Source organism: Thalia democratica, chromosome 4, assembly GCF_965202585.1.
Source record: "Thalia democratica chromosome 4, ktThaDemo2.hap1.1, whole genome shotgun sequence".
NCBI classification, from domain to species: Eukaryota; Metazoa; Chordata; class Thaliacea; order Salpida; family Salpidae; genus Thalia; species Thalia democratica.
In genome coordinates this window covers 39,462,571-39,521,454 of record NC_139168.1, presented here as the reverse complement: position 1 = coordinate 39,521,454, position 58,884 = coordinate 39,462,571, and the positions used below count along the sequence as shown (strand labels likewise).

General features: G+C 24.9%; 3 protein-coding genes across 4 annotated transcripts; 1 reads left to right on the top strand and 2 right to left on the bottom strand.

Moving 5' to 3' along the window:
* Positions 1-9,986: 9,986 nt before the first annotated feature.
* On the bottom strand, positions 9,987-17,961 carry LOC145835151 (elongin-C-like). The gene is made up of 3 exons (XM_082942703.1): positions 17,610-17,961; positions 12,325-12,511; positions 9,987-10,673 (listed from the first exon to the last, which is right to left on the bottom strand). Exons 1-3 carry the CDS (start codon positions 17,635-17,637, stop codon positions 10,532-10,534), a joined length of 357 nt encoding a protein of 118 aa, XP_082798829.1. The 5' UTR covers positions 17,638-17,961; the 3' UTR covers positions 9,987-10,531.
* A 13,450-nt stretch (positions 17,962-31,411) lies between these two features.
* LOC145833731 (poly(U)-binding-splicing factor PUF60-B-like) lies at positions 31,412-47,333 on the bottom strand. Of its 2 annotated transcripts, none has more exons than XM_082940887.1 (12): positions 47,255-47,333; positions 41,986-42,087; positions 37,292-37,453; positions 37,144-37,225; positions 36,857-36,947; positions 36,400-36,536; positions 36,150-36,268; positions 35,971-36,049; positions 35,693-35,778; positions 35,337-35,408; positions 34,906-35,040; positions 31,412-31,907 (listed from the first exon to the last, which is right to left on the bottom strand). In XM_082940887.1, the coding sequence occupies exons 1-12, from the start codon at positions 47,312-47,314 to the stop codon at positions 31,749-31,751; spliced, it is 1,284 nt and encodes a 427-aa protein (XP_082797013.1). In that variant the 5' UTR covers positions 47,315-47,333; the 3' UTR covers positions 31,412-31,748. The 2 variants fall into 2 exon arrangements, with proteins under 2 accessions (XP_082797013.1, XP_082797014.1); XM_082940888.1 differs by having other exon boundaries at positions 34,906-35,037.
* Positions 47,334-54,654: 7,321 nt separating this feature from the next.
* LOC145834859 (uncharacterized) lies at positions 54,655-56,152 on the top strand. The gene is made up of 3 exons (XM_082942379.1): positions 54,655-54,749; positions 55,194-55,350; positions 55,626-56,152. The coding sequence occupies exons 1-3, from the start codon at positions 54,730-54,732 to the stop codon at positions 55,809-55,811; spliced, it is 363 nt and encodes a 120-aa protein (XP_082798505.1). The 5' UTR covers positions 54,655-54,729; the 3' UTR covers positions 55,812-56,152.
* Positions 56,153-58,884: the final 2,732 nt, after the last annotated feature.

Here is a 58,884-nt window from a genome sequence, read left to right as displayed (position 1 = left end):
GTCGTTTTACTTAAATAAAAAGAACTGATAATTTAACTACTAGAATGCAAGCAGCTTACACACTTGAGAAGGTAATGTATGCATTTATTTGAAATAAAGTTCATTCAAGAAATTGTAATTTTATAGGCCTAAACTTCTACTAAATTTACATATTTTGGAAAATTTTGCTTTAGAAATGGTTTTGATTTGAAGTGATTGTAAATAAATTACAATATTAATGATAATAACTATAATAAGAAGAAACTAAAAGAGCTATTGACCTTTAACCTTTCTAAATGCACTTAAAATAATCCTGCAAATAAATACCAAAAAGTTATATTAAATAAACTTACAGAAAATGAATAAGTTATTTCAAATGTTTTTTTTAGTGCTCATAGAAAAATAAAAATCAAAACTAAATACGCAAGTTTCTGGAATTGGAAAGATAGCACTTCTAATCTAACAATATATTAACTCTATTATCATTATTAATTTTTGTTTTACTAGCATGTTTTTTATAACTTTGTACAACTACGTCATTAAAAGTTTTTACATCAATATTCAAAACTGTTTTACATTTCATTAAACTTTTGAAAAAGAATCAGCAATAAAATTCAAAATTCAAAAAGCTTTAAATTTTTTAAATTAAATTATTTTTTAAATTAATACAAAACTTTTGAAAATGAAAAATATATTTATGTTAAGTTGCAAGTGGTACTTATATACAACAAAATTCTTTCTAACAATATAACAAATGACTGAAAGTTTTTGAAAACAATAATATTTTACTCAAGCTGATTATTTGATACTTTTTTAATTGTAAATTTTTGAGCTGAAAACTCAAAGATAACAATTCTTATAAGTACCCTGATCTTAAATTTCTTGCTAGTAGTATAAAAATATTGCAATATGTTTTTTTTTCTAATGTTGTTTATTTTTTAAACTACAAATTACTGCTATAAACTTTTAAGTATATTTTTGGTATAACTTTTTAATATTATAAACTTACAAAATCACTAATGACAATGCAAACAAAAAGGTTAAGAATTCTAAAAATCTAGGCTGATAATTTTTAAATTTTTATGTTTTGCTACTTAAGTTTATTCTTAACCAAACTTTATTAAGTTTACCAGTAGTCATTGAAAAAATAATATCTAATTTAAGAGGGTTGCCACCGGATAAAAAAAATATTTCAGGTAGTTTTATACTATTTCAGGTTTTTTTAATTCAAGTTTTCAGGTCTAAAACTAAAACTTATCAAAAACTTTTTGCACCTAAACATTAATATAATGCAATTACATTTAATTAGTGTGTATTATGCACAGTTACATCACATTATAGAGTTTTTGTCATTTTAACTTTTTAAATCTAAGTAAATTAAATTTACTTAGAAACTCTTAAACTGTATAAATTTTTTATTACATAAAATATTTATTTTTTATTTAAACCGACTTTCATTAATTTTGAGCTTCTAGACTTTCTGATACTTTGTTATTTTAAACATTGAGACCTTAGTCTAGTCTCTGCAGGTGTAAAAATATTGATTTAAATGGCTTAAAAGAACTTTTTTTGAATAAAAAGAAAAGTAATATGTAAGTTTTAAAACATAACATTAAAGATATTGAATTTTTTTTTAAAAATTAAATAATATAAATTTTATTAAAGTAAGATTTTGAAAGCGGCCTGCAGTTTTTCAACCCCTAGTCTAGTGGGTGTCATATGAAAAGCCACAAAGTATTTTTCATTTAAAACAATTGTATTTTTGCTTAGCTTATCTTTTTATAACAAAATGCTAATCATTAAAATGTAAAAAAACACTTAAGGCTCGATAAAGAAAAAAAATGAGCGGTTTTACCACTTTTTAATTAAAAAACTAAGTTTATTAATAGAAATATAAAATGATTGGTACCCTTGGTAGATCTTGCTTTAATCTTAGGTTTTTTGTTAACTTAAGAATAAAATATCACTTTAATAACTAAAAAAGTGACTGCAAAATTTGCAGTGCAAATATATACAAAATAAGAAGCATATAGGGTAAGGAGTTTTGTTTTTACAAAACATCGGCTTAAAGATGAAAGCTAGAAGTATAAACTAATTGTGAAATTTGTGTGTTCAAAAAATCATAACACTTTCTAAAAAAATTAGACTAACTTTAGCTAGTTTGAGTTTTTTTTAACCTAGAAAATTCAATTTATGTTGATTTTTACGTTACTCAAGTTAGACACACATTCAAATACAAGTTCTATATTCAACTTGCCCCTCCATTACTCACTTTAATCTATGAATATCCTTTTAATATTTTGTACATACAATTTAGAACATCTCCTCTTGGCAATTTAGAACATATTAAGAAAAAAGGACGATTATTGACCTCATAATCAATTGTATGAACAAAATACTTGTATAAACTCTAATTTGTCGTATTTACCTACCCTTTACCCCCCGCTTTAACTTATTGCAGTGTTTCCAAATGGTGTTGGCATATTTTTTGCAAGTTTTAACAATTTCTTTTAGGTTTTTATCAAATTACACATTTTAAGGTCTAATTTTGTTTCAAATTAAAGTTTATGGTAAAAAACGAAAGTAAAACACTTAACAATTTTAAAAAGATATCTGATAGGTTTATACAGTCGATTATGACATCAATAATCGTCCTTTTTTCTTAATATGTTCTAAATCACCAAGAGGAGATGTTCTAAATTGTATGTACAAAATATTAGAAGGATATTCATAGATTAAAGTGAGTAATGGAGGGGCAAGTAGAATATAAAACTTGTATTCGAATGTGTGTCTAACTTGAGTAACGTGTTAATGCCTGAAATTGTGGCAACATGATCATTATGCATTTTTTGATAAATAAAAAAAGAAAATTTATATGTAGATAACTACTGAGTTTTTTTTTATATGTATCAACCACTAGGTTTTGATTTTGTAATGTTCAACTAAGAGAATGTTATATAAGTTGTTTATAGAAACTCTACTTCATGGAACCACACAAAATTCTTTAACATCTATTTTGAAAGCATCAAATTTTAATTCATTTCATAAATATTTTAGAGGGTAAATAAACTTAACTAAAAAATTATTGGTAACTACCTAATATGATGTCACATTAATAACAAACTAGAATTACATATTATTCTTAGTCAACTTGAACCATAATTTTAGGCTAAAAACTACATTTTACAAATACATAAATAATAAAACAAGCTTATTTATCATAAACTAATAAAACTTAAATATTAAATAATTTTTATTTTACTGTATTTACTAGATATAAAATATTGCATTGATATATTTGATTTATATTCTAAAATGAAAGTGATTAAATATTCAAGTTTTATTAACTTATAATAAATGAATTTAATTCTATTTATGTATTTATAAAGCTTGTTTAAAACAGAATATATTTTTGACTAAACATATTAGGCGGTTATGGTTAACTTTAGGTGAGCACCAATATCAAGCTGAAATTATAATGCATTTGATGTCTTATTTGATCATAATTTCAGGCTAAAAATTTATCTTTTATTACATAAATAAAATTAAACTTAAAAAACATAAACTAATAAACTTCAGTATTAAATTGCTTTTATTTTACAATATAAAGTGATTATATTAATACAATAATTTATGTTGATTATGATATTGTAAAACAAAATTGATTAAATGTTTTAGTTGATAATATATTAATTTAGTTCTTTCTTTGTATTTGTATAGCTTTTTTAAAACAAAGTATCGTTTTTTAGCCTAAAATTATGGTTAAATAAGACATTAAATGTATTATATTTTGAGTTTGATTTTGGTGCTCACCTAAGGTTAACCATAACCTATTAGGCTTTAAACATAGATTTATAGCCTAAAAATTATGGCTTTTATTGACCAAGAATATAATATAATTACTTTGATATTGGTGCGACATCATGCTAGGTAATTACTAAATTATTTGTATGTAAAATTAGGATTTGCTTAAATCACAAACATAGATAAAATTGTCAGCATTATCTTTCAATGGTTAAAAGCTTGGCTTTTTAAATTATTTAACGTTATTTTTCGTTAATCTAATAGTATAAAATAAGTTTAGTTTTACTTTGACTACCAAAATTAAATGTTAGATAGACGAGCATAAAGTTAATTTTATAGACAAATTTTTAAATTTTTCAAAAAACATAAAACTTTAATGTCAATTATTTTCCTTATTTCAAAAACTATCTAAAAAATTTTTTTTTTATCTTAGAGAACGCACCTTTGTCTTTAATTTAAGAAAAAAAAATTTGGTTTGGGGTTGGAATTATTTCATGGGGTCCCTCCAAAAATAAAGATTTTTTTTTTGTTTTTTCTATTAAAATTGCTTTAAAACCAAAAATAATTTTTTATTTCAATTATTTTTTTTGATTTCCCTTAGTTTGCATGTTATTTAAACTCTTAAATAGTTATTTTATAAATAATGTTAATATCTTTTACGATTTGGCCCAAAAACAAAATGATGTATATTACACTATCATTTGCCTTGGCCATTTCCTAGATAAAACATTGATAAAAGGAAAAAAACAATTAATAAGAATGTAAATTACAACAAATTTGATAAAACTAAAATAATTTAACTGAATTTGTTGTAATTTACATTCTTATTAATTGTTTTTTTCCTTTTATCAATTTTTTATCTAGGAAATGGCCAAGGCAAATGATAGTGTAATATACATCATTTTGTTTTTGGGCCAAATCGTAAAAGATATTAACATTATTTATAAAATAACTATTTAAGAGTTTAAATAACATGCAAACTAAGGGAAATCAAAAAATAATAATTGAAAAAAAAAATTATTTTTGGTTATAAAGCAATTTTAATAGAAAAAACAAAAAAAACTCTTTATTTTTGGAGGGACCCCATGAAATAATTCAAACCCCAAACCAATTTTTTTTTTTCTTAAATTCAAGACAAAGGTGCGTTCTCTAAGATGAAAAAAAAAACTTTTTAGATAGCTTTTAAGATAAGGAAAATAATTGACATTAAAGTTTAATGTTTTTTGAAAAATTTAAAAATTTGCCTATAAAATTAACTTTATGCTCGTGTTAGATAGATATAATTAGATTTAAAAAAGTATTTGTATTGATATGAATTTTGAATGAAATCATAGCTGCATATTCGATCTAGTTGAGCAGAGAGCCAATATTTTTTGAAAATCGAAAAATAAAAGCAGGCACGTTTTTTTAAAGTAATGTATCAAAAAACAGTTCTAAACTAAACTTAAAATATAAATATAAAAGGTATATATATTTTTATATACTATTTAAATTTGTTTCAAACTTTATTTTACCTGAGTTATAACATCGATAAATAATTAAAATAAAAACTTGCTAGTCTAAAATTATAATCAAAAACTTTAAATAGCTTAAATTAATTTTTAGAATTCTAGAATTGATATGTTAATGGATTTATTCGTAGTTTAATACTAAAAGTTACAAATAATAAAGCTTTATAAATATTATAATTTAATTAAACGAAATTTATGAAAAGAAGATTTTCTAGTTTTTACCATTTATTTTAATTAAAGTTTGAAAACAGCCAGTTATGAATCCATTCTACAAAACAATATGATAGAAACACTTAATGTATTTTTTCAACTTAAAAAAATTTACTTCAAATTTAGGAGAAATATAACAAAAGATGGAATTGTATTTTTTAAGTTTTTAACAATTTTTAAAAAGTTTGAACTTATAATAAACTATAACAATTATTTAATGAAAACTGTTTTGGTCATATTTGGTAAGGTCGGCTGCAGTTGTAAGGTTTTGGGTTATATGACAATTCAAATTCGGACAACTCAAATTCGGACAATTCAAATTCTTAAAAAAACTTAAAAGACTGTTTCTTAAAAATTAATATAAATTCTAAAAAATAAAAGATATATATGTAGAATTTAGATCTTATTAAAATCTACAAGCCACTTTTTTTTTTGTAAAATCTTAAATATTTTTTAAGTTATTTTGAAATTACTAAAAATAACTATGTTTTTTACTTTATTTAAGCCATATCTTAAAAAATATTAAATATTTCGCATAAAGAAAAAATGGCTTTTAAATATTAATAGGAACTACATATGCATTTTTTATATTTGACAAATATACATTAATGTTTTTTGACAAATTTACATTAATGTTAAGAAAACCTAAGTTGTGTAAACTTAAAGATTTTGATTATACTGTTTTGTTGTTTTCTTAAATAGTTTTATAAGTTGTTGCTCTGTTTTATTATTTTTTAGTTGCATTGTAATTAGAAGTACTTATGTATTGTTAATTACTCTTTGCTTTATTATAAATTACGTTGATTGCATTTCCACTATATAAGTTAGATTTGAAATTTTATTTTTATTGCTTAGTTTACAACTGACGAAAGAAGCATGAAATATATTTTGTTCTGAAAAATTGAGTGTTATTTATATTGTTTGAAAGAAATTGTTTTAATGTCAAATAATGTTTAAATATACATTACTTTTTTAATTGTGGCCTTTTCAATTTATTTTACGACATTATCTAAATGAGATAAAATGGTAATTTACCAATATATTAAGAATTTCTATTTCTTATCTCTGACCTACCTTACCCAAAAAGTTTAATCCGTATCCGTATCCCTCTTAACCCACCTAACTTAAATGTATAATGTGTAAAACAAAAAAAAAGATTTTCTTATCTTAAGCTTAAAATAAAAATAACTTAAGTATTAATTAATCAAAAGCGCTGCATAATTACAGCCAATGCTACTTGGTTTGGTACACAATATTTATTTAACAATTTTGGTTAGCTTTTTATAAATAAAACTGCAAATGCTAATATGCTAATAAATGAACTAATAAATGCTAATAAAAAAAAACAAATAGTTAATACTATTCAGAAATTTCAAAGCTAATATGATTTTTCGTTTAATAAACTATATATATAAGTTAAAGCTTAAAAGCAAATATAGTATGTTTAATAAAATATAATGGAATTATTTAAAGTGTTCTTATAGTTTTTTGTTTTAAATAACTTATTGAATTGCCTATGTCATCAAAAAAAACTGAAAAGAATATCTATTCAAATCTAAGAATTTTTGTTATTAATTTAATTTAAAACATTATTAGGTATAATCTAAACAATAAATAAAAGCAAAAGATAATCTATAATTAATAACTTCTACTAATTTAAAATTTTTTGATTTCAAAAATAAAAAAACAGTAGAGACGGTATATTTTTTGATTTATAACCGAATTCGGAAAAACTAAAACTATGATCCTCAGAAAATAAGGTATTTAAAAAAATTGTTACTAAAAAACTTTTAGTTTAAAGTTTTGCATTCAAATTTAACAATAACTTGTATAGCTTTTTTTTGAATGTTAGTCCAGCATTATAAGAAATGTTAAAACACTTTACCTTTTAAAAAAGTTTTTAATTCAAACTATTTACGTTATGACTTCAATTATTTCGCACAAATCGAAAGAAAAAATCTGCATCTTTTCTACAGAACATCTAAAACGGCATCATAAATAATTACTTTTCTCTCTACAATAGATAAAAAAAAATTCTTTGTTAAGTTTTTATTTATATACGGTGAGCTGAGGTGTAACAGACAAGGTTTTGGTTAAAGTATGTGAGCAGATTGCCCAAGTACCGTGAAGGATCTGGATTTTTTATCTATGCGAACATTAATTTATAAGCTAACAATTAAAGTAAATTAAGACTACGAAGAAGATTTAAAAAAACAAAAAAAAAATAGAATATTTAAATATATAAAGTTTTTATTTAAGCTGATCATCATTAGTTTTTTCAAAATTCTACTTCTCATAAATATTAAAAAAAAACACGAGTAAAAAACACCTAAAACTAAGTTAGTATTTTATTTCGTTTTGTTTTTTTGATTAACTTAAAGTATAAAGTTTGCTTTCAGCATCAATCGGCTATCTATATGTGAATAAAAGTAAAGTTAATTATAAATATATTATTTTAAAGATAAGACAAAAACATTCATACAATAAAAATATTATAAATACTTGCAGTTCTCAAATATTGTTGGCAGACCAGGGAGGGAATTAGTTCAATTTGGGTAAGATATTTATTGTAACTGAGGATCTCATTAATGTTATTCGAGTATAACATAGTTTTACGAATCTACAGTTTAGTAATTCTTCTCCATGGAAGCAAAGTGAGAACTGTGATTGTTATTCTTAAAATAAATAAACAGTTAACAAAAAGTACTATATCAACTTTCCTAATTACATGTAGCAAAGTATATTAGTAATCAAAATTACTTGTATGTCTACCTATTTTAGTCTGTTCAAAGGTGTAATTATAAATACATTTATCGTTTTCTAATTCTATAAAAATAATTTGTTTCGACTTTTGTAATATTTTAAGTATGCCGAAAATTCTTTTTACATAATGTAATCAATCGTATTCTCAAAAATAAAGGTTAATAAAAAATTTAATTGCTACATATTAAAAAAAATTATTACCTTGTGATGTAAGGAAGTCAGTAAAATTATTTTGAATTAATCAATTAAGGTCATAGGGGATTGGGAGTTCATTTTACATATTGACCATTTTAAAAGATATTTGACTTAGCTAACAATGGTTTTTTCCATTTTGTAGAACTACAATTTTTTTGATGGGTAACTGTCAAATTTGCACGAGGGGAAAAAAATGCACGAAGCTACTTCTGCACGAGGGGATAAAACTGCACGAAGACACTTTTGCACGAGCAGATAATTTTGCACAGAGACATTTTTGCACGGGTTGAATTTTTTAATTTACTTTTTACCATCACTGTTACACCTAACCCTCGGTAGCTTTTTTTTTAATAATAAATATTTTATTTTTACTACCACTGTTACCTCTAATCCTCGGTCAGTAACTTTTTTTATTCATAGTTTTTTTTATTAATTTATCTTTAAGTTTTTTTACACTCGTGCAAAATTGTCTTCGTGCAATTTTGACCCGTTCCTTTTAGTGGTATATGATGGTACATAGTATATAAGCTCAATAGGTACCTTATAGAAAGCCAAAGTAAACTAGAAAAAGACTATTTACTTAAAAATCTATCTTCAACAGATTTTAAGCTAAATTTTTCGTTTAAATCATTACTAAAAATAAACAGCTCTATTGTAAATACTTTTTTATTTTTAGTAAAAAAAAATTCTTTTAAAAAACAATTTTTTTTTTGTCACAAAGTTCTTCAACTTTTTTTTTCTTAAATTTTTTGATGCAAAACATTTCCTGAAAACTAATTTAATTGACTAATAAAAGATGGATGAGATAGATTTGTAGTTAATTTTGAGAATATCGGCAATTAAAACTTTCCCTCCATACGTTTGTGTCGAATACGGTTTACACAACTGACAATATTCAAAAAACTATTTAGTATTTTTGTATACTGTGAAATTATTTTATAGTATATAATAATAGCTTTGATATAAGGTCTAGTGTTAATTTTTGTAAAATTTATGTTAGACCCTTCCTTTATGGTCATAATATGCTTTAATTGATACAGCTATTATAAACACATGCTAATCAAAAAGTTAACTTATATTTATTTATCAAAAACTTTTGTATTTTTATAGCAACGAGAAAACTCAAAAAAAAGCTTGTAAACCTACAATATACATCTATTACAAATTTAAAAATTACTGCTACTGTGAACTTGTTTATGCTAGGCTAGATAGTGTACTAAGTCTTTTCATAGCTATGTCACAAATTTTGTGTGGTTCTTTAAATAATTTCTTTTTTCAAAAAAGAAGCTCGTTTCTAATAACTTGATTCCAATCTATTTGTAGATAACATACACCAAAACTAATGATCCAACCGTAACCGGATCCGTTTAAAAAATATGGATAGTGGATCTGGTAGATCACTAATAAAGCATGTAATATTGCTTAGTTTTGCAAACTTTCGGATTATTTAGGAGTATAACAACGACAGCTTTACTTACGTAATTTATTTTTTATCTAAATCTTACTGTGAGATTTGATGTAAATAATTTACTAACACAAGTGAATTTTTTTTTTAATTCAAAAACAATATTATTATAGTATTTATTATAAAGTAAATGCTAGTTTAATTTCAAAGCTAATTTGTCTTTATAACTACACCAGTATTATTTTTAAATGAAATTAAGCCATTGAATTTTTTAGATTAAAAAATAAAAAATAGATCATATAGAATCATTTAACACAAAAGATAACAATTTTTTTATGAAAACTTTAGACGCAAACTTAAAAACTTATTTATTGAATTACTAAACATTTTTATCATAATACAATAACACAGCCGTAAATTGCTGATGAATCATTTTTTAGACTTTTTAGTAATTTAAATTATTGATTTTTTTTAACTTTAGAGATGGTCAAACTAGCTTTGCCGTACCAACTTACTTTTAAAACTTTATTTTAACCTAAATAAGCGTTTCTCAGACTTTTAAGAAAAAATATTAAATTTATAAACTAAACGTAAGTACTCGACACTTATCTTACAAAAAATTAAAGAAATTGTGGAAAATGCTTGTAAAAAAGAAACAGATAGATCAGCAATCGAGAAAGTTCGCTGCCATGAGAAGTTCCAACGCGATCTCGGGTGTAATTTCGAATTCAGGAATCTCCAAAGATGAGTTTGTATAGCGGTTCTTGTATATGAAGTATTGACACACCTTTGCAAGCACGTGAGAACTGTAAAATTCATACTAGTTAGCTGTAACATATATAATGCAATCTAATCGTAATTTATAGCGTATGATAGTAAAAAGTTTACAACATTTTTATAAGTAAGTAACTTATGGCATAACTAAGTTTCTCAAATATTCTTTGGTATTTTTGAGATTTCAGGTTTCTCATTAGAAATTAATTATGCTATCTACGACGTAGGTTCTACGTAGCTAAAACATTTATACTAGTCAACTAGGTTTAAAACTTTGTACTATTGCGTGAAGAATCTCGAATAACAGCAATTTTTGTTGAAATAAAAAATAGAGGTAGACTGGAGAAAAATAAAAAACTTATTTTCAAGTCTAAATATTCTTTTTTATGCAACACAAACTACTTTCATTATACTTAACTACTGTTTTACTTATTTCTATATCAACCGCTTCTTATCGAGTATACTTTATTTATTGCACATTGGATACATAGTGTATTAATTATTTAGTTTTCATGAAGCCTCAAAAGTATTTTTGATATTTGCCTAGCTTATACTATTACTTTTTTTAATATTCTTAAATAAATTAATACGGTCAGGGTTGCCACTCTTTGATCCAAAAAATCTCTCCTGAGTGACCTTAAACTATCCTGGGTCATTCTGAGTTCTTTTAGTCCTAAAATAATGTTTCAACTGTTAAAATTAAAAAAAAAATAAGTTTTTCAACAAAATTGGTTATAAAATAACAAAATATTGCAACTAAATGAAATAAATGAAAATAAAAGGCCTTCTTTAAAGGGCTTTTAGATAGACTCATTTAATTGAGCTTTACCTCATTTAAATTCTATAAAAAAATGTCTTATTTTCTTTTATCTTTAAACTATCCTGAGTTTTTTATTGAAAACCAAAACTATTCTGAGTCAGCCTGAGTTGAAAACAAAAATATCCTTATTATCCTAAATGTCGTGAAACTTCAAAAAACTTCAAAACATCTTGAGTTATCCTGAGTGTGTGGCAACCCAAACTAATATAAAAAGTAATTCCAGTTACTAGAGTTTTTGTTTTAATGAAAAATAATAAACAGTATTCAAATTCTTATCAGTATTTACACCAATCAGATTTATACCTAGTAATTAATAAAAAGTTTTATGGAAATAGGTTTTGTTTATAGAAGCTTATTTCAAACTTATGTGTTTATTAAATTGAAAAAACAGTATAGTTTTTATAACATAAACGTTTCTATAATCAAGCTTAGATAGTATAAACTTAAGGTATGCAACTTACGGGCCACTAAAAGGAATCTCTAACCCGCAATGAGTTTTAAGGTTAAAAATATTTCGTAGAAACAAAAAAAAACTTTTTAATAAAATGAACATTTTAACAACAGGTATTTTGAAATGTTCACTTAGTTTAACTTTTACAACGCAGCAGTCCTTAATGAACGATTATTCAATGTAAAGATTTTATTTAATTTTACCATACATCTAATCAAAACTTAGTGGTCCGCAAAATAATTTTTCTTGTACATATGGTCCGCTGACAAGAAAATTCCACCCCTAGTTCATAGTATCTACTTTAGAATCCGAAAGTTTATAAAGTTATATTAAAAGAAATAAAGTGTTTTATTATTTTATATAACTTGTGCTTCTTTCAAATTATATTCAATGTTTTATTAGATAAACTAACGGTATTTCTCTAAAAAAGACTTCGTTCGTTTCACGTTCATCGAAATTACAAGGCCCGCTAAGCATGGACTTGATAGTGCCGGAAGTCATGGCATACTCACGCTTGATTATGAACTCGTAACCGTCTGAAGATATTAACTTCACATATTCCGAACCTTCACCTTCACAGCTGCCATAGGTCTGATTGTCTGTTTGGTATAATATATATAAATCAATATATACAAAAACTGTGTTAAGTTAAAAAAAAATTGTAGAAAATATTTTGTTTAACTTTTACTTCGTTCTAATTGATCAGAAGAACCTTAATAAAAGAATCAACAAAATCGTTTTGCTTTATAATAGTTTATAAGTACTTCCGTTTTTTCTTCACTTAAACTAGTAACTTTATATACAAATGTACATATATAAATCAACACTTGAATTATCAGTATCTATTTAATTAATTAAACCAAGAGTTATTTATTTTTTGGCTAGTATTTACAGTACTGGACTCTAATACCTTATTTAGATATAAATCTTTTTCAAGCTGTTTTAAGATAAAAAAAAATCGTTTATAAATTCACCTTGCTCAACAAACATAACTGATTCTAGAAATAATTCTACATGTTCTGCTTGAGTTTTTATTCTTAATGAGACTAATTTAGGCAAAAAAACTTTTTCAAAAAGAAAAAATTAAGTAAAAACTATAAAATAAGTTTATTTAAATTTAAACCAATAACCTTATAACTAAGGAGAGTGTAGTAACTATCTAAAAAAATATATTTACATAACTAATAAAAACAAATTATACAGTATCCTTCTTTTATTGTACTGACACATGTTTCTGTGTATAACGGATTAACACAATTCAACTGAGTTCTGTAAAAAAATAAATACTGTAAAGAAAAAGAATAGAAACTAAGGTAGGTGATTACATGTGTTCATTAAAATAACAATAATTTCTACAGATGTTTAGAGGTTAATAATAAGTGAAATACTTAGTGTTAAATCCGACTGTTATAAAACTATATAATATTTGTAATTGTTAAGTCGTGTAGTTATTTGTCTTAACTAAAAAAGAATGCTCAATTTACTGGGATGCAAAGTTTGGCAGTTTAATATTTTATTTTTTGCTTGAAAAGGTCGCAATCTCTTGCCACCGAAACCGGTCGCGAATAAAATATACAATTTGCATAAATCTATGTAATTGTTAAGTCTAAATTAAGTAAAGTAAAATACACAATAAAATAGCAAATCATAATATAAACTACTTACATGCATGGAAGGAAGAACTAATTCAAACTTATTTACCAAATAATTAAACAAAATATACCTAATAATTACGTCACAATATGTATGAACATTAGGATTAGCTATTTAATTTGTATTATAAAGTTAGATAATTTATCCTTATGTTTGGAAAAGCAGTAAAGCGCTTTAATATTAAAAGTAATATGTAATCTATCTTGAATAAAAAGTAAAACAACAACCATTAAGTATTGAATCAATAAATTTAACAACGGTAAAGACAATAAAAGCCACAGGAAGCTAATCCTAATGTTCATATACATTGTGACGTAATTATTAGATATATTTTGTTCAATCATTAGCAACCGGTAAATAAATTTGAATTAGTTCATCCTCCATGCATGTAAGTAATTTATATTATGATTTATTATTTTATTGTGTATTTTATATTACTTTACTTAATTTAGACTTAATAATTACAAATATTATTAAGACTAATATAACAGTCGGATTTAACATTAAGTATTTTACCTACTATTAACCATTAACCTCTAAAAATCTGTATAAATTATTATTATTTTAATGAACACATGTATACACCTACCTTAGCTTCTATTTTTTTTTCTTTACAATAGTTATTTTTTACAGAACCCAGTTGAAGTGTGTTAATCCGTTAACACACAACATCATATGTCAGTACAATAAAAGAAGGATACTGCATAATTTGTTTTTGTTACATATTCTAGTGAACTTGTTTCACTAGGATCTTTTGTTAACAAACACTAAAATTTATATTTTAAATATTTTTATATATTTACAAATATTAATTTATCTACACAAAGGCAACGTCGTTTCACCCAAATGGGATCTTCAGGCTTGCAAAGTAAAAAATTAGGCGATGGATAACTTAATAAATAAATAGTGCAAAACAATTAATATAATCAAATTAAAAAAAATTACAAAAATCAATACGTTAATTTAACATTATTGTTAAAGTGAACAAAAATATTAACTATAAATAGAGATCTTTGACTTACAAGTATTGATATGTTGTATATAGCTCTAGAATTAGCTTAGAATAAAAACACAAATCAAAAACGGCATCTAACAAATAAAAATTAACATGCAAAAACAAAAATAAAAGCTATAAATACGTTAAGTATTAAAAATAAATTTCTAAAGTGCGGACAGGTGAACAAAAGTTCTTGTCTTTTATTTAAATTTCGTTTTTTGTCAGCCAGTGCTATTTCAATTTTTTCCAGGTTGCAGGTTTGACAGATTTTACCTATTTTCTTTAATTCTCCAATCTTATGCATAATGCTCCATTTAAGTTCTTAGCATGTGTTGTTGCTTTTTAATTTCCAAATGTTCTTAGAAAGTTATGTTCCTTTGCTTTTTTCATTTCTAATGTCAATCATATGCGTGTACTATCTCTTTTTGAATAAATTTCCCGTAGATCCTATGTACTCCTTAATTTCGTTTTGAGTAGTGATTATTGCCTTGTATACCACATTATCCTGCAAGTACTTACTACTATTTAACAGGCAGGAATCTTTGTTGCGGCAGTTGCACATACTGTTCTCTTGAGCTTTCTTATTGTTCGTTCTACATCAGGGTTTCCCAAACTCTTTTGCAAATGCCCCCCTTTAAAGAAATTGAGAAAGCCATGGCCCCCTTCAACAAGATTACTAATAAACTACGATAAAAAATACCAAAGACCTTTTTTTTTTTTGCTCTTCATCTGCAACTCAAGAATATCTAGTGTAAGTTTCAAATTATGACCTCATGGCCCCCGAGGGGGCCACTTGGCCCACTTTGGGAAACCCTGTTCTACATAGTACCTTCTTATTGTGATCACTTATTAATGATTTAAAATTTTCCATGCAACAGTACGACAGTTTGCAGTTGTTTCTTTTAAAAATATTTTTCATGCTCTGCTTTTAAAATGTTTATCAATTAGATCCAAGATTTTTTTTTCCCAATAATAGTTTTAACTGATTGGCAGTATGGTGAATTAAAGAACATAAATTTTCTTGTTCGTTTCTTTTTGTCTACAGGGTTGGTTTTATTTTCATACTCAAGTTCCTGTATGAAGTTAGATTGGTGTAGAGCAACTTGGTAGCTATGCTTTGGGTCTGTAGAGAGCCTATTTAATCTTTTCTCTATCATTTTAGATATATTTTTCATGATTATCGTCAATTTTGTATCTGATTAAGGAACTTTCTTATCTGTATGGCATATAACAACTGATAGCTAGATCTAAAGCAATGTCCATGAAATTGCATCTTGTGATTTCAATATCTATTGTGATGCTGAAACCAATGTCTATAAAGATCCTTATCGTTCGCTTTTTTGTATTCTCAATATCCTGGTTGTTTTTGTCCTTGATGATTGCTTAACCATCATCACTATATAGGTTTATTTGGATGTATTTATTGCATCCCTATATTGTCTCGAATTATAATTTTTATTTTTGTTCACTTTAACAATAATGTTAAATTAACATATTGATTTTTGTAAATTTTACAAATTTGATTATAACATTTGTTTTGCACTGTTTGTTTATTAAGTTATCCATCGTCTTCATTTTTTACTTTGCAGGCCTGAAGATTCCATTTATGTGAAACGACGTTGCCTTTGTGTAAATAAAATTAACATTAGTATTGTCTCCAAAATATTTTTTTTCGAGACCTTTTGTGTTAAAGGACTACTCTTCTCATATACATACATATCTATAATACTAAAATTTAAATTCAATTTCTTTTCGATAGAAAAAACTTAAAATATAAAGATCTATCATAACATATCAGAACTGTTAATCAAAAACTCCTACTTTTTAACATTTGACAATCTCATTATATGACTAAGCTCAATACTTCTATAGATAATAATCATTTATTGGTCAAGATTTCAACTAATGGTTTTCTCATAGTTAAAAACAGATCTTCACAATTTAAGTTAAAAAAAAAATTTTGTTTATACTGTGAAGATCTATTTTTTAAAAGTAAAAAAAATTAGACTGGTTTAAATCATTAGATGAAACTTCGATAAACAAAAAATCAACAACTTGAAACTTAATTACCAACTAAAAATTTAACACTACAAACACAAAACTATTTATGAACTAAGCAACTTACTCTATATATTTTATAGACCATTATAAATTATTTTTTGATATTTTTCTTAAGTAAAATAATTAAAACAAGGTTAGCTTAATACTTTAAATCTGAATTAAGATGAGCATTTAGTAAAATAAGTTCTAAAAAATTGAATACTCTCTAGCAGTAAAAAAATAGTTTCAGATAATGAGACCTCAAAAACAAATAATAAATTGTAATATAATTTGATTTCACTGTCTATGATGAATATTATCACACCGTTTTCGTTTTCAGTACATTTGTTTTGTTTGATAAAATATTTTTAGCATCCAAGGGCATATTAAATAAGAATAAAATTAAAAAAAAAAAAATCTAATAAAACAACAGTACTGTAACAAAAACTAATTATTTAGCTGAATATTTTACTAAATTAAATTAAAGTTAAGTTTGGTGCAAAGGCCGCTAGATGTGTCAACATACTTCCTATTTGTATTTAGAATTTACATTTAGTCCAAAAAATATGAATTATTAATAATAAAAATAGCAGATTTCTATACTTCAAGTTATACACAAATAAAAAACTTTTTAAATTTTAATTGGACAAAATAAATGTTATTTCATATAAAACAATTTAAAACCGTTTTTTATCTATTTTAGTTTTAATATAAAGTTATGTTTTATTTTAAACATTAAACAAAAACCTGTCACCTAGATACACTTAATCATTCTTAATGAATTTTAGTAAAATGTCGTACTATTTTAAAAACTTGCGTGAGCAAAAACTTATTGAAGTGTTTCTTGAAATCAAAAGTGTTCTGATAAAATGTTAAGTGCATTAATAGTTTATTAGAAAACATTTGTATTTTTTATCGCATATATATATACATATTATAATTTTAATGCAATAAATTAAGATTATTAAAAATGTTTTATAGATTTAAATTTTAATTTAAATATATACCTTGTTTTACATCCATATCATCTGACATTTTGGATACTATAATACACTTATTTATCTAAATATATGATAAATAGATGTTAAAATCAATTATATAGACGTAATATTTGTTTAAACACTAGCAGCTTTTTTTATAGTTTTTACTATTTGAAGCTAAAAATAAATTTTAAGTGACATTATTACAAAACTAAAATGAGCTTAATTTTGCTAAAGTTTTGTTTCAAAAATTTTTTAAACTATATTGAGCAATTTTTCTTATTAACATTACTAAAGTTTTGATAAATTTTACACTATAAATAAGTTTGAAAAAATTCAATAATTTTAAGTAAAATAAGTAATGTTCAATATCAGTTTGGTTAGGTCTAGTGCTTATTGTCTTCATCTAGCATATGCTGTTCTGATGGATACATGTTTCCAATAACAACTTGTCTCTTTATCATATCAATATCCTTTTGCATGTTTGAAATGTGCTGAGTAAGCACTTGCTCATTATTTACTTCTATGTTATCTTTGTAGAAAAAATTAGCTCTCCTGATTGCATGATTTCTGAAATTGTAGTCAGTAAATTTCCCTGCCTCAGTCAAGAGTTGTTGAAAAACTTTCTTTGCTCTTGATACAGACATTATCTAGTGCAAAATCTGTAAAAAAACATTATCATTGCAATAAAAAAGAATCATCTGTTAGCCCAGTAAAGTTCTCTATTAAAAAATTTTTGAGCAAAAATCCTATTCTAAATCACTTTTATTTTGTTAAATTTAAGAGCTTAACAAAATAGCTAAAATTTTATAATTTATTTGTATACAAAACATAAAACCAAATATATTGTTTTTTAACAAAAGTTTCCGCACATTTATATAAATAAAGTTAAGTCCACTATGTACGATTTTTACTTATTTTTTTAAGTTACAAATATGTTATTAGATAGTGTAAGATTTACAGCTTATTTAGCTTTTACAATGGTTACACATAATTAAAATATTTAAAGTAACAATCTGTTTGAACAAGTGTCAGAATTGCAACTTAAGACATTAGTTTTAATTTCTGTTTTATTAAATTTTATTTAACAAAATAAATTTTGTAGTTTTGTAAGTGGTAAAAAGTGTTTAAAAGTCTTTAAAAAATTTTCTTTAAAAAAGACAGATCCCCTATGACCTTAATAGATAGTTTTCATTTTGGAGTCAAGTTTTAGTTAAAAACAAAAAATATCTGTTTGGAAAATTTACTGCATGTATAGCAATGAAAAACTTGTATACTTACTTTTAAGGTCCTTAGAAGAACTACTTTTTAATTTATAATAGTTTTGTTTAAACATTAAGACATCATAACAAAAATTGATTTTAGAATAAAAGCTAAAAGAATAATATGCCTTAATAGTATAGAATAAATAGAAAGAGACTGTAATGTTTATCAAGTGCCCACTGTTTTTAGAGAATTTCCTTTGAGACTTTTTGAATTTCTTCCAGGTTTCTGAAAGAACAAGTTTTTGGGTCTGTTATAGTAGTGATCTTCCAAATCCAGCCTTTTTGGACTCAGACTTGGACGCGTCTTAATTTCAAAATTAGATTTGGATTCGGTCAAATCCTAAATTTAAAAAAAAGACTCGGATTTGGTAAACCACTTTAAACTTTTTGAATTTTACTTAATTGTTTGTCAAAAGTTAAATGAAATGTGAAACTAGTTAATGAGTTCACGTTTGAGTGGATAAAAAAATGGTTTTTCACAATTATAAAAGTCTTATCAATTTTGATTTATAATTTTGCACACAGTATTAAAACTATGATATATTATTTTTGTTAAAATTTCAAACAGAATTAAGTACATAGTTAAGGCATTTAATCTCAGCTTTTTGGATAACCGCTCTTATTTATTCATTATATGATTATTTTTTATGTTTGCTTTTTGTAATGAACTACTGAATTATTTATACAAAGAAAAAATGCAACTAAAATATGTAACAATAAAGCAGATGCTTGCATACGTTTGGATACATAATTTTTGTTAATATTTTATTTTTTATTTACCTGATATTTTTAATTTATGACATAAACTTCCAACATTTTAATATTTCATTTTGAAAAGAAACACATACAATATCAATTAACTTGCAATGAACTGCTGCAACTACTTGCAGTATTCATTTTTAAATTCTGAATATTAAGAGAATATGTAGAGCTTGCTGCAGTCATGAGAAATAAGGCTTATAACAATGATGAAAGATTTCATCAAAAAACTTTGCTTAGTGATTTATGAAAGTTTCAAAAGCAATTTATACTTGTTGAGTAAGAAATTTTGTAATATTGTTGTGTGGTTCTTTTGTATAATAGATACATCACCCAAACTATCTTGTCTAATTTATATTGAGTAGTCTGGAAAAGTCTGTAATATTGATAGATAAAATTCACTGATACACTATAATAAGTTAGTATAGAAGCATTTTCATTTTTTTTTCCAATTTAAGAAATACAAAAACCAAGCTGCCTGCAGAGGGTCCTATGCACAAACGTGCTAGAAAGTCACCCCGTCTTCAGGAAAAGTATGGGCAAAAAGGTAAGGTTGACAACCTACCCACGGACAGTCAACTAGATCAAACTGAGACTTTAGATATTGGCCCACCAACATCCATAGCTCACAAATTTTTAATAAATATATATTTTATTTGGTGTTCTATTTTTTGGAGTGAAAGATTGTTATGTAAACAAAATCTAAAATAATTGAAGTTATATAACTTGTGTACTCTTTACAGGGTTACCAAAAAATCTGGAACTCTGGAATTTGACAATTTAGACTGAGAAATCTGGAATTTGAAAAATATTGAAAAAAAAAAACTGGAAAAACCTGGAATTTTAAACAATTTTTACATGTTGTGTAGTAAAATTTTGAATTAATTCATAAAATCTTTCATATAGACCAAATTTTTTTGCCATCATGACAAATTTTTTTCAACACTTTTAAAGTAGCGTACAGTATATTCTCAATGTTGTTATACAATTTAACACAGTTTTTAACCTTAAACTAAACTTTAAACTAAAAATAGACCCAAAAATGTGTAATCTTAAAAACCTTGAGAAAATTTCCCAAAAAGCATTGGCAACCCTGTCTTTAGCAATAAGTGTAGACTGAACACCTTTATTTGTTATATATCTTCAAAGACAACAGCTTTAAATTCACAATTTGGCTAATTTTATAGTATTTTTAGAGCTGAAGTATAGTTTAGAAAAACCATATATATTTTCAAATAATTTGTTTGTTAGCTTTTATTAATTATAGCAATCAAGTGTTGCTAGTTATAACACTCAGGGTTCTCAAGGAAATGCAGAGTTTTTCTTTAATTTTATAAAAGCTAATATTAAATGTTAAAAAGCATATCTGTTTTGAGGCTAATCAAGGTGGTGATTCTCCTATATTGCCACCAAAAAAACCAAAACCACAACACTCTGTAAATTTCCGAAGAAGTTTTCAACTTACTATTCTTTGTTTAAAATAGAATCAAACACAGCTACACAGGAAGACAAGCAACAGAATTCTATTGTAAAAGAAAATGAAGCAGTAATAAAGGGTTTTTTTGCTACAGAAAATTTGAATGCAGAAACTGAAAAGGATGAAGTCTGAAACTAGTGGAATTAAAACAAGACATCTTGCCAGTTTTGCAAGGAAATATCTTGCTGCACTATCATCTTCTGTTTATTTTGAAATATTATTTTTTGAAGCTGAGAATTTGTACAAGAAAAAGCGCAATTGGTTGTTCCAAAAACAGGCAAAAACTTTTATTTCTCCACCACAACTTGACAAAACAAGAAAAGTCGTTTGTAGTATAATAGAGCCATCTTTTGCAGTTGTAGTTTGTTTTATATTTTTTAACAGTTGCTAAGCTTAATTTATATTTCTTTTTTTGCAATGGTTAAAGCGTAATCCCAAGTGAAATTTAAAAAAAAATATTACAATTGTAATTCCTATTCATTTTTAGGCTTTTACTAAGGTTGGTATTATATTTCAATTTATTACGGCTCCATATTTTTTCAATTGCACTTTGTTTATAAATATGAACACTTTGAAAAGTTTATGTTTTGATTTGTTTATGGTCACATTAAGAACTAATTCTTAAGTTAAACGTAAAGTGTTTTAACTTTTTGTGTGGTTTGTTTTCTGCTTTAAGCATTCATTTAAGTCTATAATTTATTTATTTTGCATAACAAATTACAACTTAATTGTTAATGTTGCTTACATGACCATCAAAATATTAAAACTAAGTTTTGTGTATGTAGCTTTTTTTTTTCTAGCAATACACTTGTATTTTGTTCACTTCTAAAATAAATTAATCTAATTTTAAAACATATATATTTATTAGCACGATGAAAATATTGTTCAACCTTTTTTACAAAACAAGTAACAATGTAATATGTAATTGTTATTTATAAACTTATATTGTATTTATATAACAAGCAGATTAAGTCTTTTGGATTCCAATTATTAAAATATTTGGATAGGCCGGATCCAAATTTCAAAATTTAGATTTGGCCAAATCCTAATTTGAAAATAAGATTCCGATTTGGCCGAATCCTAATTTGAAATTAAGACTTAGATTTGGTTAAATCCAAAATTGTTGGACTTGGTAGATCACTAGTTTTTAGTTTAAAGTTTTGTTTAACGGCATAGGGGAGTTAATTAACTTTCTCCAAAATTTGATCTAATTTTGTTGAGTTTTAACTAAACTACAAGTTGCTTTCTACTGATTTTTAAATTCAATATAATTTTTGAGATACAGTTGGTCAAAGTTGGAGTATATAATTGGTTTCTTATATTAAATCAAAATTTTACTATTTAACAAAAAAAGTTGTTTACAATTCCAGATTTTTCATGTTTTTTTTTCAAAATTTGCCAAAATCTAGGATTTTAAGCTTCAATTGTCAAGTTTTAGGTTTTTCCAGGTTTAGTGGCTACCCTGTGTTATAAATGCTTTTAAACGCATTGGGGAGGTCCACCTTGATTTTTACAAGGTGATCTTATTTTATAGAGTTTTATCTGAGCTATCAGTCATTTTTAACTGCCTAAAAATATTCAAAATAATTTTTATGATATGAGTGATCAAATTTGGTGACCTCAATAGGTTCCTTATGGAATGTGCAAACTAAAAATGCAAAAAATGACCATTTCACTAAAAATGTATCTCCTCCTTCATTTTTCAAGCAATCTTCATAAAATTTTCACAGACTAAGTATTATTTAATTTTATAAAGATAAATGCAGGATTTTTTTTATTTTAAAAAATGTAATTAAAAAAAACACCTTTTTATTTTTTTTTTTTTTTAAGCTAAAATTTTACTTTTTAAATATTTTAAAAATTATAACATTTAAGGTTTTTTAAACTTAACGTTACCTGAAAATTTGAGGTCTTTAGCTCAAAAAATGAAAGTAAAGATAGATTTTTAAAACTTCCAAGAAAATTGAACCCAAAAAATTTGCAGACTATATGTTTGTATTGGAAACTATATAGACTGTATAATAATTAAAATATCTCAAAAGTTAAATAAGAACTTTTAATTCTATAAAAACTGTCTTGTAATTTGTACTTCAAGTTTTCATACAAGATTTCATATGTTATTTTTAGTAAAAAAAATGACGGACCCCCTATGCCCTTAATAATAAACAAATATAAATATCAATTTTGAAATATAAAAGTTGTCTTTTATATTTTATAAGGTGCTTATTTACTTTTTTCATACCATAATAGCTTTCATATTATAATTTATTGATATAGTTTATTGAACAACAAGTTCAAAATATTTGGTCCTAGGACCTGGTGCACTAATTAAACCTTTTGGTTATTGAGTCACATACCACTTGGATACCTTTTAACGTCTTGTCCAGGACTCAAATTAAATTAATTTTATTGTATGATACATACTTAATGCTGAAGAAACTAATAAGTTAGATACAGTTTAGATTTCACACAAGTTTCAAAAATTATCTGAAAAACTAGAGATGCTTAAATTTTTTTACTACAAACAGAAGAAAGCTAAAACTAATATAAAATGTAAAGACAGTGTGACAATTGTTTTTATAAAATTCTTCCAAACTTTGAAATCACAAGTTTTATGGCTTTTTGTTTTGTATATGTGTTGACCATGGCTTTGATCTTGCAATGTTCAACTCAGTTGCTTAAAATAAATAAAATACACTTTTTTTCCATGTAAAATTTATCTCTTAAATTATCTAAGTTTAATATTTTAAATTTAAATAACTTATAAATTAAAATGTAAAATTGTTCAAAATCCCAGGTTATTTTTTCAAAAAGCATAAAAATCTAGTTATTTATTCAGGATACTTTTGATTAAACTTTAAAATTCCAGGTTAATGGCCTCTCTGTAAATAGTTTAATGGTATATCAATCAGATTATTTGTGTTTTTTTTTTTTGTGTTGACTATCAGATTTTGATCTTAATTTAACATTTTTTTAGTTAAAACAGTTTTAACATTAAGTTTGTCTTTTTTAGTTAAACATTTGGATATCAGAGAGCTAAGTAACTAAGTCAAGTTAAAGCAGGAGAATATTTCTCATTGTAGTATTTAAGTGAAAAACACACTTACTGAAAATTACAAAAGAAATGTGTAATTATACAACAGCCTTAGTTATGCTTTTATATAGTCAGAACAGAAGTGAGAAGATATTTTATTAAAAGTAAAAAACATCACATAAATCAACTTGACAAATTTGAAAACTGGTTTTAAAGTTCTTTTATTTGAAAATTTCTAGTTATTTTCTTTTAAACGAAACTAAAATATAAAAATAGCTATTATCTAAGAGGGTATATAAGTAATGCTGGTTTAGTATTTTGACTCATAGTTTTTGATTGTAAGAAAAAGTAGTTCTGTTAATATCGAAAAAAAAGTTTATTCGTTTTAAAATTAAAACGTTTTGGTTGAACAGTTAGTGGCGATTTGCTCAATTAATCTAGATTTCAATCACGATTTTACCACACCTTTACTAAAGCATGAATTTTTAAGTTAAAACTAATTAGGATTTAAACTATGTTCGAAAAATTCAGCTTAAAAGTTTTATTGCAGTTCCATAATTTGATTAGTAAATTTTGTTTTTATTTGTTAAGTTGGATTCTTATTCGCTAAAAATTCGAATAAAACGTGTCATAAAGTTATAGTAGTAGCAATTTACTTTATATACTACATAATTAGTATAAACATTGAAAACCATTCATTTAACTATTTTTTTTAACAAAATTACTAATACTTTTACCAGATTACTACTAAAAGTACGTATTTGTTTTTTAAATTTTGCTAATCTATACAGTTTTTAAGAATTTAAGCATATCTTAAATTCTACAACTACATATTTTCTATACCATATATTTTACTTTAGAATTATAAAGTCTACGCTTTACAAACATTGCGTAAAAATAACTTTTAACTACTTTTTCTAGGACTTTTATACTAATATAAGCTTAAAAAGTTAATTTAATTACAATTCCACAAAACAGTTTAAAAAGTTATTTATAAAACGTAAAACTAAGTTAAATCATCGGATCTCAAGCTGTACGATTGCATTTTACTGATGAGTTTAAATAACAACGAAACCTGGGTTTAAGTCTACCAAGAGCTTGTAATTTGATGATCAAAGTGGATGAACAAACCTTTATATTAAGTTGTTATTATTAATATAGAAAATTATTTTCACTTAATTGTTGTGCCTAGTTATAACTGAGTAGTATAATAATAAGTATTTTATTATTAGTAGTGATTAAAATTTTAAGGTGAGGGATTTGGCTGTTGCAGAAGCAGACTCGAAATCTAAACAGTAACGCTTTTAACAGTTGACTATGTGTTAATAAAAAAGTCTAGAAGACAATCTTTCCTTAGATAGTCAACCAAATTAAACTAAATTTTGATCAAAAAACAATAAAAAGCAGTGGACTTAGCGGCTCGTTTTTTATTGGTTACCACAACCAATGACTCTTTTTGAACGAAGTCGCTTTAAGATAAAAAAAATTTAAAAAAAACTTCAAAAGTTTTTACAAAACTTTTTATTAAAAAAAACGTCTTTAGAAGAAATCTTAAAAAAACTCTTTTAAACAACTTAAAAAGACGGTTTTAAAGCACAAAAAAAAATTAGCTAAAATTAATCAATTACGTAGAAACTTTAGATGATTAATTAATTCCGTGTTTCAAGAAATATAGTAGATTTTAAAATAGATTAAATTGTAGACTTTATGAATGTTGTTGAATATTTTTTTTTATGGAATGTTTTAGATGTTGTAACAGTATATATTGTTTATTTAACGATAAAAAAAGCGCTCAAAAAGTTTGGTCTAAGGACCTGATGTACAAAAAAACCTTTTGGTTACCGAATCATTCACCACATGCTTAAACAATTTCTTATGAGCTAAAAAATTAAAAATCTTTTAAACCTTAAAAAAAAAAAAAAAATCAAACGGAAATTAACTAGTTTATGTGTTTACTTAGAAAAGTTTTATTCATAATGTATTTAAAAGCATGTCTAATATGATAAAAAAGAAAATACAGTTTAAGTTTAAAACTCAAAATAATAAACATAAAAGTAAATAAAATACCTAAATTTACAAACTTTAACTAAAATTTTATGCATAAAACGAGATCAAAAATGCTATAAGCAGACATAAAAACAGTTAAAAATAGATCACAATTTTTCTAAAAAGGTAAAATTGTTAAAAGCTGAGTTTTGTCAGTGTTTTATGTTAAAATTTTAACTATTTTTTTAAATTATTTTAAATACTTAAAGAACTTAATATTTCAATTAATAAATATAAAAATACTATAAAATTTATATTACTTTATAAAGAAGTAAATTTGACAATCAACTCAATCTAATTTTTACAGATAACATTATAAAAATAAGTACTTTAACATTCATACACTATGCGATTAATGAGAAAAAAAAGTTTACTAAAACTAAAATAAAGCAATAACAATGAATAGTAATAGCAGCAAAAAAATCTTCGTAATTTTCTATTTATTTTATCTTCTGAATACTTTTCTAAGCCCAAAAATGTACATATAAAGAAGCAAATAATATTTGGAAACATGAAAAATAAATATCTTTTTAGGTATTTAGGATTATGTCCTGGACAACACGTTAAAAGGTATCCGTGGCGTGCGACTCGATAACCGTAAGGTTCTTTGTACACCAGGTCTTGAAACCAAATATTTTGAGCGTTTTTTTTATCGTTAAAAAAATTCTATTTCCTCAGAAAATTAGATTACTAATTGATTATAAGTTAACTTGAGTTAGAAATCTCAGCTTACCATTTATTTATATACTTAGCTCTCTGTTAAAAGTACATCTATCACTCAATTTTTATATGGCCATACTAGAGAAATAAATTTATATATATATACAAAGAAACTTGTAAAAATTCTGAAGTTAGCTAAAAATATTAATCTTAATACATAATCTAAAGAATAGCTAGTTATAAAATACTGTAATTTAGACTGAACCACTGTTATTGTAAACAAACAAATCAACTTTTAAATTACTTTTTTTGTGTAATAGATGACAGTTATTATTCACTCGTTAAAAAAAAAGTAAATAAGCAAGTAGCGATGTTGATCAATTACGACCTTGATGATCAATAATTAAATAAAAAAAATAAGTTAATCCCGCAATTTTCCAAAATGACTTTGATTTTTTAACATAATGGTAGCTCAGTCCACAATTTTCTACCTTGGTAAGCCAGCAACTTGTGACCACTCTTATTGATGAATCTAGGTAGGAAATAATTTGTTTCTGAAGACCTCGTATGATATAAATGGATATTTTTAACACTTTTAAAGTAATCATTAAATCTAGAAGTTAGAAAAATATTTTGTGTATATGATAGCTCAGTCCATAATTTTCTACCTTGGTAAGCAAGCAACTTGTAACCACTCTTGTTGATGAATCTAGGTAAGAAATAATTTGTTTCTGAAGACCTCGTATGATATAAATGGATATTTTTAACACTTTTAAAGTTATCATTAAAGCTATATGTTAGAAAAATATTGTTAGATTTAAACATAAAGATACCTGACTCATATAAATACAGACTTTCAAAACATAATATCTTTTTGACTTTTAATTTTCTAACACTATCGTCATATTTTTTATAATGTATGCATCTAAGTGCTCTGTTTATAAAAACATTGATATCATTTATACATTTTTTACTTTCTTTTCCCTAGCACAAAAAACCGTATCTAATATTGCTGATAAATAAAGAATTAAAGATTAAATATAATGCTTTTTCATTTAAGAAACGTCTGGTTTTATATAATACACCCAGTGTTTTTTTTTAATTTTGTTTTTATAGTCTCCGACAAATTTAAATTTATGTCTATAAATACTCCAAAATATTTTTAACTATTTGTTTTCTTTATAATTGTTTTAGTTTTTTTTCATTAAGTTCTATATTTTTCCAAAAACTAATTTTTGATTGATGTAGAAGCATACTTCTAGTTTTATGAAGGTTTAGTTTGAGATAGTTTACCATAAGCCAATCTGATACCTTACTAAGTTCTATGTTAAAAGTTTTACTGTCATTTAGGTATGTGTCTTTTGTGAATGTTTTGTATAACACTGTATCATCTGCAAAATTGAAAACGTTAAGACTAGAATTATTATGTAAGTCATTTATATGTATTAGGAATTACACCGGTCTTAACACTGAGCTTAGTGGTACCACAACTTCAACTTTTTACTGGTTGACTCACATCCTCCAAAGTTAACTAACTGTTTCTTATCGTTAAGATATGAAGTAATTAGTAGATGCATATTGCTTCTTACACCATAACATTCCAATTTCCTTAGTAAGATATTGTATCCACACTATCAAATGCTTTACTTAAATCCAAAAAGACTGCACAAATGCTATCAAAATTGGACAACACCCCTTCAGCAATTTTTGACAAAGCCAAGGTGGTATAATTATTGTCGAAAGCCAAACTGAGAATTATTTGAAACAATTTTTTTGGAAAAAAAGCTGTACAGGCGGTTGTAGACTACTTTTTCAATTATTTTATTTAAATTAGATACAAGTGAAATGGGTCTATAATTTGCTGGTAAAGTTTTTGATCCTGATTTAAAAATTGGTATTACTTTTCAATTTATAATAAGATGTACCGTGGTGTACGACTCGATAGCCGAAAGGTTACTTTGTACACCAGGTCCTTAGACCGAACTTTTTGAGCGCTTTTTTATCGTTCAATAAACAATATATAAATACTAAATTAATGACTTTATGAAATACTAATTCAAAACTTTTTTTTATTTTCATGAGAAAAACTGCAAAAGTTTTATTAAAAAGTACTTAAGAATGGAATTGAATTCGAAAGGTTTCACGAGCTAGGCCACATGTCAACTTATTATACATCAAATTTAGTTACAAATAAACTGCAAATATTTTTCTTGTAGTTTTATTAATACTGCAGAGATATATTTGTAACATTATTATACGAAAAAAGAAAGGAGTACAAAATTTATCTCTAAGGAACTGGTGAACGAAAGAACCTTTGAATTTTTGATTGGTACACCATCAATGTTTAAGTATTTTTATTTATTACTAGTAATTTAATTAAAGAATTTCGACAGTTTTTAACCAACATTTTGAATCTTGCTTTCAATTTTGATAACTTATATGTACATAAGTGAAAACTGCATTTGCTCTTAAATGTATTTTATTGAATATTTCACAACCACACAGCTCGCAAATATTTTCGGTTACATGAAAATTCAAATTCGGACAATTCAAATTCTTGAAAAAATATTTAAAAGACTATATCTCAAAAAGTAATATAAATTTGAAAAAAAATAAAAAAAAAACATATGCAGATCTTATTAAAACCTACAAGCAACTTTTTATTTTTTGCAAAATCTTAAAAAAAAATTTAAGATATTTCAAAATTACTTAAGATAACAAAATTTTTTCTTTGTTTAAGCCATATCTTAAAAAATATTTAATATTTTGCAAAAACAAAAAAATGGCTTTTAGATATTAGTAGGACCTACATATGTGTTTTTTATATTTGACAAATATGCATTACTTTTTTAGTTATGGCCCTTTAAATTTTTTTATAAGAATTTGAATTGTCGGAATTTGACTTGTCCGAATTTGAATAGTCGTGCACCCATATTTTCACTCAACTTAAAAAATGCACTGAAAAATCAAGATTTATTGATGGTGTTCGGTTTAATACATTCAATAACTAAATATTTAACAGGACACAGTTTTAATTTCAAAATTATATTCAAAGCAAATTTTATCATATAAGTTTTGTTTACCTTTACCTTACGGAACTAGTTTCAGGATTGGCATAATGTTTCACAAATTTATTCCAGGTTTTAAAAAACGAATTTTTGGTCCATTTTTAGTATAAAATTAAACTACAGGTAAAAAATTGTCTCAAATAGTATAACAACTAAGTTAATGTAAATCTACTTTAAAGTATTTTTAAGTGATACAACATTTTTCGTACTTAATTGAAATTTGTTACTTATTATGCAAAAATAGTTGAAAAATTCTGGATTTTAGTGATTTTTGTTTAAAATTCCAGTTTTTTTTACGTAAGTTGTCAACTTATAGGATTCCAGATTTTTGGAAATCCAATTGTTAATCTTTAACCTTGTAGATGGCTGACATTATACAACAATGCATGTTTAAAATACGGCAAATAAGAACTTTAACTGTCACAAATAAAATCAAAGTAGTACGGTCTTTGAGCTTTAAAATAAATTATTTTTAATGTTATTTTATCTTAGTTGGAAAACAGTTTAAAAAAACTATGTTTTTTTTTTATATTAATTGTATTACAAAAATTTTTTTTAACGAATCACATATTTTGTTTAATCTTGAATCATGCAATTTAGTTTGGATTATTCCTAGACAAGAAATTTTTTTTTTCAAGTGAAAACTTTGTATCACTCATTTAAGTAAGTTTCTAATGTTCTTAGTTTAAAACATAGGATCAGAATGTTTTTTTTTTGTTATTTAAAATCCTGAAGTTGAGTGATTAACTCTATTTAACGTTGCTTAAATTTTAAGTTTAGCTATTTTTAAGCTTAAAAATAATGTGGGCCGAACTTTGCCGACCCCTGTTTTAAAGTGATTAAGTTTAAAACTATTTTGATATTTATTCTATTTAATAAAATATTACCAAAAATTTGTTGTCTTACCATACAAAATATAATACAATATTGATAGAGTATTTATTTTTTAAACTATTGAAGATAAAAAAAATTAACAAAGAACGTCAAGTCGCATTTACTAAATTTAAATTTATAAAAAAATAATTTAAAAAAATACGTCAGAATTGTAATTTAGTTATAACTTTAATGTTATGAACATAATAAGAAAAGTAATTTATGAAGTATGTATTAAGCTATCACAATTGATACATACTAGAAAAAAATTAACTAAAAATATTAAAATTTAAAAGAAAACAACAAATACAATTTTTAAATTGATACAAAATTTCCTAAACTTAACTTAAAAATACTAAAGTTGAAATAAAAACTACTAAAAACATGAAACAACAAAGGTTTTCCAGTTAAAACAAGTATAAATTTTTTGAATTGAATTCTAACATATATAGGTAAATATTCAATAAATCAGAGACCAAGTTAATTTTTTTATAATAACATATAAATTTAGTGTGCACAAAATAGTAAAATCTATTAACATTAACAAACAGATATACAACTATTCAATACAAACTAATTATATATATTTACAATATATTATAAATGTACTTATATAAACTTCTTTAAACTTTATTGATATACTAGGGTACTAAATAAGCTAGTACAAAAATTCATTTAAATTAGTTCTACACAAACAAATTATTCCTGACCAAATGATAGTTAATATAATATTACTTAAACATCAAGTACAAAAGAATAAAAGAAACTAAAGTTCAGTAACTGAATAACAAATGCATAACTCAAATGTCAAATTTAGTATGTAATAATTTCAGTACATACACACAGTACATAAAATTGTAAGATCATGTGCTTACTTTCAAAAAGTACATAAGTCAAATTAACAACCAACTAATAACCGATATCAACCTATTTAAAAAATTCCTTATTTGAAACTATCTTTAGTCTCCTCATTATACTCGGGTCTTATTGCGAATAGTCCTTTTTATTAAAAAGCACTTCATCATACAAATCACATTTCACCTGTCTCCCGTCAAACCAACGACCATTTAGCTTGCCTAAACTCCTCACGCATTCTATTTCATCACTGAACTTGATGAAAATTTTCACTTCACTGAACTTTGTCTGTTAACATGCTATATGTGAGAGAAAAACAAATTCAATGGATTAAAATGACAACTAACACTTAAACATTTATGGTCTTGGTGAAGCAAAACTAAAATTAAGAAGTAGAGTCGAAAAATAAATATTTATGTTATTCCTTAACTTAATTATTTTAAAACTAAACTATCTTTTTATGGGTTTAAAAAACGGTTATGCATGGAATTAATAATTGAAAAAACTACATAATTTTTTTATGAAATATTCGTTTTTATACTAATGTTATACAACTAAACTAGAAAAAAATACAAGTGTATTTACTTTTGTGAAACATTTTAGGGGTCATTTTCACGACAAGTGTTAAGTTAATTTACCTTACCTGTATATAAATCAAAAATAAATTATTTAATATTTACAACTAATAATAGAAAAAATATTTCATTTAGCTAAGCCTAACGGTAAAAAATTCAAGTATGATAGAATTTATCTTAGATTATTAAGCATTGATACTTTCTAAAGACTTAGTTGAGTAGTAAAATACTATGGATAAAATTTTTGCTTAGTATAAATCAGGGTTTCCACAGCTTTTTTTTTTTCATAAGCCCCTCCCCCCCCCCCCCTTTAATTAAATAAAAAAGCAATGGCCCCCTCAAAAAAAAAGTACCATAAGACATTCTTTTTGCTCTTCATCATGGACTCCATAATATCTAGTGTAAGTTTGAAACTTTCCCGTAATATCTAGCATAAGTTTCTAAACTATCCTTAAATATAATATCTAGTTTAAGTTAAAAATTATAGCCTTATGTCCCCTTTACTATTCATGCCCCCCTTATCTACAATGAACAGACATTTATTGACAAATTAACGCCCCCCTTTGGTGAACTTATATACTATGAAAATTTTAACACATCTTTCGATTTTTATAGGCTTTTATTGTATCCAAAAATGTCATGGTCATAAAAAAAATATTCTTAAAAAACATAGACTATTATTTTAAAGTTTGAAAAACAATTACAAGATACTTTTTGTATGTTATAAAGTATATTTAAATATTTATATGTAGTTAGCTTTCTAAAACTTTAATTATACAAATCTATGGTAAAAAAAAAACTTTTCATGTTCAGTATTCTTAAAAATTATTACAGTTAATTAAAAAATTTGTCTCTTCACAGGTTTTAATTCTTAAAAAAATGATAAAACATTCCTCAAATGATTATATATAATAGTATTGTTGCATCAAAAAAAGCATTTAATGACTAAAATATAAAATCTGTTATAACAACTTTTGATTAATGTTAAAAAAAAAATTCACTTATAATGAAAAAGCCTGAATATAATTTTTAATCAATTTATTAAGATTATACTGAGATAGTCTAAAAAGGATCGCTTTAAAACTGAAAGCAAAGATAGATTTTAGATGAAATAGTCAATCTCAGGGTTGCCACTCGTTTTTTCAAAATTTTTTCCAGGTTTTTATAAGTACACATGTTTGGGTCTATTTTTAGTTTAAAGTTAAATTTAAGGTAAGAAACTGTGTTAAATAGTATAAGAAGATTGAAAAGATACTGTACAGCTACTTAAAATGTGTTTTTTAAGTAAAAAAATTTTTGGTGATGACAATTTTTTTTAATCTATATGACAAATTTTTTGAGTCAAACCGAAATTTTACTACTGAACATGTTAAAATTCTTAAAAATTCCAGGTTTTTTGTTCAAAATTCCAGGTTTTTTTCAAAATTTCTTAAATTCCAGGTTTTTCCAGGTTATTTTTACCTAAATTGTCAAATTCCAGGTTTTTCCAGGATTCCAGGTAAAGTGACAACCCTGCTATCTATAATTTTATAAACTTAAAATATTAGTCTTTCTTTACTGTTTTAGTTTGCTCTTCCATAAGGGGTTACACTACTATTTAAATTCTGACAATTTAAATTCTTATTAAACTTTTAAATAGCAACATCCCAAAAAATAATTTTAATCTAAAAAAGCTAAACAAGGTCCAATAGGGAAATAATTGAAAAAATTGTTTATAAAAAGATTTAATTCACGATAACTAAGAATTATTAGATTTTGAATTGTCTTGATTTAAATTGTCAGAAATTCATAAGAAGGGTGGCAACTGGTTATTGAGAATTTTCTTACAGGTTTTAGGAAGTACACATTTTTGGGTTAAGTAGTAATTTTAGTTTGAAATAAGTTTAAGGTTTAAAAACTGTATATGGTATTACAAAAATACTAAAAAGACACTGTTAAGCTACTTTAAATGTGTTTTTAAATGAAAACATGTTTGATTATAACAAAAAACTTATATCTATATGATATATATTATTTATATTATATATTATTTTGTGTCAAATCAAAATTTTACTACTTAACATGTAAAAATTGTTTAAAATTCCAGTTTTTTCCAGGTTGAGTAGTCATTTACCCTGCTTAAGGTACCTTTTAAACTCAACAATTTTGATACGCTATTTCTAAAAAAATACTTTGAGTTTTTTAATTAAAACAAAAGTAAATAGTACTTTGTTAAAAAACAACAAATTAATAACAAATTATAAAAAACTGTCTTACCCTTTACGGCCTATAATAATTTTTCAAAAGTTAGCCTAAACTTGAATATCAGTAATAAATTAATTTTTCCATTAAACTTCGCAATAATAGTTGTAGTTTTTAAGATTTATGATATAAAAGCAAAATTTATCGTTCAAATTTAAATATTATTAATTTTAGTACTTTACTTTCTAATATAATTCTTGAATGTATATTATCATAATTTTCTAATTTGACATTTAATCACAGTTATTTTAATTCTTAGCTGTAAAAACTCACTCCTCTTTCTGTAGCAAATTTTTACGAGTGACGTAAAAACTTTGATTTATGACATTTATTAAAACGCAAAGGTTATTAAGCAAAAACAATAAAACTATTTTTGATTTTATAATACTTAAACATTATACCAAAAAAGGAAAAATCTGCTGTTTACATACATTTTTTTTTATAAAAATTTCAGACATGACATTTATTACCTTTGCTTTAAAGGTCTGAACGGATATTTCTTCAACTTTTCCGTACTTCTCGCACTCTCCCCTCACTTCATCTTCCAAATCGCTATCTATGTCTTCAACACTAAGCATGTTCCTCAACACCAGTACTTTGGTCTGCTATGACGTTGTTTCAATATAAATTTATTTTGTACTCGTTTTACACAAGATCATCATACATCCAAGTATTATATTTAATGCAGTCATAGATGTATTTTAACAAAAGTTGCCAATTAAACGTTAAGATGAAACATTACTTGTATAGTTTTAAGTAGAAGTCTAAAAAAAGTTTTGACAATTGAATAGAAAAAAATATGCTTAACTTACTTTAAAATTTTAGCATTTTACAATGTTTAAAGGAATATAAGTAATTCAAACTAATTTGTTTTTAATTACTAATAAAATTTTCATCTAACCAAACTACTCTTTAGTTTCGGTATTTTTCCTGCCATTAACTGAAACTTTGAAATTCTTCCGTTACTTGTTACCTAAATATATATATATATATATATATATATTTATATATCAGAGTTTTGATAAATTTTAAAAGCTATATATTGCTAATTATTTAGCTGTTTATACAACATTGGAAACAATATAATGTATTTATATTGAAAAAATAACAGAATGGTTTTATTCGCTTATGGTAGATATATCAAATGCATTTTAATTTCTATGTAAGCTTGTACTTGTTTTTAACATCAATAATCTAAATTTCTCAAGTTTTTATTTTTTTAAATCAAATTTTTTTATCAACAGTTTTAAGACTTACAGGTTTTGTGGTTATATTCGAGATATTACCACTGATTGTTCCATTCTGCGTTCCTCCTAGTGTGCTGTTGAGGCCTGTATTGACGGCTAAAAGTCCAAGTTATACCCAGTTATTATCTGATCTATACAAGGACAAGAGAAAAATTCTATGTGTAACTATTTAAATTAGAGGTTTAAGTTTAAATATTTCCCTTTAGTTGTAAAACGATCAAACTTCCAACACTAGTTTTATGGAACAGTAGCTTTTTCTAATTTTGCTAGTTTAATTTACAAACCAACCGTGATTTCTTTCCTTTATTTTATTCGTTACTGCTGCTACTGCCAACGCTGCTGCAGGTGGAATGGACGTTTGTGGCCTCTGTTGATTTTTAAGCATTATTTATCTATTTACTTAATATCTTAAAAACAGCGTATCTTCAGAAATTATTATTAATCAGAAGTATAGAATAATTTCATACCATCTCATAATGTCTGCTAGGAGGAGTTATTGCTTTACCAACACGAAGAAAAAATCCACCCAGATCAAAACCGTTCATACCTTTGCAGGCTTCTTCTGCATCTTGTTTCTTCTCGTATTCTGTTTAATATTGCATAATTATTCCTTTTACGTAAGTGTTTTTATTTGTCAAAAACTAGAAATTAAAGCTATACATAACATCAAAAGTTTAACTTCAAAAAAATAATAATGATTTAGTAAGTGACAAAAACCTATGAAAGCGAATCCACGGTGAGATTTAGTTACTAGATCCAAACCTTGATCAAAATGGCTGATTTTCCCGAATGACCCAAATATCGACTTGATGTCCACTGCTTCAACGTTCGGATGTATTGAAGCTACATAGATACTAGAAGATATTTACTGTGTAAGCAACAATTTACTTTAACGGTTAAACAAAAATTTATTTGCTACTCTTAGGACTTTTTTACTTCAGGAAATTATATTTATTTTTGTATAAATATATTTAGCTCTGAAGTAGTAAGTTGCAAAGCACTCTGACTCCAGTTAACTAAAAAAATAAACTGAACGTATTTGATTTTAAACATGTAAGGTTAAATAAGCTTATATTTCACAAGGAGATTATAATTACAAAAAGCTGCTTATTTAGACAAACAATTTTTTTATTAGTTTACTAGTATTGGTAAAATTTTGTACTTAAAAACAAACCGATGGTATTTCTGAGATTCTTGCATCATCTGTTCTATGATTGGTTTTGCTTGCCCAATGTTTGAAGGCCGTCCAACTTTAATCATTCTGTCTTTAATTTCAATTGTGCTTTTTGAAAACATTTGTTTTTTAAAGTTATACTTAACATTGAGAATCCATGCTTTTAAAATTAAGATAGTGATAAAATTAAACTTAGTTTGACTTTTTTTAACATGTTTATGTAAAACCTGAACTACAAAAGTAACACGTAATTAACATTATAACACAACATTGAATTGTAAACAAACTTCCAGGCATGATGTAGTTTTGCATTCCCATAGTTGCAATATGAGCTGCTTCCGGACATTCATAATCGATAAAACAATATCCCTGTTTTTATCAGTTTTAATTACATAAGGCTTGAGAATACTTTAATACAAATGACAGGTTAAAAACCTTGTGCTTCCCACTGACTGGGTCCTGGGACATGTCAATACATTTCACAGGTCCATACGGTTCAAAAGCTTTTTTAACAGTTTCTTGGGTGATATCGTAGTGAATTGATCCTACGTAAACTCTACACATTATTGCTACTGCACGCGCTCTTTGAGCTGCTTTCTAAAATTGAAATTATAAAGTTTTATATTGTTGACACAAATTAAGAATAATTAGCTACTATTCTATAAGCTTTAAAAATATCAAAAAAATATGGTAGAGGTGCAATGTAATTCAAAATATTTATATTATGCTATAAAGTATAAATAATTAAGTCATAAAATTAACTGACTCAACTAAATTTGTTAAATCAAAAGTAATACTCAATGCCAAAAATATAAAACTACATTATAGACAATTATAAATATTAATGAAACATAGGCTACTCAGAAAATAAATTTCAAAACTATTTGAATTTTATACTGTGGTTTCCAGTTTTTTTCACAGAAGTAAGTTTTATGAATATTATTTTAGCATATTTAAATGAAATATCAGACTTTTAGAAACTAAAAGGTGTAAAAAATGTCTGTCTTATCAATAAAAAAAAATCAAAATATATCTATTTTATGGGTAACATTTAAAAAAAAGTCATTTAGATAATCTTAACTTTCTATAGAAATCAAATAGGCTTAGAGGTCATGGCTTGTTTTAAAAGATTGGTCTTAGGTTTGAGATTCTATTTAAAACTACATCTAATTTGAAATTAGTTTTTGAGACATCAAGAATTAAATAGTTTCTTTATTAATGGTGAAAATGAAATATCTAAAAAAGACTATTTGATTGAAAAATATGGTTGCCACAGATTGAGCTGAAAAAAAATCCTGACTTTTTTAAGTAGAATTCTTACTTAAAACCAATTCAGAAATACATAACCATAGATTTAAAAATTAATAATAACAATAACAGATTTTAATTTATTCCAAAAATTCGATTAAACCCTCTAGAAAAACATATATAGCAAAAGCAATTATTTTAGAAAATAACATTAGCAAAATGCCGTTTTTAAAGATGGTCAACTTTCCTACAAGTAGTTATTAGATATTTAGGTAGGTTTTTACAGGGTTGCCACAAAGTCAGGAAGAGAAAAAAAATGACAAAAGTTGTGAAAAAGCATGTTAATATCAAATTTCCTGACTTTTTTCAAGCCTCATTTTTTCACAACTTTTATCATTTTTTGCTTTTCCTGACTATGTGGCACCCTGTAAAAATCTATCTAATTATCTATTAACTACTTATAAAAAAACCTTAAAATTTTCAGAATTTTTCTCCAATATTGTTAAAAATAACTTAATTTTAGATATTTTGTAATTTTAAAATTATTTCTCTTTTTTCATGAACTATAGTTCTTTGTGGAGTATTAGGTTTCTACAATAAGTTATACAAGACACACACTTTCAAAAACACTAAATATATTTCGATCAATTCTCTTCAGTAGAGTACAATGACAACAAATGATAAGATTTTACAAACTTATATAATGACCAAGTAATCAAGAGATTAATAAAAGACAAAAGCAATTAGTAAAAGTTAAAACCAAATAAGTCCATTTTCCTTATAATTGATCTACAGTAAAACTAAACATAAATTAAATGAAAACAATTCTTATAAAATGTTACGAAAATAAAGAAACAGTATAGTCAAAATCTTTTTGCTTACATAAAACAGGTTTCCTTAACAAAATACAAATGGCTTCTAATTTAATCAAATCAAAAACATTGCTACAAATTTTAATAATTTTAAATCTATCTATATTATAATTGTTTGCAAAAGTTGGATTACTAACTAAATGTTCTGAAACAGATGAACGTTTAGATGCGTTTAAAACCTTAACCGGTATACCATCTTTCTTATCTGACAGGCAAAAATTTTCTACACATTTTGGTATGTGTTCTTTTATTCTCTTCCTAAGATGTCTAGTTGTTAATCCAATATAACTTGCTGTACAACAGCAACTTTACTGGTAGATTACCATACTTTAATTTAATTTTGATATGGATCCTTACCACCTGGTGTTATTAGTGGTTTAGAGGTAAAAACAATTCTAGGGTTCGCTGCATAATAAGTATTTCTTACTAATAGTCTAATTTTCTTTTCTAACATCTCTGAGCATTTTGTTATGTGTAGAGAATTTTTGCCTGTCAGATAAGCATGGTTACCACTGATCAAGCTGAGAAAAATTTGCTGACTTTTCCTGATTTTTTCCTGACTTTTTACCAAAATTTTCCTGTCTTTTTTAAATCATACTCTTTAATTAAATTTATTCTAAAATACATAATCTAACACTTAAAACTATACAAAGCTTTTAATCTAACTTTAATACAGGTTAAAAACAACAGTTTTTTCCTGAATTCTATAAACAACTTCCAGTACATCACTTAAACCATCTGTGTATGATTGATGTTTGTAATTAAACAGCTCTATCAGAAAAATACTTGTATTATTACCTTATAAACACAGCTTGTCTGAAAAAAGACACAATTTTTTAGCATTTCCTAGCATAAATGTATCTAGATAAACAAACGACATATTAGCAACTTTTACAATTTAAACCTTAAATTAATAACGAACTTTAACAACTAAAATCTTAAAACAATAACAAATTTTTACAGTTGAAACCTTAAAACAATAAAGAACACAATTTTTTAGAATTTCCTAGCATAAATGTATCTAAATAAACGAAACCACATATAAGGAACTTTTACAATTAAAAACTTAAATCAATAAAGAGCTTTCACAACTCAAACCTTAAAAAAATAACGAACTTTTACAGTTAAAACATTAAAACAACAAAGAACTTAATCAAATACTTTTTTTTTTAATGTATGTACTAAAATTTATTTTCTCCGTTTTTTCTATTAGCACTTCAACCTCTTCATCTAATGAAGATATGGTTTCCTTAATCTGAACTGCCTTCTGCTTCATTTTCTTGACAGTTAATATCATTTGCCTCATTGTAATTAAATCGCTATCATCTGCTGCCCCTACACTTGTTAAAGAGAATCTTTTCTCTAAATCAAGCCACAACTTGTGGGCTTCATTTCTTTTAGCACTCATTTATTTTTACTTTTATTTATGAAATATTTACTCTTATCATTTAGTATAAAATTTGTAACAAATAAATATATTCTTATTTACTTTACAATCTTAAGTTACTCCACAAAAAATACAAATAATAAATAAACTTAATCTTGGCATATACCTCTCTTATAACTTATTTTATAAATTTAAACAACTTTGAAAAAATTATAAAGAGGTAAAGTATAGACATTAACTTGTTACATAAAGTACTAAACTAACTTTTTAGTTATAAAGAACTCAATTATTTACTTAAACAAAAAAAACTTTGATTCTAAAATTATGCTAGATAAACTTTTGTTTATATATCACAGTTTCACTATGGAAGTGTCCTTGCTACAGATCATCAATACTAAAAAGCTTACAAAATCTGCTTTTTCAAGTAGGGTTCTTGTTCAATATGTTAATAGAAAATTTTTGCAGTTTTGTTAAGGATATTTTACTAATTTATACCAGATGAAGGCATTGAAAAAAAAAATTAATACTATATTAGAATATTTTTGTAAATTTCTAGAAAAATTTTGGAACTTTTTTCCGATTTTAAAGGACTTTTAATTAATTTTTACCATTTGAAGGCTTTGGAAAACAAGAAATTTTGTAAATTTAAACTGACAAAATCTGACTTTTTTTTAAATTTTATCAAGTTTCCTGACTTTTCCTGACTTTTTTTCAAAACCCCTCATTTTTTCCTGACTTTTCCTGACTTTTATCATTTTTTAAATTTTTCCTGACTTTTCCTGATTTCCTGACCGAGTGGCAACCCTGGATAAGAAAGATGATATACCGGTTAAGGTTTTAAACGCATCTAACGTTCATCTATTTCAGAACATTTAGTTAGTAATCCAACTTGTGCAAACAATTATAATATAGATAGATTTAAAATTATTAAAATTTGTAGCAATGTTTTTGATTTGATTAAATTAGAAGCAATTTTTATTTTGTTAAGGAAGCCTGTTTTATGTAAGCAAAAAGATTTTGACTATACTGTTTCTTTATTTTCGTAACATTTTATAAGAATTGTTTTCATTTAATTTATGTTTAGTTTTACTGTAGATCAATTATAACGAAAATGGACTTATTTGGTTTTAACTTTTACTAATTGCTTTTGTCTTTTATTAATCTCTTGATTACTTGGTTATTATACAAGTTTGTAAAATCTTATCATTTGTTGTCATTGTACTCTACTGAAGAGAATTGATCGAAATATATTTAGTGTTTTTGAAAGTGTGTGTGTATAACTTATTGTAATATACTAGTCACTTATGTTCCAATATTAGTTTTTTATCAAAAATTAAACATATAAAAGTTTAAATACTGTTAGAGTATAATGTTTGAAGTCTCTAGGTCAGAATAAAACAAAAACTATATCCGAAAACCTAATACTTTTTTTTAACCTTCTAAAAACAAATTTTGAAAGAAATTTAAAATTTAAACCTTAATACAACAGTTGATTTTCAAAAAAGTAACTAGAATGATATCTATTGTACTAAACAAAAATATCAAACTAATTGCCAAGTCTAACACATTAAATGAAAAGCATATCAAACTACTAAAAGCATATCAAACTACACCAAACATACTATATGGGCAATCATTGCTGGTGTAAGAGTACTTTGATTTGTTGCAACTTGAACTTTTTGATTATGATGCTTAAAAGTCTCATCAGCTGCATATTTTTTGGCCTGTTTTTTAATAAATATTTTATTAGTCGAAAAACAGAAACATTAAAAGTAAAAACAAGGAATATTCAATCTAAGGCTCTTAGGCCACACTATGGATACTTTACTTTTTTTTTTTTACAAGAATAAATTTTATAAATATCAAATTAGTTTATAGTATAAACTATACACAAAATTGAACTGTAAGTTTCCTATTTTTAAATTTTTATAGGTACCAAAAACATTAAGCAAGTGTTTATCAGTAAATAACTGTTACTAAGTATCTAATTAAACATTAATTGCCTTTGTAAACATTAACTTAACATGAAAAATACAGTCACAAACAAAAACTACAAAAGTTGAATAAATTAAAACTATAAGAAGTTGTTAGCAGTTAAAAATAATTGCTGACTTAAGTAGTGAACATATGTTTTAGTATAAGATAATTGATTTTAATTTAAAATATTTTTTTGAATCTGAGTATAACTTCTAATTGGAATTATATATGGTTTTTATTTTAATATCTTTAGTATACCTTTTTATAGTCTTAAAGCTAGTTATCAGCAAACTTTTCACGTTTGTGCAGCAACTATTTGAAATAATTTATGAATGTTAATTTTACTATGGTACTCAATGATATATCATATTTTAACTTAATAATAATATTAGTATTAGGTAATATTAGTGCTTACAACTTATATTAGCCTCAAAAACTTATTACTTTGCTTTTTTTTGTTAGTTTTATGTAGTAGCTAAATAAACAAACTTGATTTTTTAAAATTTGTTCTTTATTTAATTTTTTTTTTTAATTATGAAATAGTTCAAAACAGTTTCTTCTAAAATTTTGTTAAGTAAAGTAAGGATCTCACTAACACTCTAAAAAATTGTAAGATAAAATTAGAGAAAATTTTCATGGGCTTCTTTATGTTTTTAAAGTCTTATTAGTTTTTTAGACACTTAAATATAAAATAATAGTTCAAACTAATGTAATCTATTGTACTGGATATAAACCAAGTACAAAAAATAAAAGAAAATAATAATTTACTTTATTACTATTTCTTAAAAATATACAATTTTCTTATTCTCTGTTTAAAAATGCATCACTTGACATAAAACATAAATATTATTTTTCTTCTTTTTAAATATATATATTTTTTTTGAAATATCAATAATAACAATAAATAAAATATATGTCATTTAATAGTATATGTCATATTGAAAATAATATTATATGTTATAAATTTTGATATCTAAATTACTTTAGTGTTTATTCTTTGTTTCATTCATTTTTTATGTAAGAAAAAAAATACTATTTAACAAATCAATTTTCAGAAGATTAGTTCATTTTAAACTGTGTTCTATTCAAATTTGAAGTTTTATAAATGATGAGCTTTTTTAATAAAACTTAGTACTATATTATACTTTAAAAATTTGGTACTTTACTTTCTTAAAATTATTCAAGTTTAAAATTGTAAGGTTTTTGATTATAAACTAACATTCTTCAAGTCTAATACACTTTATAAGAAAATAAATTATCTATATACAAAGCAATTGTTTAAGTAAAAATTTATTAAAAACTAGACAAATAAAAAGTAAAATCAATAATAATAGGTTTTTTTTGAAGATTTTATTAATTTTATCAAGAAATAGAAGGTTTGTTACACCTGTTTAAAACCTATAAAACTTAGTTAATTATAACATGTTAATTTTTAAGATATAAATTCTTAGAGCTTTTTTGAGACTCTGTAGATTTGTTCTTAAATTTATTTGAGAGCAGTGAAACGCCGTTAGTCGGAATAAAGTTTTGACACAAAAACATCTGTGGTATGTTAAATTTTTTATATATATATTTTCTAAAATCAAAGTTTAGTCCCAAAAAACATTTAGAAGAGCTAAAAAGATATTTTTTCAACCTTTGAAAAAAATGTTGTTGTTAAAACGTTTGTGTTATAGTATAAAATATATTAACTATTTATATACCATTTGCAACTTATTATATACAGATTACTCATTTTATTTTTTATTTTATTTCACTAAGGTTTTCAAAATTATACTAGTTTTATTGTCATGTGGTAAATGTTAAATGAATTTGAAAAAATTTTGGTTTGTAAAACAGTTTAAATAAAGTGTATTCTATTTGAATAAAATTTTAAACAACTGAAGATGTTGTTTTTTAAACGAGTGAAACATTGTATTGTAAAATTTTAAAAATTTATCATTGACCATTATCCTTTTATTTAAGTCGAGAACTTTGATTGCAACCTATAAAGTAAAAAGTACACAGGAATAATTATTGATGAAAATTATTAGAGAGAGAAGTATTAAAAATACTTTTGGTTTCAAATAAACAAAGAAAATCGAAATAGAAAAGTGTGTAATAAATCTTAATAAGATATACTAACACTTAGTGAATATAATCAACTGAGTTAAGTGTACAATAACAGCCTACTAAAAAATTCATAAGTTATTCAAATGTATTTAAAAAAAAACAAACAAAAACTTTACTTACAAAAACTGTGAAAATTAGATTATGAAACAACAAAATATAAAGTGCAATTAAAAACAAGTTTATTATTAAAACAGAGCAGTTTGTAAAAATAGAGATACATTTTCTAAAGAATAATACCAACTAGTACAGAACCAACAGCCTTCTTAAAGTAAGAGATCAATGAAGTCTCTGTGGATTAATATAAATAAAAAAATGTATCAAAAGAAACTGTGATTAAACTACCATCAACAAAGAACTTATGATTACCATTTAAAAGGGTTGTCACTCTTTTAGTCAAAAAATGTCTTGAGTGACCAAAAACTGCCTTGAGTCATCCTGATTTATTTAAACCCTTAAAAAAATATTTTAAAATTATTTGAAGTTAATAGTACTGAAGTTCATAGAAAAATTGGTTATAAAGGAACAAAACATTGAAACAAAATAAACAAAACCTCATTTAAAAACTAGAAAAAATATATTTCCTGAGATTTAATAAAATAAAATTAAACTCTGCTAACTTTTAATAAAAATAAAACTATTCTGAGTCAGCCTGAACTTAAAACTATCTTTAATTAATTAAGTTATCCTGAGCTGCTTTTAGTCATCCTGAGATTTTCAAAATTTTCAAAATATACCAAGTGTCTTAAGAACTGCAACCCTGTTGTTAACCCCTGATTTAGTGCTCAAAAATGTATAAAGAAACTGTGGTTGTAATATTAAATACTGAAAACCTTAATATTACAATCACAATATTAAATGACTTTTTAAAATTTATATTACTAGGCTTTTATCGGAACTGTACTTAACTTGATCTAGCATTAATGCATAAAAAGAAAGAAGTTTTAACAAACTTCTTAATAAATACTTAAAATTAATTTGTTAATGAAAAGGACAAGGATTTGCACAAGAACTTTGACCAAAAATACCAGTATAATATCTGTTTTGAAACTAACTTATTTGATTATTAAAATTAGGAAACGCTTTTTAAATAAATACAAAACTAATAACTAAAAAAGTTTCTTATAACTAAATAGACAAAGTTGTCACATTCTAATTTATAAATACACAAGTGATTTCCAAAAAAAAAAACCCTCTTCTTCAATAATTACAAATTCAAAAACACTATTTTTAAGGCAAATATGGCACAGAATTTTTATTTACAAGGCTTTAGTTATTAAAAAAATATTTAAGGCAATAGGTGTCCAACTTATTTGGTCATATTGATTTTTTTGTGGAGTTGAATAAAAGTATTTTTCTAAGTGTAAAGTAACTTTCAAAATACAAAGAAACAAAGTTAGAGAGTTCAATTACTTTTTTTAAGGTACGTTAGGTTTTATATACCATAACGGCAAAAACATTCATTAGTAATATATTTTCTATTTCTAACAATTTTTTTTATAATGTTAACAGTTAGTCCAATTCCAATATTAAAATGCTTGTTAAGAATTTCTTTTAAAATACAATATATTCAAAAACCTGCCTTTTTTATTTAACTCATTTTATACTTTTAAAATTCTACCATTAATTTTTTTATCCATTAAGGAATATTTACTGAAAATTTGAGGTCTCAAGCTAATAAAACTAAAATGAAGATAGATTTTGAGTTAATTTTTTGGTCTCTAACAAAATTGACAAGAAAAACTATGTTTAAAATATTTTAATAGAATTTGTTTTTAATAAATGTTTGTTGAAAGTTAATTGAAAATTTTATATCATATAAAAATTTAAACATAGTTAATACTTCAAGCTTCATTCAAAAGTATATGTTAGTTTTTTATCAAATAATACCTTAACTATTTGGCTTAAAACAAATTTCTTCTTCCTAGATTTCTTATTAATGGTTTTAAATTTTTTCAGTGCAATCTTTAAAAATTTATCAATTTTTAGTTTCTGATTAAAGAAAAATTTTAAGACTTTTTTTAACAAATTGTTACGTTTTATGGAAGATTTTCTAAAAATTGGTAAAAAAATGAAGGAGACAGAGTTTAAGTAGTTTTTCTTATTTTAAAGAAAACTTTCTATGACTAAAATATTCTCCACTTGCTTGTATTGTAATCATCTTACAACTCTTTAAAAAATGTAGAAGCTGATTAAAACTTTTGTTTACTGTGATAAGTGTTTTATAGTGTGTACTTAAAGCTTACAAAAAGAGAAAATGTATATTATAGTACAAAAGTTGTGGAAGCACAAATGGTTTAATGTTGTTTTAGTATACAATTTAGTAAAGTAAACCTTGATAAGTAAAAAGTAAATACTACTTTAAATCAATGTCATATAATTTTTTAACTTGAATGTTATTCCATTGGTTAAAACTTGATGTCCACTTGTTTATTTAACAATTTTTTAATGTTTTACCAAAAGCAACTAGACAAACAAATTATTTTATTTTATTATAAATAGAATTTAAATTGTATGTTATGAATAAGGTTTTTAGAAATTCAGTATAATAATATACTTACAATTAATAATATTCTATTTTGTCATATTTTATGTTGAACAACTTTGATAATTTTTTTTAATTTTTAATACTTAATATTTATTGCTTGTTAATAAATATATTCACACTGGATTTATTTATAGATTATAAATAAAGTTGTATGTTACTTATTTAAAGATTAAAAAACTTCGTTTTTTCAAAATATAATTCAAAGTTTAAGCATTTAAATAAACAACAACCCAAATGAAAAAGTTAACTTTTCAAACCTTCTCAAGCAATAATTTCTGTGATACAGTTAAAGGTTTTCTCTTTTTATTTTGTGGCATCTTCCTCTCTCTCTGTTGATCAAAGATTACATCTAAAATAATGTGACAACTTTACTTGATTACTTTTTTTTGGAACTTTTTGTTTTTGGGTGTTTCCCTGGAATTGAACTAAAACACAAAAATAATTATTAATCCAATTATTTCTAAAAGGCGCCAAGCGAACATGTTAAAAAGCACTGCTTTGTTTACTCGAGCGTGAATATACTAACTTAAAACAAACCAAAGTTTATACGTTTCATTGCTGAATTACCACAGTAACTCTTAGCATTTTAACAAGTCTGCCGCCAAGCATACAAAATATAAAGGTTACCATTATAAACCTAATTCACAACCTATACCAATGTCGACGTGTTGTACTTTTGTTGCAAGATGCAAAAAAAACTTACGAAAATTTAAAAAAATCCTTAATTCAATATATTCAAAATTTATTTTAGTAAGATAAAAATAGTGCAATAAAAACAAAAAAAAACTTTTCAATAGTAATGTTATAGCTGTTTTTTTTTTCTAGTCACAGCATTTGCTCCAATGCTCCACTCCAAGCGACTCCCCTCACCCCTGGCCTATACTATAACTTAAATATTGTTTACTTAAATATTGTTTACTATGGAATTTAGTGAAATATTTATAGCAGGGTTTCCAACAGGGGGTGATTTTAGCTATCTGAAAGGAGGACTTGTATAGGGGCGAAAAGATAACTGAGTAATTCACTAGCAAAATAGCGATATCTAACAAAGGAGGGCATTTATTTTTTTATTTTTTTCCGAGTTGGTATAATTAAAGTTAATTTGGACAACTGTTATTTAGATGTCTAATACTTAGTTGGTATTTTAGTAGATTTAAAGTTTTAATTGTAAAAATAATTAGTTATTTTGTTTGCTTAGATAATTAAGTTTTAGAGTATACAACCAGAACAATAGTCCTCTGCAACACCTTAGCAAAGTACTGTAAACAATTAGCTAGTTTTATTTTTCGCGTTTATCAATTTACATAAAATGTACGTTCGTTTATTTGTTTTATTTCAGTTATTATAAATGCACTTTACAAATGATATTTGATAAGAAAAGTTTTGTGTTGTGAGTATAAAAGAAAAGAGTAAATTGAGTTGTTTAAACTAAAGTATATATTTTGTTTGATTTATGACTAAGTTAATTTTTCTTCTTGCACCAATTGCAATTTGTACCAACTTCAAACTCCAATTTTTTTTTTATTCTAATGAACATATAATATTTCACAGTTTATTTCAAATTGTTAACAAACTTAAACACGGCCATAAAACTAAAGAAATAAATGAAAAGAAAAAAATTAAAAAAAAAACTAAAATAAGTATGTATTTTATAATGACACTTTACCAGAAGTCGTACAATTTTTTTTTCATAGTTGCTAAATTAAATACTAGTTTCTTAAACCATCAAAAAAATATTTTTTAGATATTATTGTAAAGTTAAGAATTTTTTGATAAGCAAATTGAATTTTTTTATTCAATAAAAAACTTGTAACTGCATTTTTATCATATTACATACCTGAAAACAACTTAAAACTAAATGGCAGAAATCTCAGTTACAAAGAGTTTATAAAAGACTGTTTATTTAGAGAGAAACCAATCAGTGTTATTTTTTCGCTTGAAAGATTGATTTGTAGCTTTCGTATTAAACAAAACTGTTTTTGCTTGCAACTGTGCATTCTATTTCGGCAAGCACATAACTTGTGATTTGTAAGAAATGTGTTATCTTTTTCCGTTATAAAATAGGTAAGTAACTAAATAGTTTTTGTTTCAAAGGGCAGTATGTTTACACCTAAAAAATAATAAAAGATAAAAGTATTTCAGTGTGTTGGACATCGACGTGAAGGTCTTATTACTTTCACGTCGATTGCCTTAAAATTGAACTCATTTAAAGTTTTTTTTTTAATTTCGCTGTTTTGTTAAATCACAAAACTCATTCCTATAAAAACCACTTTAAATTATAATATTAAACAACCGCTAGTTGACGCATTTCGTTTTGAACTCAATATAGAATCAACCACCGATCACGCCGGGTTTTCATGCCTTAATCAGCATGTTACATCATACAATCATGTCTTGACCAGGTGATGTTATGTAAGAAAAGCGTATAAAAACAGCCGAGCGAACGAGAAGGCAGATCATTTGGATTTCAACGTTAACAAAAAGCACCACTACGCCAGTTTCAGTCCGAAGCGACAGTCGCCATTTTGAAATTACAACGTCAATCGAAGATCTCAAATCTTATCTCATTACGTCACAATCAGTGATTGTGGCCGCACAAGCACTTCAAATTAATCACTCAAAGCGCTTTTTTGAGTGATTCTAATTTAATTACGTCGACGAGGCGCATAGCTCAAATTGAGGTTTGCGTGTCTATAATTTCATAACTTATAAATATCGGGGCGTCAAACTCGACTTGAGTTTGTAACGTGCTTTAGAACTATAGCGTATAGCTAAGTCATTTGATATATAATTCCTAACGAAACCATTACGAGTGGTATTGTTCTGATTAAGTCTTTGTTTAGCAACCCAACACTCAAAATAGTGTACATATATTTTGTAAATATTTCTTGTGCAAATTAAAATTTTATTTCGCTTATCGCACGATCACAATTCAACGACCACGACCAAGAGAACGTGCCCAGCCCAACCCTTCGAGGTAAACCATCAACGGAGTCTGAGCAAACAACCACTCGTCACACCGCAGTGAAACAGAGCAGGAAGCATATTTCTGCTCCTTTTCCTAATTTAGCTGAACTTTGCAGTTATTTGTGTGTTACTTGTTTTTTTTAGTATTTTTTTGTAAATAATAAACTGAAACTATAAAAAAACCTATTGTATCTAATCTAATTAAATGTCCTCTATTGAAAGAACCTTAAAAAAGGTTCTTAAACCCCCTAGAACTCGATCCCGCACCGAAATACTATCGCAAACCGAGAATACTTCAGAAGAATGCCCCGGAACTACCGCGAATCTAGCTCCTGTTGAGGCTGCTGAACCTGTTACAGGGTTGGCTTCAGAGGAATCTAGGGACGCCGGTAACACCGGGAGCATTAAGTGTATAAATTTCTGTATAAAAAAGTGATGTTAAATAACAAACTTCAACAAAAAGTTATTTCTTTACAACCTGTTTTTTAGTATTCGTAAGCAGGGTCGGCTGTAGACTGGTTTGTTTTACCTCTAATATAAAAAAAAAAGGAATTAAAATATTCTCTTAAAAAAGTTTGAACACGAAACTATACATCGACTATAAAGTTTAAAAGTCTTATCTTACTAACTTTGAATATTTAAAAAACTATTACTTTATTTACAAATTTTGTATGTATATTTATAATGCTGGTGATAGCAAACAACAAAATGATTATACTACACTAGGTAAAAGAAATTCCGGAGTTTCTTATTGAAAAAGAATTTAGTCATAAATTAAGATCTTTAATATAATAAAACATTTTTTTATAACAGAGTTTTTTTTTAATAAATGTTAGCATTTATCTCCTTAAACACAAATTGAGAACTCTGATTGCTATATTTAAACAAATACGAGAAAAAATTTGTTTTTTATTATTTTATGTTATGCTAGAGTAGTTTCATGGAGACTTACTATTAAATATATGGGAATTATGTTAAGTAGGTTACGTAAATTTTTTGTAAAGGGTATTTATTTAACACAAAAAAAACACAAAAAACTTATTTCATAAATACTTCAGTAATTTACTTTTAAATTTTCAACATTTTTTATTGAATGTTTTAAGTTTAATTGCTGTTAAAAGCTTTTAATAAAAGTTTTTTTACGAAAACTATTGTAAGTTGCTAAGCTCTGAAAAATTTGCTACTCTGAAATAATATACTACAGCTAACCTTTTTAATTTATATCAATATTGAATTAATAAATACTAAAAGTTGTTTAATAAATACAAAAAAAAACATAAACTAAACGTTTGAATGTTGCATTGAATACAATTAACTATATATTTGATGGGTATATTTACAATTACTACCCGTGATCAATTCCCACTCTCGCACAATTCAAACCTTTTCTTTTTTTTGGATTGTTTATTTTTTAGATTTAATTTTTGCAAATTTTTATTTACTATCACTATACCCTTAACCTTTACCCTTGGTCGGTTAGCAGTTATCGAATTCGATCGGGTGGGAATTGTGTGCGGATGGGAATCACGGATCGGATAATGGGTTAAAATTAAGCGGTTTTCGGTTGGTGTGCTATCTATTATTCGGAATTACTTTAGTTTGTGTAAACTGTCGCAAGTTTAATAAAAACTTTACATATTTTTTTTCCAAAATTATTCAATCTGTAATATACTTATTAAAACAAAATGATTATTCAAAAAATAATCATTCAAACGTTAGAATTAGTTTAAAACAATTAAACGTTTACAAAGTTTCTAGTGTTCAGTTTGCATAGCTACAAAAAACTATGGCAACACTGATCTGCATTATAAATTTTATGATCTAATTCATATAGCTTATATTAACTGTTTAGTTCAAGGTTTCCCAGAATTGACCCCTTTTAGCAGGTAAGTAGGCAATACATAGAAAATAAGCAAATGGTGGCTAGACAGTTTTAAGTAAATGAGCAAAAACGCTATTAAACTATATAATGTTTAGCTGAATAACTTAGGTTTTTAAGCATAACATTTTGTAAAATCGAAACTTATTTGACTTAAAAAAGTTTTTCATTTACTTAACGATATGTAATGTTAGTTAAAATTGTTTGTTAAAGTGTTTTGGTTATTGTATGCCCTGTGTTTTCTTTTAATAAAACTTTGTCTATGACAAGTTTTTTGTATTTATTTTTATGCTTACGTACATATTTATTAAAAGTTTTTTTTTAATGATACTATTTTAATACGACTGTTTTCTGTATGAAATATACCACTTATCTTTACTGTTCGTTTTAATCTAATTGCCTTTAAAAACAAATATTTTGCAATGCATACAATTTTTGTTTGAAACCAAAGTATAGTTGTCAAAAGAATTAAAGATATAAAAAGTTTCAGCTTTAAATTTGTTATAACTCTATTATTATTTCCGTTTTGAATTGCCTTATGTATTTGTAATATACTTTTAATAAAATTTTATCACTATCATTAAAAATAAAAATAAACTTGTTTGCATTTTAAATATTCTGCTTTGGTATATTCAGCAAAAGGTGCTATGTTTTTCAATGTTAAGAATGTACAATTTAGTCAATGAGTTTAGAAGCCCTAGTTTAAATTTTAGCGTAATTTCTGATCTACCTTGTAACTTAGCCTTACTCTTATCAATAAATATGTAGTTTTGTAAAATCTGATGATTCTCAAAAAAAATGTTTAAAACTATTTTATGCATTTTATTGTTTTTGTTAACAATATATCGTTTTTAAGTTCTTAACTAAGTTTCAAAAACCTTTCTTAACGTTACAAAAAAGTTTGTTTTGTTTAAAAAAACAGTCTACTCATTTCAAAATAATTTTAGCCTAAAATATAACTTATCACACTTTTTTTAGGATATTATTAAACTCTGACTGTTTTAACTTACCTTTAAATGTTATACTTACATTTTAATATAATTTTTTTTTGAACAATAGATATAAGAACATGTTAGTCAACTTTTATTTTACAAAATAAATTACAGTGTAAAGTTATTGTGAGAGTTTTTTGCTTGCAAACTTAACTATTTCAAACTTAATTTTTCAATTAAAGTTTTATAGTATTTTTAAAAGTCATTATTTGTATAAGAAATGAACAACAAAATGAGATTATCTTGAAAAGTAAAATGCTTCATTTTAAAGCTATAAACCTATTGCTTCCCCTCGTTTAGATTTAATTGGCTTAGTTTTATTAAATTTATTTTTTCCAATTTCTTTTATTAATATTTTTACTATAATTAACTTTTATAAAATTTGTTTTTATAAACTAATTAAGATTTTATTTTTCATTTTTATCTTTAATTACTTTAACAAACTCTGCTATTTGGTTTTGAAGTCAAACCTGTATAAATACAATTGATACTGATATGTAAAATTTTTTTTATTTTACATCTACTACAAAATTCAAATAATTTAAAACCAAAGAAAATTGAACTATTTAATTTTCATAGTTTAAGTTTTAAAAGTTATAAGCATATTTTAATTAAATAAAACAAAGTCTTTTAGTTCTATATTGGATTTAAATCTACTTTTTTATTATTTTACAATTTATTTTTGTAAATATATTTCATTTATCTTGAGTACAAAAAATACATAGAAACCTAAAGTAAACAATTTTGTATTATGACGTCATAAGTTGACTTTTGTTTGCACACTTGAATTTCTGAAGAACAATTGTATTTCATTACTTTAAGCTCGTTTTTTTATTTGTTTAGATATAGTGTAGTACTCATTTGAGTTGCTAAAATTGATTTTTTATTATTTATTTTTTATAAATGTCTATAAGATTTTAGATTTATTAAACTTAAGTTCTATAAAACTAAGAATTGATTGTCTTTAAAGCTAAACAACAACTTTAGCTTTTTTTCTATTAAAAAACATAAACAGAAATTATCAGTTATTTATCAATATTTATTTCACATATCAGTTATCAGTTAATTACAGTAGTTATATTGTTCTGGACACCACTTGGACCGTTAAAAGGTATCCAAGTGGTGTGCGACTCGATAAATGAAAGATTCATATACCAAGTCCTACGACCAAATGTTTTGAATGCTTTGTTTTGTTGTTCAATAAATAAAAAATATCAAAAACAAAATGTTTTTTATAAATGTAGAACATCATAACTTAATTAGCTTACGTGATAGTTTAAAAACTAATAGGTAAAAGATAGAAAGTTTTTTTTTTTCCTTTACAATTTTTTATTTTTATCATAGTGTAGTTTACACTTTTGTAAAATTATTTTTAATTAATACAATCTATTAAGTAAAACTAATTTTGAATCGAAAAATTGTATAAAAAGTTGGAGTTTTGGTTAAAAATTAAGTTTAGTTTAATATATTTACTAAACATAATAGTTAATGCTTTTTTATTAGTTTATTGTTTTAAAGGACTTAAGCTCTGTCAAAAAAACTAAGAATGCTACGAATTTTACTTATTTAATTTACAGTTCTATAAAGATGAGATCGTTAGAAATCATTCAAGAATCGAAAACCAAAAGAAAGAAGTTCAAAAAAATAAGCACAATATTGTTTTATCTAGTTATATATAAATCACTTATTTTTTACATATGTATCAAAAATTGAGTTTTTTAAACTTTGTTTTTATTTATATAGTATATTGTATCAGAAAAAAGGACAAATAACTTATTTTTTGTTGTTTTATGTAGTTTTGATTCTAAATTTACATTTTAGAAATTATAGTTTAAAGTAAAAGAAAATTTGATCGTAAAACTCTAAAACTTTTTTAGTCTATCAAAGTTGAAATATGATGACAGCAGATAAAGAGTAAGTTTACAAAATTACTTTTACTAAAAACTTGCTCAAAAGTTAATTCAAAATTTAAGGTGATAGTATATCTAAAGTTTTATTATTTTAAGAAACACAATTACACTGTTTCACCGCAAAGCGGATTTTCAAATTGTAAATCTTATTCAAATACAATATTTATAGATTAGGATATAGATAGTATATCTAAACAATTAGTTTTTCTATAGACTTTTGATATAGTTTTATTATAAATTATTTCATTATTAGTTAACGAACATATTGTTATATAAACACTTTTTCTTATAATGCCCACATTTAAAATTTATTTGACTAACATGTTTCGATGCTAATTCAAATTGGACATGTTTAAGGAATTCTTAAAAGTTAAAAAATGACCAAAAAATAACACAGTAGAGTGTATATATCTTATTGTTTTTTTTAACAAAAAGGCAATTACCTTAGGTCAAACCAATCTACAATAAGTCCTGAACCAGTAAAAATAACATCTAAACCTTACTCTGTAAATAAAAAGGTTGTTTCAAAAAGTCATCCCATGATACCTAAGTTGTACGTTCAGGCCTGGAGAATTGATATGAAGAACAGAAAACTTATTTCTCAAGTATGAAATGTTAAACAGTTATTTTTTTAGTGAAAACTAGTTCATTCTTTATTTAAAACAAGTATTTAGAAGTTAAAGAATTCATTTTCTTGGATTAATTAAATTATACTTATGTAGTACTAAAATAAACTTAGAAGCAATAAAAACAAGCACATATTTGAAACAGTTGTAAACAAAAATTTTTAGGTTTTAGTGTTGATAGGTCAATAAAAACAGTTTACTTCTAATGGTGTCTTATAAATACTTATAGTACTTTTGTAAAAAAATAAAAACAGAATGCTAAGTTAGCTGGGTATGACGTCACACACAAATCATTGCACCTTGAAAATAGAGAACACTTGTCCGCAAACAAAACTCCTGCTTATTACAACCTGAAAAGGAGGGAAAATCGTCTCAGGCATCCAAATAAGTCTCATATGTCAACGTACAACAGCTCCTTATTGTACAGATCACATGCATAATTCTTGTTCATAAAACGATTAATTTAACAGAAAATTACTAAATTTAGTATTAGTTTCTTAATAATGTTTCAAAAATAGGTTCTAATTATAATATAATCGCAATTTAAAAACTTTATATTTTTGCTTTGTTTACATATATATTTCTGTAAGACATAATGAAAATTTGTGATTTTAGAAAACGAGTATCAAATATCACACGTTTTAAAAACATTGAGTTTCTTAACTTTTAGTTTTAGTATTTCAAAATTACCAAAAATTCTTTTTTTTTTAAGTTAAATCTATAACATAATGTATTTTTGTTGTGTTATTCGCAAAAAATTTTCTAATAAACTTTTGTTAAAAGAATACTATGTTATAAAAATATTGTAATATTAGATATATTTTTTGTAAGCAAATTTGTAATTTATCATTTTTTTCTATACTTTATAGAGTCAGCTTAATGTCGTAACTTTATTTTTTTAACTCAATAGTTTTTATTATAGATATTCTTTTACTTTACTAAGAAACTTTTATAATTTTTTATGAAAATAAGAATCAACGAAGTCTTATTCATTTTTTATATATAATTAAAGATTTTAAATATAGTACTTAAGTTTTTATATTATGTATTTGTATTTTCTACCTGATACATATCATTTCGGAAACTTTTAGCATAGTATGCTTTTAAACACTACATTATTTTTTTCAAGTCTATGTATTCGATTTTGTACCTTTTTAAACGCTGAAGCTTAGCTTTTTCTCAATTTTAATTGAAATAATATTATACTTTCTTAGGCGTAGTTATCATACTGACCATCAATTTAAGTATTAATCATTGAAATTTTTTGACAAACCAAGCAAATTTAGTTAAGCTTAATCAAGTTTAACGCACAATAGAAAACGTAACAGACTGCAAAGATTCTGATCAATTGTGTTAAAAACTATAATTTTGTTGAGCTTTATTTTTTGGCTGTGTTCAAAGTGCGAACACAAGCAGGGAGACAACTGTTCTTTATGTTTGTACTTTATAACAATTGCTGTTTGGCAAGTTGAAGCTATGCAGTTTGTACGTAGAAAGTTTTGTACATAAAATTTAATGAAATTAAAAAAGGTGTATGAAAACTGAAGCTGCTAAAAAAGAAACACATTAGCAAAACTATGAAATAATTCTATAGGTTTGGTACATATTTCAAATATACGTGTGCAGCTGCTAAAAGCATAGATATGAAAAACTATTTATACATACTTATTAACAAATAAAAAACTACTATAACGCAATTGTTTAATGAAAGCTTATCTTACTTTATTTTAACTAAATAAATATTTTTTGTCTCAGCACTTCAACTTTACATTTTATTATTAAGTATAAAAGTTTTTAGACATATTTATCTACCGAGCTTATACATACATAGTTTATTGAACGACGAAAAATACGCTTAAAATATTTGGTCCTAGGACCTAGTGCACAATAAAACCTTTCGGTTATCGAGTCGCACAACACGGCTACCAGTTAACGTCTGGTCCAGGACTTTTAATACGATCTTTAAATATTGTAAGTAAGTACTTTCATTAGCAACCTTTATCTTAATAATGGTTGTACAAAAATTCGTTTATGTAACAGCTTAATAACATAATAACGATAAATCAAATTCACTAGAAAATAGACTTGAACATATGAAAGAAAAAATTTAAAAACTTGACTAATGATTAAAAAAATCAAGTTAGTTAGAACACAGATTTTCATTAGTTTTTTAAAACAAAAGCTTCTTCTAAAAATTACTTTGGTACTTAGCAAAACAAGTGATGTTGTTTCGTAAATCATTTGAAAACTTTTTTAACTAAACAACCTCAGTTCAGAAATCAAAAAACAACTATGATTTAACATTATAATTAATTAAACAAACCAAAACACCAAACAATTTCAGAAAATATCATAAATAAAAGCTGAAACACAGAAATTAGTGTTTCTAAAAGGTAAGCAATTTACTCTGCAATACATTTTTAAGAGAACTTGATAGACTATTAAGTCGAAAAACTAACATAACTAATATACTTTATTAAAAAGTATAGCTTTATTTACAACTAATTAATTTATTAAAGAGATGTAAAAGCTGTTACAGTTAACATTATAATTAAAGGTTTTAAGATAAAATTTTGGATTTGATTGCTTTAGTTTTTTTTTGTTAGTTAATCTTTTAGAATATACTTTTTAAGTACTTTTGGTTGTGTAGTTCTAAGGGCATGAAAAAGTTATGTTTTTAATACATGTCTTTTATTTTAATCTCTATATTTACTTGAGATGTTTTACTTTTGTTTTGCTTGTTTGCAACAACTTTTGCATAATTAAATATTATAGCAATGAAGTCACATTTACCCAATAGCTTATTTTGATTGCTTTATTAGAACCTGCGCAACCCCTGAAAAAAAGAAAAAGGAAGAAAAAAAGTTCACTAAAATCAGTGTTCAATTATAAACTTTACATATTTTGATAGATTTGAGTGTGCTTATTTGCTAAATTTTTAAGTTATAAATGGTCATAATATTTTTGTTGAACGATACAAAAAAGCGCACAAAATATTTGGTCCTAGGACTTGGTGCACGAAGAACCTTTTGGTTATCGAGTCGCACACCACTTAGATACCTTTTAACGTTTTGTCCAGGACAAAAACAATGCTTTATAAATATTAACACTTATTTTTAATTTGTTGGTAACAGTTAAATAGTCAAACAAATGTTTTGTACTTGTTACGGTTGTTACACATATAAGAGCTCTTATAGTCTAGCAAAACTGAAGAGAGATTCAGGGTTGCAATTCTAATTTAAAAATAAAGGGGTGACGCCTAACAGTAGGGTTTAAAATGAATGGCATTATTTTGAAAATAAAGAATCGGAATAAAGATATAGTTCTGTCTACCAAAACGTGAAGATGGTGCGAAAGTGATACTCCGTAGAAATAAACATAAAATATGCTTTTATTCTTCAATGAAAATACTTTTAGCAAAAAAGATTTAAAAATAAATTAAAATTTGGTATACTCTTCAACAAAGTACTAGTAGAGTTTTAATTTGAAGATAAAGTATTATTGAAAACTATA

Excerpts from the sequence above, each read along its gene's own strand:
- LOC145835151 (XM_082942703.1), bottom strand. The coding sequence starts at position 17,637 with ATGTCAGATGATATGGATGTAAAACAAG. Across the intron at positions 12,512-17,609 it reads TGATATGGATGTAAAACAAG|ACAATCAGACCTATGGCAGC; the intron begins GTATATATTTAA and ends TATACCAAACAG. Across the intron at positions 10,674-12,324 it reads GTCTTTTTTAGAGAAATACC|TTCTCACGTGCTTGCAAAGG; the intron begins GTTAGTTTATCT and ends TGAATTTTACAG.
- LOC145833731 (XM_082940887.1), bottom strand. The coding sequence starts at position 47,314 with ATGCCACAAAATAAAAAGAGAAAACCTTTAACTGTATCACAGAAATTA. Across the intron at positions 36,948-37,143 it reads AAACTACATCATGCCTGGAA|ACAGAATGATTAAAGTTGGA; the intron begins GTTTGTTTACAA and ends TTGAAATTAAAG. Across the intron at positions 36,050-36,149 it reads CTAGCAGACATTATGAGATG|AGGCCACAAACGTCCATTCC; the intron begins GTATGAAATTAT and ends AAAAATCAACAG.
- LOC145834859 (XM_082942379.1), top strand. The coding sequence starts at position 54,730 with ATGATGACAGCAGATAAAGA. Across the intron at positions 54,750-55,193 it reads ATGATGACAGCAGATAAAGA|GTCAAACCAATCTACAATAA; the intron begins GTAAGTTTACAA and ends CAATTACCTTAG. Across the intron at positions 55,351-55,625 it reads ACAGAAAACTTATTTCTCAA|AATGCTAAGTTAGCTGGGTA; the intron begins GTATGAAATGTT and ends AAATAAAAACAG.